General features: G+C 42.8%; 1 protein-coding gene and 1 non-coding gene across 4 annotated transcripts; one reads left to right on the top strand and one right to left on the bottom strand.

Annotated features, from left to right (window-relative positions):
* Window positions 1-17,408: 17,408 nt before the first annotated feature.
* Window positions 17,409-61,378, bottom strand: RPF2 (ribosome production factor 2 homolog). 3 transcript variants are annotated; one of them, XM_033234898.1, is made up of 10 exons: window positions 61,271-61,313; window positions 58,349-58,481; window positions 54,093-54,170; window positions 51,100-51,139; window positions 45,044-45,125; window positions 42,403-42,479; window positions 34,119-34,218; window positions 26,199-26,301; window positions 18,751-18,895; window positions 17,409-17,654 (listed from the first exon to the last, which is right to left on the bottom strand). In XM_033234898.1, the coding sequence occupies exons 3-10, from the start codon at window positions 54,167-54,169 to the stop codon at window positions 17,475-17,477; spliced, it is 804 nt and encodes a 267-aa protein (XP_033090789.1). In that variant the 5' UTR covers window position 54,170; window positions 58,349-58,481; window positions 61,271-61,313; the 3' UTR covers window positions 17,409-17,474. The 3 variants fall into 3 exon arrangements, with proteins under 3 accessions (XP_033090789.1, XP_033090788.1, XP_033090787.1); XM_033234897.1 differs by lacking the exon at window positions 61,271-61,313 and adding an exon at window positions 61,002-61,019 and having other exon boundaries at window positions 54,093-54,130; XM_033234896.1 differs by having other exon boundaries at window positions 17,466-17,654; window positions 54,093-54,130; window positions 61,271-61,378.
* Window positions 33,883-33,986, top strand: LOC117098136. Its single transcript, XR_004443196.1, has one exon. It is a non-coding gene; the product is annotated as a U6 spliceosomal RNA (small nuclear RNA).
* Window positions 61,379-72,089: the final 10,711 nt, after the last annotated feature.

Genomic DNA, 72,089 nt, shown 5'->3' with positions numbered 1-72,089 from the left:
GGTCTTCCTGGTGTGCTGTATTCTCTCAAAGGTTTTAAATACCTACACGTACCCATCCATCGAACATTGGATGGCCTCTCTTCAGCTAGAATAACAAAAACTCAAAGAAATATGTGATCATGAGGACACTACAACCTAAGAATGGCACATCAAGACCAGAAACACAGAATGATGGTAACTGAGAGCAGTGTGAATGGCCTAAGTTTTGGTTGCACTCTCACCTACGTGACAGCCTGACCCAAAGGGTGAAATTGTTAAAAAATAAAAATAAAAATTATAGGAGGCCACTGGTTTGGACTGAACTCCTGCTCTAGGTCCAACACATCAAACCAAAATGGAGTCAGTCACGCTAAAGTTCCACATCACCAAACTGAAACTAAGTTGTTTATCTGACTTTCTGAGAACTCAGGCGAGAGACAATAGCTAAATCCCTAAACAAGCAATTTCAGCCAGTATGATAAAGAAGTCCCCTCTCTAGCCTTTACAAGGAAAGTAACTTTGAAACAATCAAGTTTTTGTTTTCTGTTTTGGCGTTTCTCAACCTTTTTCTGTCTATAAAGCCAACCTCCTCTGATTAGAACACTCATTGTACTTTTTTTTTTTTTTTTTTTTGAGATCGAGCCTTACTCTATCACCCAGGCTGCAGTGCAGTGGTGCGATCTTGGCTCACTGCAACCTCCGCCCCCTGGGCTCAAGTGATTCTTGTGCCTCAGCCTCCCGAGTAGCTGGGATTACAACCACATGCCACCAACCCCAGCTAATTTTTGTATTTTTAGTAGAGATGGGGTTTTGCCATATTGGCCAGGCTGGTCTCGAACTTCTGACCTCAGGTGATCCGCCTGCCTTGGCCTCCCAAAGTGCTGGGATTACAGGCATGAGCCACCATACCTGGCCTCATTGTACTTTATAGTATGAGGTGTTGCTCAGTTCTAGAATTACAAATAAAAGCCAATTACGTTTTTAAGCTAAATTTGTTATTTGTTGTAATTTTGTCTTTTGCAACTCTTCTTTTCTTTCTTCTCTTCCTCTTCTTCCCCTTCCTTTTTTTTTTTTTTTTTTTTTGAGATAAGTCTCACTCTTGTACCCCAGGCTGCAGTGCCATGGCACGATCTCGGCTCATTGCAACCTCTGCCTCCCAGGTTCAAACGATTCTCTTTCCTCAGCCTCCCACGATTCGCCTTTCAGGTGCCTGCCACCATGCCTGACTAATTTTTGTATTTTTAGTAGAGACGGGGTTTCCCCATGTTGGCCAGGCCAGTCTCGAACTCCTGACCTCAGGTGATCCACCTGCCTCGGCCTCCCAGAGTGCTGGGATTACAGTCATGAGCCACCATGCCCGGCCCTTTCCCCTTTCTTTTCTTCCATTATTGTTCTTAAGTTTGCACAATAATTAGGATAAGTAAGCATTTATAAAATCAGGTATAATTTAGTTTTCTAATACATATTCCAATGGTGTTGTCACATCTTTTATCTAGATTAATACCTTGGTACATATCATTTAATTTTATTAAGGAAATTTAATTATTATTTTAATTACTTTATTTATTTATTAGAGAAGGGGTCTCGCTAGGTCACCCAGGCTAGTCTTCAACTGCTGGGCTCATGCAATCCTCCCACCTCTCAAGTAGCTGGGATTATAGGCATGAGCCACCATGCCCAGCTTGTCTGCCTGCCTTTCTTCCTTTCTTCCTTCTTTCCTCCCTTCCTTCCCTTCATTCCCTTCCTTCCTTCTTCTTTTTTCATTTTCTCTCTTTCTTATTTATTTACTTATTTATTGGTAGAAATAGGGTCTCACTGTGTTGCCCAGGCTGGTGTTATTAGTAAATGGGCAGATTTACGTAAATGATGAAGGATTGTCACCCCTTCTACTTTTTAGAGATGGGGGTCTTGCTCTGTTGCCCAGGCTGGACTCAAACTCCTGGGTTCAAGTGATCCTCCTGTCTCAGTTTCTCAAGTAGATAAGACTACCGGGCCGGGCGCGGTGGCTCAAGCCTGTAATCCCAGCACTTTGGGAGGCCGAGACGGGCGGATCACGAGGTCAGGAGATCGAGACCATCCTGGCTAACACGGTGAAACCCCGTCTCTACTAAAATATACAAAAAATTAGCCGGGCGAGATGGCGGGCGCCTGTAGTCCCAGCTACTCGGGAGGCTGAGGCGAGAGAATGGCGTAAACCCGGGAGGCGGAGCTTGCAGTGAGCTGAGATCCGGCCACTGCACTCCAGCCTGGGCGACAGAGCGAGACTCCGTCTCAAAAAAAAAAAAAAAAAAAAAGACTACCAGGCTCGCACCACTGTGCTCAGCTTCCCCCATGTTTATTATTAACATTTCCTCAGCCAGGCATGGTGCCTCATGCCTGTAATCCTAGCACTTTACAATGTCGAGGTGGGCAGAGCACTCGAACCCACAAATTTGAGACCAGCCTGAGCAACATAGCTGGGTGTGGTGGCACGTGCCTGTAGTCCCAGCTATGTGACAGACTGAGATGGGAGGATTGACTTAGCCCAGGAGGTCAAGTCTGTGGTAATCAGGCCACTGCACTCCAGCCTGGACAACAGAGTAAGACCCCCATCTCAAAATAACAAACAAAAAAAATTTTCTCACACTTTCTTATACACTAACTATAGACAGTGTTATTTGACTGAAAGAGATAGTACATTCTTCTTTTCTTTTTCTTCTTTTCTTTAAGATGGAGTCTCGCTCTATCGCCCAGGCTGCAGTGGTGCAGTGGTGTAATCTCGGTTCACTGCAACCCCTGCCTCCCAGGTTCCAGCAATTCTCCTACCTCAGCCTCCTGAGTAGCTGGGATTACAGGCATGTGCCACCACGACTAGCTAATTTTTTGTGTTTTTAGTAGAGACGGGGTTTCACACCATGTTGGCCAGACTGCTCTTGAACTCCTAACCTTGTGATCCGCCCGCCTCAGCCTCCCAAAGTGCTGAGATTACAGGCGTGAGCCACTGCGTCTGGCCTCACATTCTTCTTTACTCAACCTTTTAAGAAACACTTGAATCTTTTGTTTTTTTTTTTCTTTCTCTCCCCCTCGAGATGGACTCTCACTCTGTCACCCAGGCTGGAGTGCAGTGGTGCAATCTCAGCTCACTGCAATCTCTGCCTCCTGGGTTCAAGCGGTTCTCTTGCCGCAGCCTTCCGAGTAGCTGGGATTACAGGTGTGTCCCACCATACCCGGTTAATTTTTGCATTTTTAGTAGAGACAGGGTTTCACCATGTTGGTCAGGCTGTCTTGAACTCCCGACCTAGATGATCGGCCTGCCTCAGCCTCCCAAATTGCTGGGATTACAGGCGTGAGCCACCGTGCCTGGCCAAAAAATTTGAATGTGTTCCAAGTGCTTATGGTTAAAAATAGATAGTAGAAAAAATGTATTTTGTTTTTTAATCAGTTGCCTTATAAATTCATTCAAAATTACAACAGTTGGTTTCTAGGCTAGATTTATATTTGCTCAATAATTCATTTTGAGAGCTCAAAATCGTAGGTTTGGTTCCAGGTCCATCTAGTTGTAGTTCTTATTTATATTAGTAGAAAACATCTTTTTTAAAAAAAAAGGAAAAAAGAAAATGAAACCTCAACAACAAAAAATAACTTAAAACCAGGTCATTTTCCTATCCCCAGATGTCCCCAAATCACAGAATCTCAGCTGGGGAGTGCATCTGGCCTGTCTCCTGCCTTCAGCCATCATCCTGTCTCTAGTATCTCTCTTATCTATGTCCAATCACGGAAGCCTCACTGCCTCCCCAGACAACTCATTTCAGTCATGAGTAGCTCTACCCACAAAAAGGTTAGACTGAACTGAAAACTTTCTCCATCTCACTTTCACTCATGAGTCATAAATATGCCTCTAAAATTCTTAAAATAAGTGTAATTCCTTTTCCACTTGGTTTTCCACCAAATGTGTGGTGAACACTATTACATCCTTAAGTCAAATACTTTGCTTCCTCAAGGACTTGACGTTGACAGTTCTGAAATGTGCTCTCCCAAATTTTCACATACTAATAATAACTTGACATTCAGGACTCAGTTCAGTCCATATGTTGTCTTTACTAAGAGCTCTTCCCTTGCCACTCTTGTTAAAGTAGGCCCTCTTGAGTCGCTCTCCGTCTATTTTTATTTTATTTTATTTTTGAGATGGGGTGTTGCTCTTGTCACCCAGGTTGGAATGCAGTGGCACAGCCTCAGCTCACTGCAACCTCTGCCTCCCGGGTTCAAGTGATCTTCCTGCCTCAGCCTTCTGAGAAGCTGGGATTACAGACGCCTGCCACCATGCCCGGCTAATTTTTGTACTTTTAGTAGAGACGGTTTCTCCATGTTGGCCAGGCTGGTCTCGAACTCCTGACCTCAGGTGATCCGCCCACCTCGACCTCCCAACGTGCTGGGATTACAGGCATGAGCCACTGTGCCTGGCCTCTTATATTGTTCTTATGTCACTTATCACTTTCTGAATGTATTCTATTTGTTTATATGTTTTACCACCTCTTTCCTTCCACTAGAAAGTGAGCCTTCTGGGGACTGGGAACATGTCTCTTGTTCATTCAGTTCCTTATGCGATGCAGGCATTCTATTCCTAGGTACTACCCCAAAGCAATGAAATCACTTGACCATGCAAAGACTTGTAGCACGAATATTCATAGCATCTTTTTTTGTAACAGCCAAAAAGTAAAGCAACCCAAGTGTCCATAAACAGATGAATATATTAAAAATCTGTAAGAAATCCATATTATGTACTACCTACAGCAACCAACTACAGATACATGTAGCAACATGTATGAACTTCACAATATTCACGCTGAGTGAAAGAAGTGAATTACAAGAGTTCTTCCTTTCATTCCATTTATACAAAATTCCATTAAACATAAATTAATTTCTAGAGACAAAAAGCAGATCAGTGGTTGCCCAGCACATAGGGTGGAGGGAAATAAACAGGTATGACTTTTTCGGATGGGATGAAAATATTTTGCCTCTTGATTGTGGCAGTGTTTTCATAGGTATTCACAAATGTCAAAACTCACCAAATCGTACACTTTAAACAGGTGCATTTAATTGTACATAAATTAGGCCAGGCACAGTGGCTCACACCTGTAATCTCAGCACTTTGGGAGGCTGAGGTAGGAGGATTTCTTGAGCCCAGCAGTTCGAAACCAGCATGGGCAACATAGTAAGACCTTGTCTCTATTTTAAAAATAAATAATTTTATTAATTTTATGTAAATTATACTCCAATTAAGTTGATGGAATCAAATTTTGTTCAGTAAATACTTTTTTTCTTCAGGCAAATCATCCCTGCCTAATCTGACAGGGTTTGGAGATTTTTTGTTACATTCGCCATTACCAGGTAGCTCAATTTCTTCAAGCGTGGTGCCCAGAAATGGAACCAATATTATATATATGAACAGGTTAGAGTATGTTGGGTTCCTGTTACATCCACTTTTTTTATTACTGTACATTTGAATCAGGATTTCTTGTGTTTAGACTTCAAAAAATCTCACATAAATGATTTTAATCAGCCTGAAGGTTCTACTTCTGTCAGTGCAGCTTAAATTTAGGGGGACGTTTCAGAAGCAGGCCTACACAGATGTCTGACATTGGGTTTGCCTCCAGGGGTGTTTCCCAACTGTAGAACAGTCTCCTTTATCCTAACTACCTGTATATTTTTCCCCCAGGTTCTGAACTTTTCTTTGTGTCTTTTTTTGTCTTCATGAAAGTGGAAGATAACACCCTTTAAAGAGACAAAGGTCAATAGCAGCCCTGAGGCTTGTCAATAAAGATCTGCTTTCTGGATGCCATAGATGTATTCATCGTTCATCAATACTCTTTGGGTGTAGTTGTTTAAATTGCTATGAATTGGCCTGGGTGCTGACTAGTTACATCATTTCTCCATGTGATTCACAAGAATACTGTGTGACACTTAAGACATCTTGCTGAGAACCCACTGGATTAGGAATTAGAAGGCTTGAGTTCTAGGTCCAGATTTACCTCTTTAAGTTGTGTAACATTGGACAAGATTACTTAATCCAAGCCTCTGCTTTCTCGACTGGAAATTTTATACAAATACCACCTGCACTATTCAGTTTATGGAATATTTTAAATATCAACTGAAAATATCATGTGAAAATACTTTCAAAAAAAGATTGTGCTTATCAGCCAGGTGCGGTGGCTCACACCTATAATCCCAGCACTTTGGGAGGCCAAGGTGAGCGGATCATGAGGTCAAGAGTTCAAGACCAGTCTGGCCAACATGGTAAAACCCCGCCTCTACTAAAAATACAAAAATTACCTGGGCATGGTGGTAGGCACCTGTAATCCCAGCTACTTGGGAGGCTGAGGCAGGAGAATTGCTTGAACCTGGGAGACGGAGGTTGCAGTGAGCCGAGATCGTGCCACTGCACTCTAGCCTGGGTGACACAGTAAGACTCCATCTCAAAAAAAAAAAAAAAGAAAGAAAAAAATTGTGCTTATTATATTATTTATAACAATGTCAATAGCAAATGCCATTAATGTCCAACACTAGAATGACTAAAATAAATAACATATCCACATAATTAAATATTACAGAGCCATCAAAAATAGTGTTTAAAAAATAACTAGTGACACAAGTAACTGCTTACATATAACATTTATTTTAAAGAGCAGCGCAGGCCAGGCACAATGGCTCACACCTGTAATTCCAGCACTTTGGGAGGCTGAGGCAGGAGGATTGCTTGAGCCCAGGAGTTCAAGATCAGCCTGGGCAACATGGCAAGACTTCTGTTGTAAAAAATTAGCCAGGCGGTGGCATGTGCCTATAGTCTCAGCTACTAGGAATGCTGAGGTGGGAGGATCACCTAAGCCTGGGAGGTTGAGGCTGTAGTGTGCAGTGATCTTGCCACTGTACTCCAGCCTGGGCAAGAGTGAGAATCTGTCTTAAAAAAAAATAAAGGGCAGGGCACCTAGTTGTGAACTCTTGGACAAGGGCTAATGATGGGAGCAGGTACAAGGGGACTTCTGTGGGTCTTTACAATATTTCTATTTCTTTTTCTTTTCCAACTTAGATAAAGGGTGTACGTGTGCAGGTTTGTTACCTGGGTATACTGCATGATGCTGAGGTTTGGGGTATGACTGATCCCATCACCTAGGTATTGAGCACAGGACCCAACAGTTTCTGAACGCTTGGCCTCCTTGCTCCCTCCCCACTAGTAGTCGGTCCCCACTATCTACTGTGGCCATCTTGATGTCCATGAGTACCCATTGTTTAGCTCCCACTTACAAGTGAGAATGTGTGGTCTTTGGTTTTCTGTTCCTTTACATTAATTCACTTAGGATATTTCTATTTCTTGATCTGGATAATGATTATGCAAGTGTGTTCACTTGGTAAAAATTTGTCATGTTTTGCTCATATGAACATTTCCATACATGTAGGTTTTAGCTATATATGTATTTAAAAATAAAAAAGCAGAAATCAGAAGAAGACCACAGTTTTATTTTATGTATTTTATTTATTTATTTATTTATTTATTTATTTATTGTGACAGAGTCTCACTCTCTGTTGCCCAGGCTGGAGTACAGTGGCATGATCTAGACTCACTGCAACTTTTGCCTCCAGGGTTCAAGCTATTCTCTTGGCTCAGCCTCCTGAGTAGCTGGGACTACGGGCGCGTGTCACCATTCCTGGCTAATTTTTGTATTTTTAGTAGAGATGGGGTTTTGCCATGTTGGCCAGGCTGGTCTCAAACTCCTGACCTCAAGTGATTTGCCTGCCTCAGCCTCCCAAAGCACTGGGATTACAGGAGTGAGCCACCATGCCCGATACCATAGTTTTATTTTTAAATTTGGGGTTTTTAAAAGATATATATTTTAAATATTTTTTAGAGACAGTGTCTTGCTCTATCACCTAGGCTGGAGTGCAGTGGCAAAACCATAGCTCACTGCAGCCTCAGACTCCTGGGCTCAAATGATCCTCCTGCCTCAGTCCCCAGAGTAGCTAGGACTATAGGCATGCACCACTATGCCTGGCTAAGTTTTTAAATTTTTTGTAGAGACAGGATCTTGATATGTTGGCCAGGCTAGTCTTGAACTTCTGGCCGCAAGCAATACTCCTCAAATTACATGTGTGAGCCGCCATGCCTGGTCCTATTTTTATTTATTTAGAGACAGGGTCTTGCTATGTTACTCAGGCTGGAATACAGTGGCTATTCACAGGCATGATTATAGCATACTAAGGCCACCTGGACTTAAGGGACTCTCCTGCTTCAGTCTCCTGAGTAGCTGGCGAAACCCCCTTGGCAAAAATTATAACTGAGGAAATTATGACAGTGAAAGAAATCAGCCCTAAACGACTCTATCTTGCTTTTAACCTTTAAGCTGTCCTTGTTCACCCCTGGACATAGGCTGAACTAACTTTGGGAAGGAATTCAGTTTATAGTTTGACTCTAAAACAAAATTGATAATAGCTCTTTCCTGAAAAGACCCCCTTCTTGCCTGGGGACCAGTCTGCCTTTGTAGGACTAACAAATTAGCTAGAAGATTAGAAATTACAGTTTAGGGGTGATGCAGCCTTTGGCTCCAAGAGTCTGAACCTTCCCAAATTGCTCCTGGGGTTAACATCACCATTGTAAAACTTAAGATCAGAGCTATTTTGCAGATCCTGAACTCGATGGATCAGCTGACACCACCCAGACAGTAATCTGGGTCAACTAGTTCTGCCATCCCACCCAGAAGCTTCTAGAAGAGAGCAAGAAAAATTTACTTCTGTCCCCTATGAGTCCATCTCCAACCTGACCAATCAGCACTCCCCACTTCCCAAGCCCCTACTTGCCATATTATCAGGGAGGCTGATTTGGGTAATAATAAAACTCGTCTCCCACACAGCCGGCTCTGCATGAATTACTCTTTCTCCCTTGCAATTCCTGGCTCTGTGTAGGCAGCCGGCAAAGTAAACCCGTTGGGCAGTTACACTGGGACCACATGCGCACCACCACACCCAGCTTAAAACTATGTATTTTTTTAAGTGGTAAGAAATACAGCAAAATGTTAATGATGGTATCTCTGGCTGGTGAGATTACAGGTGACTTTCATCTTCATCTTTGCAACTTTCCCTTTGATTATCAGAAAAAAAATGTTTTGTTTTGTTTTTTTAAATTAGAAAAAATATTCCTTGTATTTGAAAGAAAATGCTTGGCCTGGCGTGGTGGCTCACCCCTGTAATCCCAGCACTTTGTGAGACGGAGGCAGGCGGATCACCTGAGGTCAGGAGTTCCAGACCAGCCTGGCCAATATGGCGAAACCCTGTCTCTACTAAAAATAGAAAAATTAGCCGGGTGTGGTGGCGGGCACCTGTAGTCCCAGCTACTCAGGAAGCTGAGGCGGGAGAATGGCGTGAACCCAGGAGGCGGAGCTTGCAGTGAGCCGAAACCGCGACTGCACTCCAGCCTGGGGTGACAGAGCGGGACTCCATCAAAAAAAAAGAGAGAGAGAGAGATAGAGAAAGAAAGAAAGAGAAGAAAGAAAGAAAAGAAAAGAAATTGTAAACATATACAGTGTCAGGTGTTATTCCCAATGCCTGAAACATAATAATGCTTGATAAATGGGGAGTGAATGGTTATTGCCCTGTGAAAGTTGATCCATAAGAATTGGGTCGTTCTCTTCAGATCCAACTAAAACAGAGTCGAGAAGCTAGGAGGAAAAAGCACTCAGGGTACAAAGCATTGCTCCAAGAACAGAGTTTCTTTGCAAGCCTGGCTTGCTGAAACTGCTTGTTGTAAGCTGAAACCAGTTTTATCTACAGCTTCTGAGATAACTTGCTACAATTCTAGGACTAATTTTGCCCTCTGCTGTTGCTCACCAATCAGAGCTCCCAGCTCCCCAAACCCATACTAGTGCAAACGAACTTTCTCAAAGAGCAATACATAACATTTCTGCTTTTTAATAAAACCTCTGGCCTTTTCTTTGTTCTTCAGACATTCCAAAGACCACCCAACCCAGTCTGCATGTATGCCCGAACTTAAAATTCTGAAACCGCCCCCACAGGATTGACAAGAATTGCATGTCAGGTTCTGGCCAGAAATGTAGTTATAATTTAGCATGAATCAGGCTGCCCTTTGGCCCACTTCCTTGTTGCTAAGTCACATAGCACTAGATACTGACCATCTGCATCCCCACTGTATGATGGACAGATCAGGATCGTAAGACTAAGAATTGACTTGCATTCCTATTGTTCCCGCAGGGTCTCTGAACATTAGATCATAACACTTTTGTTTAAGGATCACTTAAAATGTTTTTCAGGGCCAGGTGTGGTGGCAAAAGCCTGAAATCCCAGCACTTTGGGAGGCCGAGATGGGAGGACTGCTTGAGGCAGAGTTCAACCTGCTTGAGGAACATAGCGAGACCCTGTATCTACCTACAAAAATATTTAAAAATTAGCTGGCCCTGGTGGTGCACACCTGTAGTTCTAGCTATTTGGGAGGCTGAGTTTGGAGGACTGCTTGAACCCAAAGAGTTCAAGGTTGCAGGGAGCTATAATCACACTGGATGACAGAGCAAGTCCCTATCTCAAAAAACAAAGACAAACAGATGTTTTTCAGACTCTGAATTCCAACAAAACAGCTGATGCCAGCGAGTTTGAAGATCCCACCAGAGGAAGGGGATCAGCGTGAGAATAGTTTCTTCATCTCCCTGTCCTACGACTTCACTCTGCACTCTTTGATCAACTAACAATCTCTAAAACCCTAAAAAATCCTAACCTCAAATTCCTCAGAGTTGTATCTGAGGTTTCTTCCCATCTCTTTGTTCAAATTTTGCTTTTCTTTTTCTTTTTTTTTTCTTGAGACAGGGTCTCACTCTGTCGCCCAGGCTGGAGTGCAATGGCGTGATTTCAGCTCACTGCAACCTCCGCCTCCTGAGTTCGAGCGATTCTCCTGCCTCAGCCTCCTGAGCAGCTGCAATAAAAAGCTTGTATTACCATGCCCGGTTTTCGTATTTTTAGTAGAGATGGGATTTTGCTATGTTGGCCAGGCTGTTCTTGAACTCCTGAGCTTAAGCGATCTGTCCGCCTTGGCCTCCCAAAGTGCTGTGATTACAGGTGTGAGCCATCATGCCCGACTTCCTGGTTCAAATTTCTACGATTCTTCTTTCTCTGTTGCAACCTGGTGTCCCAGCATACTGACTTGCTGTGTGCCTCAGGCAACAAATTTATTATGGTTACAATTCTTTCTCCGAAGTAAAACAAATTTAGAGATTTTTCTCTACAATTTTGACTTCAATGCTCTATCTACCAGCAAAGTACCTGTTTTAAAAAAGGAAATAGGTTAACACTCTTAGCTCTCAGGGAACCCAGGCTGGCTCCTACAATGACTATTTCCAATTCTAAGTAAGAGCTCATGAGGCACATACCTAATGATTTTTCTTATAATTTTGCCAGAGTCAAAACCAGAAGATATCTGTCACCAATTCTCTGCCTCATTCTATGTCCCCATAGTTCCTTCAAGATTAACTGAATGTGCATGTTTGGAACGGAGACTCAAAGTTATTTCAAGCAGCCCGGTGCTTTCCATCCCATATTTTACCCACCTTGAGGTTAGGATAGAATTACTTTCTGGAGCCCCACTTCTCAATCATGATGGCCACTCCTCTCATTTTCTAAGAATGGAGATAACATGGGAATTTCATTAGGCAGTATTATGCCAGTTGCCTTATCAAGTCCCCTTTTAAAATTCTTTGTCATACTGCTACTACTACTACCACAAAACAAAGCTACATTGATTGCCCTTTGCATTTCTTTAGTCTGCAAACATTTTCCATTTTCTGAGAAAACCGTATTACTAATTGATGCTGCCCATGGTTTTATGCACTATCTTTTCATTGTCCGTTTAAATCTTAGCTGAGCTCTCAGAGTAGCAGGCAAGGGTTGGGTTGGTTTCATTTAACGCCACACTGTTTCCCACAACACTGCCCTGTCTGCCACTCCCACATACTCTCCTGCCCGTATGGTGATGCTGCTTTTGAGGAGCTCTCATGCCACTTGAGCTTTGATTGATTTTTCAAGATTCTGTCTAATCCTTCCCCAAGGTGTCCCTTCATGGAAGGTGCTGGGGGTAAAATTCAAGACATATTTGTGGCATTGACTAGCTTTGAGTGGGGAGCCAGATGGATGAAATGGGGCCTCATGGGGACAGTAAAGAATTCTCATGCGCTCCCAGTGCCATAAACCCAGAGCGGCCTCTGAAAGGCTGAGCTGGAGGTGCTGATGCAGGTGGTGTCATCTAAACTGATGTCTCTAATCAGTCAAGTCACTATGCTATTTGCTTTGTCAGATAAGTGACTCTGGGGAAATCAGGTCGGAGAGTGGGAAAATAAACTGTTTACTCAAGCTGATAAATGTGAATCTTCAAAATCGATTTCAAATGCAGAAATGAAATAGGCTGTGCTTTGCCTTTCAGGAACCTCCTTCAGAACTCATCCAGTGTGTGAGAGGGACAGAGGGAGTTACCAGAACACAAGCTCAACTTTAGCTTGGCTCTAATTCTGGTTGCAGGTTCCTCCTCCTACTCGATGATCTAGTGTCCACAGATGGTGCCTGTGCAGTCCTGAGTTCCAGCTGGGTCGGAGGGCATGCCTCACAGAGCCAACATCGACCACTCTGCGTCTGTCTGAGCCCTCAGAAGCCTGGTTTTCAGTTTGAGGAATCAATCTCAATCCAGTAAAGCACTTACAGCTCAGGGGCTTTGATCTTTGCTTGGCAAATGCCCTAACTGCTGAGTTCTACATACTTTGCCATTTCTCCCTTATCTCCCAGAGCCAGAGTTTTCTCCATGTTTGGAATCCACTTTCTGATTCCTTGAGCACGGGTGAGAGGAATGGGGGTGGGGATGAGATGGGTTGGGGAAGGAAGGACAGAAGTTTAATGGAAAAACAAGAACAGAAATAAAATGCATTTATGGGCTGGGCACTGTGGCTCACGCCTGTGATCTCAATTCTCTGGAAAGCTGCAGCGGGAGGATTCCATGAGGACAGCAGTTCAAGATCAGCCTGGGCAACATAGTGAAACATCGTCTCTACAAAAAAACAAACAAAAAAACTAGCCCAGCTGTGGTGGCATCTGCCTGTGGTCCCAAGTACTTGGGAGGCTAAAGTGAGAGGATGGCTTGAACCCAGAGCCTGATGCTACAGTGAGCTATGACTGCACCACTGCACCCCAGCCTGTGCAACAGTGACATCTGATTTCTAATAAACAAAATGTACTTATGGTATATTTAAAAACTTTCTCAGCTGGGCGCGGTGGCACACACCTGTAATCCCAGCATTTTGGGAGGCCGAGGTGGGCGGATCACTTGAGGTCAGGACTCCAATTCCAGCCTGGCCAACGTGGCGAGACCCTGTCTCTACTAAAAATACAAAAATTAGCTAGGCACAGTGCGCATGCCTGTAATCCCACCTACGCGGGAGGCTGAGGCACGAGAATCGCTTGAACTCAGGAGGCGGTGGTTGCAGTGAGCTGAGTTCGCACCACTGCACTCCAGCCTGGGTGACAGAGCAAGACTGTCTCCAAAAAAATAAAATAAAAACTTTTTCTCAAAGAGCTCTGACATGGAAAGAGTGCACAATAGCTTCAATTCAATGATGGCAAAGTTAAAATTCCTAACATGATCTAACTGGCACAGTCTGGATGATACGGGAAACACAGTGACATCCTTGCTGTTTTTAAACTTGAGCAACTCGAGTTGTTAGTATGAGGCAAATCATTAACATCTAAATGCAAGCTGACTTTCTTCTCACAGCTAGCATATACCTCAAGCCAGCAAGCCCATTTCAGCTTCTTTTTCGAATAGCTTCTTTCAATGAATTCTCTACAATTTCATAATGTATATATGCTAGGATGCATTTGTCTTAAATGCAGTTATGTTTTGACTATTTCTAAGTAAAAGTGCATTAAGAAAATAATGAAGGCCGGGCATGGTGGCTCAAGCCTGTAATCCCCGCACTTTGGGAGGCCGAGATGGGCGGATCACGAGGTCAGGAGATCGAGACCATCCTGGCTAACCCGGTGAAACCCCGTCTCTACTAAAAAAATACAAAAAACTAGCCGGGCGAGGTGGCGGGCACCTATAGTCCCAGCTACTCGGGAGGCTGAGGCAGGAGAATGGCGTAAACCCGGGAGGCAGAGCTTGCAGTGAGCTGAGATCCCGCCACTGCACTCCAGTTTGGGCGACAGAGCGAGACTGTCTCAAAAAAAAAAAAAAAAAAAAAAAAAAAGAACATAATGAAGCCCGTATTTTTTTGCACTGTCTCTTAATTTTATGGTGGACAAAGCACCAATTTCTGAAATTCAATAAAAGCAAACCTTCCTTTGTTGTTCAGATCTTAGCAGTGGGTTTAGTAGTTTTAACTTCTTCCATTTTAAAGCTTTCCATTTTTAGCCCGAAGTAGCTAAACATATAAAGGAAAGGAAGGAGAGATCATTTAAGTAGCTAATCAGATAAATGAAAACTGACTTGAAGTTAGGCTTTATTCTCCCTTTCTTTTCTTGAATTGGATAATAACATCTTTACTTTGGATTATGTTCAATAACCAAGAAAACAAACAGCACTTAAAAAAAAAAAAAAGAGGCTGGGCACGGTGGCTCAAGCCTGTAATTCCAGCACTTTGGGAGGCCAAGACAGGCGGATCACGAGGTCAGGAGATCAAGACCATCCTGGCTAACACGGTGAAACCTCGTCTCTACTAAAAAATACAAAAAAACTGCCGGGCGAGGTGGCGGGCGCCTGTAGTCCCAGCTACCCGGGAGGCTGAGGCAGGAGAATGGCGTAAACCCGGGAGGCGAAGCTTGCAGTGAGCTGAGATCCGGCCACTGCACTCCAGCCCGGGCGACAGAGCAAGACTCCATCTCAAAAAAAAAAAAAAAAAAGAAACCCAAATTCCATGAAAAAATAACTTGGTAATAGTATTAATATTCCAGAAAAAAAATATAAGAAGTTTGGTATTTAAAACAAAACAAATAACCAAACTGCTTTCCTCATCTACCAAAATCCAACATTAAGTAACACTTAAAACAGGCAATTTACTACCTCCATTGAAATGAATACATAGTCTCCAATTTATATATGTTGTACTCTAAAGTAAGGACAACTGAAAATTAAGATGTGCTTTCCACAGAAAGTGATACAAACGGCAGGTCAAGAGTTCCAGATGGTATAACACTACAAGGTGTTCTCAACAAAAAGTCTTTGTTAGACTTCAGCAACACTATTTGGTACTTCTAACAGCAAATAGGAAGCATTCCAATACTTATTAGATCCTCTACCATCAGACACAGAAATTACCTAGAAAATAGAAATGTATTGCCAAATCTCAAACAAGAGGGCTACTGATTAAAACAAACAAAAACACTCTTAAGACATCTCACAGAAAACATGGCCGTCTTTGGGTTAAGATTGGCTGATTTTCCAGTAGTGCTTGGGTAGGTCTTCCTGATAAGAGGGGTCCAGAAGTGGCAGGGTCCCATAAGCGGCTGGTGAGGAGGACCCACTGCTTTGCCTCCTACCAGTGAGGAGCAAGGATTTGGGGAAGGACTATGCATCCATCACTGCTGATGTTCTTTTCACGGCTCCCCTTCTCCTCAGTTATTGTCCATCTACCTCCAGATGGCAGCAAACTACTTATTTTAGCCCTTTCTTCTCATTTAGATATAAAGTACGAATGTCTGATTCAGATACAAGACTGTATGGTCTTTGGCTAAATGTATAATCAAACAAAAAGTATAAATGATACCAGCTCCCTGATTTTTCTGGCAAGAGGAGAATAACAGCTATCTGGAGAGGACTAGGGAAAGCTAAGGAATGGATTCACAAGAGAACGGAAAGGTAAAAGGTAAAGCTGAGTGAGGCTGGAACTTTTGCTTAGTGCCAGCATTGTTGATCTGTACCTGAGCAAGCTTACATAAATGAATGTACACACAGGCACGGAGCTCTCTAACATGGAACTGAAGTGAAACTATGTCTCTAAAAAATAAATAAGCCAGGTGTGGTGTGGGCGCCAGTAATCCCAGCTACTCTGGAGGTTGAGGCAGAAGAATCGCCTGAACCCAGGAGGTAGAGGTTGCAGTGAACTGAAATCGTGCCACTGCACTCCAGCCTAAGCTACAGAGTGAGACTCTGTCTCAAAAAACAACAAAAACAAAAGCATTGGTACTTCATGTAACAAAGTATGATTTGCGTATGTCTGTACTTTTACAACATAACTGGCACTTGTATAAAGGAAAGTCTTTGTCAAGGACTGAATCAAGGAACTTAACACCCTATTCTGGAAAAACAAGTATGCAATACTAGTAGGAGGAAGTAGAAAGCCTCTTTCTGTTTTCCTAGGCACAGGGCCTGTCTTCAAGAAACTTTCAAAACAAGTAGTTAGGCTTTGGCTGGCTTCTACACCATCTGCAAATGCCCAAGGCCTTCATGCAACCTTTAGCTACCTAGGGCTACCCAGTACGCTAAAGTGCCCTGCACCTTAAAACTCACCTGTTTTCTCCTTTTTCATTCTGCCCCATCACTGCCTTTCTGCTAGGTGCAGTGGACTAACACCTGTAGCTCCAGCTGCTCAGGAGGGTAAGGTGGGAGGATCACTTGAACCCAGGAGTTTGAGTCCAGCCTGGGCAACACAGCAAGACCTCACTGCTTTAAAAAAATAAATAAAAAAAAAAAAAAAAAAAAAAAAAAGCAGGGCTCAGTGACTCATGCCTATAATCCCAGCTACACAGAAGGCTGAGGTGGGAGGATTACTTGAGCCCAGGAGTTTGAAACTGTAGTTAGCTGTGATTGTGCCACTGCACTCCATCCTAGGTGACAGAACAAGACCCCATCTCTTAAAAACAAACAAACCAAAAAACACAGGCTTCCTCTCAGAGAAGGGGGGTGGGGCTCTACTTAGTAGCAGAGTCTCTTAATCAACAGTAGCATAATGTATCAATAATCAGACACATCCCTTTCAGAGATCTACATTTTCAGCCACAAAGCTTAAAATCTCAACTGTCAACTAGTAGGATTTCCGGCAAAATAACAGAAAAGTAGAAAATAAAAATCAGGTTGTAGATCTATGTTGGGAAAGGAGGTTAACTTTCCAGGTAGTTCATACTGCACGTGTCTACATAGCTCCTGCGGGTCATTTCTGCTTTCTATGTCTTCCTTTAGCTAAGGCCAGAAATTCAAAAAAAATTTCATTGGTTATGGAGATCCCTCCTCATCCACCCATTCACCCAATGAGAAAGAAGAATTTGTGGAGGGCAGGGGATATCACAAGAGAAAATGGCACACCAGACTGTAATGTCTCAAATAAAAGGCTTACTTTACACTTAATACTAGTATATTACTGTTCATAATATTGTAAAATTATCATGTTATAAAAATATATAATAAGATCTCATAAGAAACTGAATGGATTGACGCTTGATAATTCTCTTAAGTAGAACACAATGAAACAGTAGTGGCTGGCTAAGTTCCATCAATTTTTTTTAACTCTTTTTGACTTTTTCTCCTGGTCTTCTGTTATCCTTTCTGCAGGTCGCTTCTTCAACCCCTTCATTTTCCTGGTTTGTAGTTTGCTTAGGTCTTGCTTCTGCATATGAATCCTTCCATAAGTTGTACCAAAAGTATCATGGGAGATATTTTTCTTCTTCTTTGGCTACGACAAAAGAATATGTATATATTTAATGGCCTTCTACTATAACGAGCCAGTAAAAACCTAGTCTGTAACAACGATCTTAGTAGCAATTTCCATTAGTGCCTACCTCTTCAATGACAGAGTAGATAGCCCTATATACTTTTCTTCTCAAACTTAAGTATGCATACAAATCACTTGGGATCTTGCTAAAGCACAGATCCTAATTCAGTATGTCTAGGGTAGCGCCTGATATTCTGCACAATTCCCAGGTAAACTGTCAGGCCACACTTTGAAAAACAAAACTATAAACTACACTAACCACTGTCAAACATCAAGAAAATATCCTGTGTTTAGCTTAAGGAGTTGTGACCATCATTTCAATTTCTATTGGCATTTTAGGGATTACATTTCTGCTTGTCTTTTAAAACTACTTAAAAAGTCAAAACACATTTAATGCACATATGGTTTACATACCCTGTGCTCTAAATCCTCAGTCTTTACAGCGTCCCAAACAACTCTCTTTCTTTTGTTGAAAACAGCAGTCTTGACTATCAGAAGGCACTTAGCCAAACCTCACGTCTGGGTTGTGCAACTCTTTTTTTTTATTATCCCTTATTGTTGGCTTATTTGGTTCTCTCTCCTTTTTCTGGCTCTGTGAGTCCTAGTTTAATCTATTGTATTGATCTCTTTATGTATGTCCTTGTCTTTTTTTGTTTTTTTGAGATGGAGTCTTGCTCTGTCACCCAGTCTTGCTCTGTCGCCTGGAGTGTAGTAGCGCAATCTCGGTTCACTGCAAGCTCCGCCTCCCGGGTTCATGCCATTCTCCTGCCTGAGCCTCCCAGGTAGCTGGGACTACAGGCACCCACCACCACGCCTGGCTAATTTTTTGTATTTTTCGTAAAGACGGGGTTTCACTGTGTTAGCCAGGATGGTCTTGATCTCTGACCTCGTGATCCGCCCGCCTTGGCCTCCCAAAGTGCTGGGATTACAGGCGTGAGCCACCATGCTGGGCCTATCCTTGTCTTTTAATACAGTATGCCACAAATCCTTTTTGGAAACAAAAAGGATTAAAGTAGAATATACAAATAAATATGGCACCAAGCTCTAAGTCATATACCTTGAGAGCTTTTGGCATTTTCATAGATAATTTATAAAGGTCATCTGATGCCAGGTGTGTCCTCCTCAGAACCAGATCCAATGAGGGTCCCATCTCTTCCAATTCAATCCGTGGTGTTCTGCAACCAGATTTCTTCAACAGCAACCTTTAGGAAACAGGTAAGAAGAAATGTTGCTATGACTTTCATAAAAGTCCTCTCCACCAAATATTTTTTGTTCGGGGGATTTACAAGTCCATTAAATGACATAAAATGTTTAGAAAAACTTACTTAAATACTTCACACATTCAAGCCAAGCATATCCTTTGGTTCACTTTTTCTTTTATAAATTTTTTTTTTTTTTTTTTTTTTGAGATGGAGTCTTGCTTGTCACTCAGGCTGCAGTGCAGTGGTGTGATCTCGGGGCTCACTGCAAGCTCCGCCTCCCACGTTCACACCATTCTCCTGCCTCAGCCTCCTGAGTAGCTGGGACTACAGGTGCCCATCACCACGCCCGGCTAATTTTTTGTATTTTTAGTAGAGACAGTTTCACCGTGTTAGCCAGGATGGTCTTGATCTCCTGACCTCGTGATCCGCCCGCCTTGGCCTCCCAAAGTACTGGGATTACAGGCATGAGCCACCGTGCCTGGCTTTTTTTTTTTTTTTTAAGTCTTTTATCCCTTTTTGAGCTAAAGGGTCGCACAAATATCAAATTAAAAAAAAATTTTTTTCCCTGAGGTAAAGGACAGTTTGCTTATTTTTAAAAATCAGAAATAAAATTATACAATATTGTTAAGAAACAGCAAGTGAGATACAAAATTCTCAGAAATGAAATAAAATCCTTTGATTTGACTTCATCTTACTCATAGATTTATATATGTATAAAAATAATTTTAATTGGCTTTTTCTTTGAAACAGTATGTTTGTATGATTAACAAGTTCTTATCTAAGACTGTAGGAGTTAAACCAACCCATTTGGAATCAACTTTTCCTCATAGCACAGACATTTACTAACTTCTTTACATTGAAGTGAACTTTAAAATCTTAAAATAACAAAACCACAACTTTCTGAATAGCCTATGTCTAAACAACTCTGGATCTGGAAACACTGGTGGAGGGGAACTGGGGAGTACAGGCAGGATAAAGGGATGGTGGAGCAGCCTGGCGCGGTGGCTCACACCTGTAATCCCAGCACTTCGGGAGGCTAAGGCAGGCAGATCACCTGAGGTCAGGAGTTCCAGATCAGCTGGCCAACATGGTGAAACCTCATCTCTACTAAAGACACAAAAAATTAGCCGGGCGTGGTGGCGGGCACCTCTAGTCCCAGCTACTCGGGAGGCTGAGGCAGGAGAATCGCTTAAACCCGGAAGGCAGAGGTTGTAGTGAGCTGAGATAGTGCCACTGCACTCCAGTCTGGGTGACAGGGTGAGACTCCGTCTCAAAAACAAACAAAAAAGAAATCAAGGACATGTATTTTTTTTATTTTCAACTAAAATTTTTTCTTCCACTTAAAGTGCTAATTTTCAGCTAGTTAGAAAACTTGTGAATTGAAAACAGCTCATGGCATGTCTGATAGATTCAAATCACCCAAGTACTACTATACACTGCCAAAAGCACTTCTGAACTAACTGAAGCACCTTTCAATTAACTAAAAATAATTTTAAAAATTGATGCATAACAGATGTACATAGCTTCAGGGTACACATAATAATATTGTGCCTTTTTATTCACACAAATGTCCTAATGAATTAATTTTTTGAGTGGTACATAAAATTAAGATTTCCAGATAACTATGTATAACTACCTATGTTGCTGTTTCATTCAAGAATTAAGTACAGGCCGGGCGCGGTGGCTCAAGCCTGTAATCCCAGCACTTTGGGAGGCCGAGACGGGTGGATCACAAGGTCAGGAGATCAAGACCATCCTGGCTAACACGGTGAAACCTCGTCTCTACTAAAAATGCAAAAACTAGCCGGGCGAGGTGGTGGGCGCCTGTAGTCCCAGCTACTCGGGAGGCTGAGGCAGGAGAATGGCGTAAATCCGGGAGGCGGAGCTTGCAGTGAGCTGAGATCCGGCCACTGCACTCCAGCCGGGGTGACAGAGCGAGACTCCGCCTCAAAAAAAAAAAAAAAAAAAAAGAATTAAGTACAATGCCATACTTGCCTGTGTAGATGATCTGATCTTAATCATTTCAGTATGTTTACTGGAAGAGCAAACTGATTTAAGGAAATATTCTCTGGCTTTTAGTTATCTGCAAACAGAACCCAGTTCTTTCTCTCTCAGATGGATTCAAGCGGATAGATATGCTAACTGGTCATTGCTACATATTTTTAAATATTATTTGCCTATTTCTTGAGGAAGAGTGACATTACTACTACTGTTCAAATTGTAATTTCCTCATTTTTCTCCGTCTCATACACTTTTCTGGCTGAAAGTCTGTTTTCATTAAGTAAACTCCTCTATTAGAATGTTGTGTTTGCTTTTTAAAGTATGCTAACACTTTGTTTTGCATATTTCCCCCCCATAAGGTCTAACCATTGTGCAAAGGCACATGTGGCATTACTAACAATTTTGTTTCATATTAATGGCCCTGACTCTACAGTGAGTAAAATTTCCCAAGGGATATCAACAGTCACTCACATATAAGGAATAATTACTACAGGATGTATAGGAACAGTGGTCAATAACACTATGATTTATTCACCCAAAAGATCATGTTAAAGATTACATTAATATAATTTCATTTTAGAGTTGCTTTCATCCAAAAGCTCAAAACCATTTTATAAGCCTCATTAATCTTCACAAATAAAGTGTGTGAATATTAAATATTACCATTTTCAAATTGCTTAAGGGCTAATTGCAGTAAGAGAGAAGGAAAGGGTTCCACAGTATAGCCCAAAGAATGCCTGGGGAGCCGAGTTAAGTCAGATATACTTTCTGGTATATGCCCATCTATGAGTACCTGTTTACTCTTATAAAGCAGTACTGTCAATCTTACAGGGACCTCAGAATTACCTAAACGGTATTGCTATAGTTTGCAGAGGAAAAAACAAAGATCCTGAGAAGTGGTGACCTGCCCATGTCAGGTGGCTGAGCCCAGCTCAGAGTCAGGTCAGTAGGCTCAGAGGTGATGTGGAATCCATGGACCACCCCTTCCTCCCATCCTCAATGCTCCTCAAGTGTGGCACAGCCTCTGGAAGCTAAGCTGATCCACATGTTTAGTGATTCTTTCAAGTAGCAGCTCACTCTCAATCACACTGTCCATTTATTATTTCAAATTAATAGCTAACAAGTATTACAAGGCACACATGGAACATCTAGTGATCAAAATTACATACTGGGGTCTCTGATTTTAAAAATTCAAACTTTTTTTTTTTCATTATGAAAGATGTCGTGCTAGTGTAAAGGTGATTCTAGCAATCGGATTTTTGGTGGATCTATGCATTATGGTTACACTGCTAGTTTTTTGTTTTTGTTTTTGTTTTTATTTTTTGAAATGGAGTCTTGCTTTGTCGCCAGGCTGGAGTGCTGTGGCACAATCTAGGCTGGCTGCAATGTCCGAATCCCTGGTTCAAGCAATTCTCCTGCCTTGGCCTCCCAAATAGCTGGAATTACAGGCATGCGCCACCAGTTAATTTTTTGTATTTTTAGTACAGATGATGTTTCACCGTGTTGGCCAGGATGGTCTCGATCTCCCAACCTTGTAATCTGCCCACCTTAGTCTCCCAAAGTGCTGCTGGGATCATAGGCATGAGCCACCGTGCCCGGCCTTACTGCTAGCTTATTCTTTTTTTTTTTTGAGATGGAGTCTAGCTGTCACCCAGGCTGGTGTGCAGTGGTGCGATCTTGGCTCACTGCAACCTCTGCCTCCCGAGTTCTCCTGTATCAGCCTCCTGAGTAGCTGGGATTACAGGTGACACCATGTTGCCCAGCTAATTTTTGTGTTTTTAGTAGAGACGGGGTTTCACCATGTTGGCCAGGCTGGTCTCAAACTCCTGACCTCAGGTGATCCACCCACCTCGGCCTCCCAAAGTGCTGGAATTACAGGCATGAGCCACTATGCTGGGCCAGTTTATTCTTGTTCTAAAGTTTGACTTGATAATTCTCTATTTTGTTTTTCTCTGCATCCTTCTTTACAAATAAATCCTTTTCACTAAATATAAGTGAATACTTTCTGTGAAACCGTTTCTTATTCTCAACAATTTTTTAGTTATATTTTTATCTCCCTTGTATTTCCTCTATGTTTAACACAGAGGGCATACATATCCACCTAAGGCAGGAGAATCGCTTGAATGCGGGAGACAGAGGTTGCAGTGAGCTGAGATTATGCCACTGCACTCCAGCCTGGGCAACAGCAAGATCCTGTCTCAAAAAAAGAAGTGTTCCAGGCCGGGCACAGTGGCTCACACCTGTAATCTCAGCACTTTGCAAGGCCAAGGCGGGTGGATCATGAGGTCAGGAGATCGAGACCATCCTAACATGGTGAAACCCCGTCTCTACTGAAAATACAAAAAATTAGCCAGGCATGGTGGCGGGCACCAGTAGTCCCAGCTACTTGGGAGGCTGAGGCAGGAGAATGGCATGAATCCGGGAGGCAGAGGCTGCAGTGAGCTGAGATTGTGTCACTGCATTCCAGCCCGGGCAACAGAGTGAGACTCAGTCTCAAAAAAAAAAAAAGAAAGAAAGAAAAGTGTTCCAGATTTCTGTTTTTTTCAGATTTTGAAATACTTGCATACATATAATGAGATATCTTGGGGATGAGACCCAAGTCCAAACACAAAATTCATTTATGTTTCATATACAGTTTATACACATAGCTTGAAGGTAATTTTATACAATTTTTATTTTATTATTTTTTATCTGAGACCGAGTTTCACTCTTGTTGTCCAGGCTGGAGTGCAATGGCGTGATCCAGCTCACTGCAACCTCTGTCTCCCGGGTTCAAGCAATTCTCCAGCCTCAGCCTCCTGAGTAGCTGGGATTACAGGAGTCCACCACCATGCCCGACTAATTTTTGTATCTTTAGTAGAGACGGTATTTCGCCATGTTGGCCAGGCTGGTCTCGAACTCTTGACAGGTGATCTACCCGCCTAGGCCTCCCAAGTGCTGGGATTACAGGTGTCCAGCCAACATAAGGTTGTTTTTATTTTTTCCCAGACAGTTTTACTGTGTTGCCTAGGCTGGAGTGCAGTGGCATGATCTCAGCTCATTGCAACCTCTGCCTCCCAAGTTTAAGCAATTCTCGTGCCACAGCCGCCCAAGTAGCTGGGATTATAGGCGTGTGGCCCAGGCTCAAGCAATTCTCATGCCACAGCCTCCCGAGTAGCTGGGGTTACAGGATGCGACACCATACCCATCTAATTTTTGTATTTTTTAATAGAGATGGGGTTTCCTAATTTTGGCCAGGCTGGTCTTGAACTCCTTATCTCAAGTGATCTGCCCACTCTCTGCAACCTCTGCGTCCTGGGCTCAATTGTCCTGCCCCAGCCTCCTAAGTAGCTGGGAGGACAGGCATGTGCCACCATGTCCAGCTAATTTTTGTATTTTTAGTAGAGATGGGTTTTGCTATGTTGGCCAGGCTGGTCTTGAACTCCTGGACTCAAGCAATCCACCCACCTCGGCCTCCCAAAGTTCTGGGATTACAGGTGTGAGCCACCATGTCTGGCCTGAGTACCTTTTTATATTAGTGATTTTTCATCTTTTATTTCTTGTTCTCTAAATAACAGTCATCTACTGTATAGTATAATACATACTTAGAAGCCCCCAGATCACATATGGAAACTCAAACAGGAGACTTAGGGCTTTCGATCTTAACTAGCTAAAAATTATAAAGTCACTAACTACATCTTATGATCATTGGGTATTTTATTGCATTTTGTCTTATTATTTTATTTTTAGTGAGAGGAAAATAGAAAAACAGAAGTGGTTGTATTAATCATATGGAGAAAACTAAGTGTCTCTGATTTAATACGGTTGAGCCCAAGATGGAAATTACTAGCTGACAAGAGATGAATATGTAAGTTTCATTTGGACATTTCATTGGACATGTATTTCATTGTGAAGGAAAACAAAAACCATGTACGAAATGCTAGATACAAATGGTTGCACAAACAGCACTACTGTACAGAAGACACTGTCAACACCAAGGTGTCAGCTCTCAGGCTGCGACGCCAGCCACACCATAGCTTAAAATGTACAGCAAAGTCTAAACTCAATGTAGACAGAAAGGCAATTTGTGGGAGTCAGTGTATTCTTTTTTTTTTTTTTTTTTTTGAGACGGAGTCTCACTCTGTCGCCCAGGCTGAAGTGCAGTGGCCGGATCTTGGCTCACTGCAAGCTCCACCTCCCAAGTTTACGCCATTCTCCTGCCTCAGCCTCCCCAGTAGCTGGGACTACAGGCACCCGCCACCTCGCCCGGCTAGTTTTTTTGTATTTTTTAGTAGAGATGGGGTTTCACCGGGTTAGCCAGGATGGTCTCGATCTCCTGACCTCGTGATCCACCCGTCTCGGCCTCCCAAAGTGCTGGGATTACAGGCTTGAGCCACCGCGCCCGGCCAAGAGTCAGTGTATTCTTTAGGAAACTGTGTGCTCTGTCAGCCAGTACCAACGCCTTAAAAAAGAGAAGTCACACACTTACCTCAAGAACCACAATTACAGCATGTCATTAATTCTTTAATAAACACAGAATCTGCTTAAGAGTTTTTTTTTTTTTTTTTTTTTTTTTTTTTTTTTTTGAGACAGGGCTCTCACTTTGTTGCCCAGGCTGGAGTGCAGTGGCACAATCATGGCTCACTGCAACTTGCACCTCCCGGGTTCAAGTGATTTTTGTGCCTCAGCCTCCTGAGCAGCTGGAACTACAGGCATGTGCCACCACAATGGGCTAATTTTTATATTTTTTTAGTAGAGATAGGGTTTCGTCATGTCGGCCAGGCCGCTCTTGAACTCCTGGGCTCAAGTGATCTGCCTGCCTCGGCCTCCCAAAGTGCTGGGATTACAGGTGTGAGCCACCGTGCTCAGCCTGCTTAAGTTATATTTATACTGTGGTAGGGGTAGAAGGCCTAGGCTAGAGAGAGAGGATGAAATGAATCTAGCCACTGAATCTTCTTACTCCTTTTAGACTCAATTGTTTAGACTTAGGGTTTTGAGATTTGCTTCGGCTGGTCAAGGATTTGTGGCTTAGTGCTGTAAATCCAACCAAGAACAATAAAGAGATGCTGCATAAAGCTAGGAAGAGTTGGTGCACCTGGCTCAATGACAGCACGGTATCAGATGCTCTGGGGCACTGGAAAAGTAGGGTTTCACAGGCAAAGGACTGAGGAGCAGCACAGAGCTGCTGCCACTGCTATCCCGTCAACTCTCCAAAAAACTTTCTGGCCAGATACCAATTCTAAGTTTGGGCTCTATAAAACAGTCACACAGTTTTAAACGCTAACCCTGAGGATTAAGAAAATATGTGAAGAAATGCTCTTACTTATAGCTTCGAAAGTAAATCTTCCCATTCAGTGCAGTGAAGTGCAGAACATATTCTAATCCAGCCAGGCGGATATTTGATACTGTGGGGCCTCTGAAGAAATCTAAAAGCACATATTAAATTGTTAACAAAACAAAACAAATACTTGCAAAATTCAGTTACAAAGAACTGCATTCTAAACAGTTTTGTTCCAATACTTACCTAAAAAAGCACAAAAAACAATTCCTGAAAAATGTCTGAAGGTCTCACCCCTTAAGCATTTAATCTCATGACTTTATTTCTGTGTTCAGTTCACTGAGACATTTAACGTTTCAGTTCTGAAGTTCTTCCTCTGAGTCAGCTCAGCAACAAAAAATCATATCCATTAAGAATATTAACTTTAAGGGGCCGGGCGCGGTGGCTCAAGCCTGTAATCCCAGCACTTTGGGAGGCCAAGACGGGCGGATCACGAGGTCAGGAGATCGAGACCATCCTGGCTAATACGGTGAAACCCCGTCTCTACTAAAAAAATACAAAAAACTAGCCGGGCGCGGTGGCGGGCGCCTGTAGTCCCAGCTACTCCGGAGGCTGAGGCAGGAGAATGGCGGGAACCCGGGAGGCGGAGCTTGCAGTGAGCTGAGATCCGGCCACTGCACTCCAGCCTGGGCGACACAGCGAGACTCCGTCTCAAAAAAAAAAAAAAAAAAAAAAAAGAATATTAACTTTAAAAAAATGTAAATCAAAGCATAAAATTCTAACCTATAGGTAGATGAAGGTAGCAAATTTCTTTTTTTTTTTTTTGAGACGGAGTCTCGCTCTGTCGCCCAGGCTGGAGTGCAGTGGCCGGATCTCAGCTCACTGCAAGCTCCGCCCCCCGGGTTCACGCCATTCTCCTGCCTCAGCCTCCAGAGTAGCTGGGATTACAGGCGCCGCCACCTCGCCCGGCTAGTTTTTGTATTTTTAATAGAGACGGGGTTTCACCGTGTTAGCCAGGATGGTCGAAGGTAGCAAATTTCTATAAAAATGGTTGTTCAAACTGACTATTAAAATCAAATTAGCTTCAATTTTTTTTTTCTATGAGGGAGGTCAACAAGAAAAAAATTCTAATAAGAAATCTTGATTATATGAGCAAAGGATAAGAAACTTTATAAACTGCTAATGCCAGAAAAGAACCTTGGATACCAGGGATAGGCTTTTTTCTCACAAAGTGGTAATCATACCACTGGTGGCACATGTGAGCATTTTAATGATACAAAGCCAGATATAATTTACTACATATTTATTTTATCCTGTACCATTCTCCATTTTTGACAGTGACATAAAGTTTCCTTTTAAAAAGAGTAGTCGGCAAGGCACAGTGGCTCATGCCTGTAATCCCAGCACTTTGGAAGACTGAGGTGGGCAAACCGCTTAAGCTCAGGAGTTTGAGGCCAGCCTGGGCAACATGGTGAAACCTCATCTCCACTAAAAGTATAAAAATTTAGCCAGGTTGTAGTCCCGGCTACTGGAGAGGCTAAGGTGGGAGGATTGCTGATCCCACCACTGGACTCCAGTGAGGGCGACAGAGCAAAACCTATCTCAAGCAGTAACATAAAAAGAGGAGTAATTAAAAGAAAATCTCCAGTGAACTGCATGCTACAGATACTACACGGGCTTGGCTATGAAAGAAGTTTGGAAAACAAGTGTGATACCTTAATTTTATAGCTGAGGAAATCGAACCTCAAGAAGGCTAAGTGGAAATTCATGAATAACATTTGACTAAGATAAAGTTCTATATAAAAATGTATCCAAGTTTGCTTAGGAAGAGCTGCCCAAGGCAGGTGATGTAGTAAGTAGGAAATTCTATTCTAGTCCCATTCTGTAGCCACCTAGCATTTTCCTTCCCTCTTCCCATTAGCCCATAAGATGCAGATGATCTCCATGTGCACAGATGTACACATCTTTTGTTGTCTGCTTTTCCCTTCTTGTGGTTAACCAAAAGAAAATCATAGGCTGGATGCGGTGGCTCATGCCTGTCATCTTGGGAGGCCGAGGCGGGCAGATCACGAGGTCAGGAGATTGAGACCATCCTGGCCAACACAGTGAAGTCCCGTCTCTACTAAAACTACAAAAAAATCAGCCGGGTGTGGTGGCACGTGCCTGTAGTCCCAGCTACTTGGGAGGCTGAGGTAGGAAAATCACTTGAACCTGGGAGGCAGAGATTATAGTGAGCCGAGATCGTGTCACTATACTCTCCAGCCTGGGCGACAGTGCAAGACTCAGTCTCAAAAAAAAACAAAAAACAAACAAACAAAAAAAAAACCCAGCATTAATGTGTATAAAACAAACACAAGTATATAGGCACATTTATACACTACCCTTCTCCCCCAAACAAGAAAAAAAAACAAAAAACCCTAATGAACATTTTTAATTTAAAAAAAAGTACATATATTACATATATTTATACATATATTATATAGAGATGGGGTCTCACTATGTTGCCCAGGCTGGTTTCGAACTCCTGGACTCAAGCACTCCTCCTGCCTTGGTCTCTCAAAGTGCTGGGATTACAGGCATGAGCCACCACGCGCCTGGCCTGGGACATTTTTATAAAACAAGCTTGTACTTTTCAAGATATTTTAATCTCAATATCATAATACAGAGTTTTCCCATGATTTTGCCAAAGCCTGGCTCTCCTTCAGTGGCTAAGTTATGCTTCAGTAATGCCACACCAATGACTGGGCCAAGCCCACTCATTACAGAAGTCGGAGTAGTTCTGGGGAACAAAATATGTACATCCCAGTCTGCTCCGAAACAACTTTCATAATGCAAAATTTTCAGGGCATCTGTGTTTCTTCCATAAGCTTTGGGAGAAAACTTTAGGAACACAATAAGCACATGGAAAATTACTCTTTAGTAGGTCAAAATTTCTAAGACTATGAATATAAAAGGATTTTCAGTCTGTATCCAATAGTTCGAAGTAGTCATCCTTTTATTACAATATTTTCTCTTAACTGCCAAACTGAAATTTCACTAAAGTTTGCAAATCATCAAGGTAACACAAACAAGTAATGAATGAAAATGGGAGGGCATAAATGGTAGTACTTAGTAACCGAAAGCAAATACAGCTAACAGCATGATATTTTCTGACTAGAACACAGCGGAGTATTGTTTATACATGAATACCATTGGCAAGAATCCATTCACTTAACAAATTGTACCAGAGCACCTATTATGCATAATGATAACTGACATATAGCATCTTTCTACCAGGGGCCCCACATTCTAGGTAGATATGAATACATACAAACAACTGCAATTTAAAATAGCACATTAAAGGAGAACAGTATAAACCATTCTGGAAGTTCTGAGGAGAGAAAGATCATTTCTAGTTGGGAACGATCTCATGCAAGTGGTATATACACTGTAAGGATTTTGACCAAGAAGTATGATAAATAACTTTATGAACCTGAGAACCTAAAATATAATAATACTGTATAAATAAAAGCATGGCTGGGCATGGTGGTTCATGCCTATAATCCCAGCACTTTGGGAGGCCAAGATGGGTGGATCACCTGAGGCCAAGAGTTCGAGACCAGCCTGGCCAAAGTGGCGAAAACCCATCTCTACAAAAAATACAAAAATTATCCAAGCATGGTGGTGAATGCCTGTAATCCCTGCTACTCAGGAGGCTGGGGCAGAAGAATCGCTTGAACAGCTGATGCGGAGGTTGCAGTGAGCTGAGATTGCACCATTGCACTCGAGCCTGGGCGACAGAGTGAGACTCCATCTCAAAAAATAAACAAATAAGAAATAAAAGCATGTACATTAAAAAGACCTAAATTCAACACTTTAATATGCCACTTGGTAAATGCATGACCTTAGAAAAGCTATTCACCTGTTCAGGCCTCAGTTTTCTCAATTATATAATGAAAATCAGAATTAAAAATTCCTCTACTCCAAATTTTAAAAAAACCACATAAATAATATGCTACCATTTAAGAAGGGAAGAATAGGCCAGGCACACTGGCTCACACCTCCAACTTTGGGAGGCTGAGGCTGGAGGGCTGCTTGAGTCTAGGACTCTGAGACTAGCCCAAACAATGTAGCAAGACCTCCTGTCTACAAGAAATAAAAAAAATTAGCTGGGCATGATGACATCTACCCGGGATCCCAGCTACCGAGGGGAATGAGGTAGGGGGATCGCTTGAGACCAGGAGGTTGAGGCTACAATGAGCCATGATTGTGCCACTGCACTCCAGCCTGGGCAACAGAGTGAGACCCTGTCTTAAAAAAAAAAAAAAAGATGCAAACAAATTCAGAATAAACAAAATGGGTATCTTGCATGAAAAAAAAAAAAGTCAACTTTTCTTTTTGGTCAAGAAAAAAAAAAAGGAGCTTCCTAAATGAAAGCCCTCCATATATTTCTTGCTCCCTACTGATACTTCATTTGAACACACAACATAAACCAAGAAGTTGTTTTACTTCATATTTATACTGAAAACCCAACTTCCCTCAGTGCCCTACAGTTTGAATCTGTTCCTCTTCTACCTTTCTGCTTCTGTACAGATTCCTTTTTGGTTTTCACTCCCTTCCACTCATCACTGCATTATGTGATTATTCCTGCCATCTAGTGGAAGCACAAAATAATGAGAAGGTGGGGCTTATGAAAATACAACAAACATTTAAACAAATGCAAACAAAAGCTCTCTCTGTTATAACAAATTGTAAGTATCTGCCTCACTGACAATAAACAATTATATGGGAGACCTAGGGGAAAGAGAAAAAGGCAGAAAATCAGGGTCAATGGAGTACAAGTAATGGAAATCTTAGCTGAAAATCTGGCTGACAGTTTGGTTGGAAAAATATCCTTGGCCAGGCATGGTGGCTCACGTCTATAATCTCAGCATTTTGGGAGGCCAAGGCAGGCAGATCACTTGAGTTCAGGAGTTCAAGACCAGCCTGGCCAACATGGTGAAACCCAGTCTTTACTAAAAATATAAAAAATTAGCTGGGTGTGGTGGTATGTACCCGTGGTCCCAGGCACTAAGGAGGCTAAGGCAGGAGAATTGCTTGAACCTGGGAGGTGGAGGTTGCAGTGAGCTGAGATCACACCAGGGTGACAGAGTGAGACTCCATCTCAAAAAAAAAAAAAAAAAAAAAAATAGCCTTGATAATTTGGGATATATAATATTGAGAGAAGGAAATATTAGTCATTGTCTTTCATGTACGAATTCATGGAAAATGTGGATAAGAACCTATAAAGATTCTAGAAGGGATCATGGGAATACGTTCACCACAGGCAAGATGGACAGTAGGGGAAGAAAAGCTCAGGCTTTGGAAGCTTTAGGTCTCAACTTGGCTTTACCTACTTAATAGCTCTCATTTAAGTTCTCAGAGACCCTGTTTGTTTTCCCATCTGTAAAATGGGAATGTCATCGAACTCAAGAACTTTTGTAAAGATTAAACAGATAATAGTGGTTCTTTAATAAGGGAAATAAGTTCTAAAGATTACAATGCCAAGAATGAGTGACTGGGTTTCTTCCCCCTAAAAATTATAATCCTGATAATAAAGACCAAAAATAATCCCAAAAAGAAAAAATGAAAGCAATGTTTGTCACAAAGTTTTTTTGGAGGGCTCAGATCTGTAAAGCACGTGCATACAACTTAACTTTATACGCCATCAATTTTTCAAAAATGATCTAGGGCAAAGTATATAAAAATCTATAAGAAGGGTAACAAAAAGTGTAGCATAAGCTTGTAAGCATGGTGCAAGAAAAGCTCAAATGGAATAAAGTAGAAAATGCCACTGAGCATCAGATGGAGGCCTCGTGGCTATCAACAATGAGGTGAAATAGGAACATAAAGGACTGCTGCTTTGAGAGTAATAGTGCACTGTGCAGGAAAAGCTGAATCTCTCAAACCCCATGAGGAAGAAGAAGCAAAAAATTCAGTAAGATTTTCTTAAATTGGAGAGAGCTAGGTGCAGTGGCTCATGCCTGTAATCTCAGCACTTTGGAAAGCTGAGGCAGGTGGATCACTTGAGCTCAGGAGTTCAAGGCCGGCCTGGGCAATATAGGGAGACCCCCATCTCTACAAAAAATTAAAATAAAAACTAGCTGGGCATGGTGGTATGAACCCGTAGTCCCAGCTGCTCAGGAGGTAGAGGACTGCTTGAGCTCAAAAGGTTGAGGCTGCAGTAAGACCTGATCACACCAGTACACTCCAGCCTGAATGACAGGGCAAGATGCTGTCTCCAAAAAAAAATTGAGACACAGAGAGACAGACTCCCAGACCCTTTAAATTAGTACCAATCTCTTGGAAAATTAAATTACTTTCTAGAGTTATAAAACAGCTGGCAAATAGAATTGCGGAATGCTAAGTATTAGTAACCTTCTAAAAATCATGGAGACTGGGTGTAGTGGCTCACACCTGTAATCCCAGCACTCTGAGGGGCTGAGGTGGGAGGATTGCTTAAGTCATGAAGTTCAAGACCAGCCTGGGCAACACAGTGAGACTCCGTCTTAACAAAAATTTTTAAAAATTAGCCAGGTGTGGTGGCATGTGTCTATGTTCCCAGCTACTTAGGAGGCTGAGGTAGGAGGATCACTTGAGCCTGGGAGGTTGAGGCTGCAGTGAGACATGATTAAGCTACTGCACTCCAGCCTGGGCATCAGAGCACGACTTGTCTCATAAAGGAGAAAAAAACAGAAAAGGATGTAGTCCTTACATTCATTACACAAATCATTAAGAACTAGCATAGTTCACTAGGTGTGGGTTATCTGTAGAAAAACCTCACGAGGCTCTTGTTAGAATGAAGCAGTGTATATGAAGTGTCTACTATATGCCTGGCACTTAGGATGATGATGGTAATAAAGTAAAAATGAGCCAGGTGGGGCCTGTCGCAGTGGCTCATATCTGTAATCCCAGCACTTTGGGAGGCCAAGGAGGGTGGATCACCTGGAGTTGGCAATTCAAGACCAGTCTGGCCAACATGGCAAAACACCATCTCTACTAAAAATTAAAAAAAAAAAAAAAAAATTAGCCAGGCATGGTGGCGGGAGCCTGTAATCCCAGCTACCTGGGAGGCTGAGGCAGGAGAATTGCTTGAACCCGGGAGGTGGAGGTTGCAGTGAGCTGAGATCACATCATTGCACTCCAGCCTGGGCAACAGAGCAAGACTCCATCTTAAAAAAAAAAAAAAGGAGCTGGGAAGGTCACTGAGGGCTTCCTGGAGAAGAAAAGAAACTTGACAATCTGACACTTAAATGAATTAGTAGAAACTGGATAAGTAAGAGTAATACCAGAATAGACAACAGAAATGTAAATAATACATTGGCAATAAACCCTTTCTAATGGAAAAAAGAAATAGGAGATCAAGAAGACCAAGTTACATTGGTTATATATTGTGAAAGGCCTTGTATATTCAACTCAGAAAAACTAATTAAGGTTTTTGAGTTGGAAGTCAGTGATACATACAATCTTGAAATTTTAATCCCTCAACTTTCTAAATTTAATTTTAAATGATGCTAGGAATGACAGGAGATGGGTGCAGGAATTTTATAAAAATTCCTATGTAATACCTAAGTTACTAACACATTGGGAAATAATCATCTGCACAGTACACCAGCTGCTTTAACTCTCCCGAGACACTTAGGTACTTTCTTGCTGCTGGTAAGGGGAAAAAAAAAAAAGAAAGGTCCAAAAAAAGGAGGAAAAAGAAGTCGTGCTCACTTCAGCAGCACATATACCAAAACTGGGAGCACACAGAGATTAGTACGGCCCCTGTGCAAGGATGGCCTGCAAATTTGTGAAGCACTCCATTATTTTAAGTATATAAATATTATTTTTAAAATAAGAGAAAAAAGAAGTTACAAACCTAAAGTGGCAAACTGCCACCAGTGACAGTCTGAGACTGCCTTCCTGAGCTACTCTGAAGATAATAAATGCTAAAATACTTACCAATAAGAAGACTTTTTAGTCTTCTATAATCTTCTGTTACATCAAAATCATCACCAGCAAATATTAGCATGGGTTTTGTTCCCTCAGGACATTTACTGTTCTAAAAAAAAAAAAAGTGCAATTATATAATTACCAAAGTCTAAACTATTTATATACTGATTTTATTTATTATTACTATTATTTTTGACATGGAGTCTCACTCTGTCATCCAGGCTGGAGTGCAGTGGCGCAATCTCAGCTCACTGCAACCTCCACCTCCCAGGTTCAAGCGATTCTCCTGCCTCAGCCTCCCAAGTAGCTGGGACTACAGGTGCATGCGACCATGCCTGGCTAATTTTTTTGTATTTTTTGTACAGACTGCATTTCATCATGCTGGTTAGGCTGGTCTCAAACTCCTGACCTCAAATGATCCACCCGCCTCGGCCTCCCAAAGTGCTGGGATTATAGGTGAGAGCCACGGTGACTGGCCTATACTGATTTTAAAGTAGTTGGTACTTTACAATAATTTGTTTTCACATTTTAACTGTTCTGAAACTATGTCTGTGAATACTGTAGAAGTAAAAACAGAGGTGGGATTTTTTTGTTTTTTTTAAAGAGGCTCTCGCTGTGTTGCCTAGGCTGGACTCAAACTCTTGGGCTCAAGACATCCTCCAAGTAGCTAGGCTAAAGGTACAGGCCTGGCTAAAATGACGTTTTTAAGCTTCTAGACTTCTACACTAAAAAACCCATTCTTTGTCCCATTCATTTACATTAGCAAATAAAAGATGGCAAAAGAATGATGTAAAGGGCTTTTTAAACATTAGTCTATGCAAATAATAAAATGAAAAGTTACACTTGGCAAAAGCAAAACACAACACAACACAATACAACCAACTAACCAAAATAGCCTTCTGATGGCCAGCATCCCTGAATCAAAATAAATTTTTAAGGCCAGGTGTGATGGCTCGTGCCTATAATCCCAGCACTTTGGGAGGCCAAAGCAGGAAGACAGCCTGAGGCCAGGAGTGAGTTCAAGAGCAGCCTGGGCAACAGGTGAGACTTCATCTCTACAAAAACCTTTGTTTTGAAATGGAGTTTCATTCTTGCTACCCAGGCTGGAGTGCAATGGCGCTATCTTGGCTCACTGCAATCTCTGCCTCCCAAGTAGCTGGGACTACAGGCATGCACCACCACGCCTGGCTAATTTTGTATTTTTAGTAGAGATGGGGTTTCTCCATGTTGGTCAGGCTGGTCTCGAACTCCTGACCTCAGGTGATCCGCCCATCTCGGCCTCCCAAAGTGCTGGGATTACAGGCGTGAGCCACTGCACCCGGCCAAACACAACTTTTAAAAATTAGCGGGGCATGTTGGTGAGTGCCCATGGTCTCAGACACTCGGAACGTGAGGTTGGAGGATCGCTTGAGCCCAGAAGGTGGAAGCTGCAGTAAGCCATGATCGTGCCACTGTACTCCAGCCTGGGTGACTGAGCGAGGCCTTGTCTCAACGAGTAAATAAATTTAATTATAATTTATTCGTATCACTGTACCTTTCCTACTATATCGTATAAAAAGTATTTTAAAACGCAGGCTATGGACTGGGCACAGTGGTTCACGCCTGTAATCCCAGCACTTCCAGAGGCAGAGACGGGCTGACCACTTGAGGTCAGGAGTTCAAGACCAGCCTGGCCAACATGGTGAAATCCTTTCTCTACTAAAAATAGCAAAAGTCGGCTGGGCATGGTGACACATGCCTGTAGTCCCAGCTACTCCAGAAGCTGAGGCAGGAGAATCGCTTGAACCCAGGAAACAGAGGTTGTAGTGAGCTGAGATCATGCCACTACACTCTAGCTTGGGTGATAGAGCAAGACGCCGTCTCAATTAAAAAAAAAAAAAAATGAAGGTTATAGGCTAGGTGTGGTGGCTTACACTTGTAATCCCAGCACTTTAGGAGGCCAAGATGGGCAGATTGCTTGAGCCCAGGAGTTTGAGACCAGCCTGGGAAATGCGGTCTCTACAAAAAAATACAAAACAGGCTGGGCACGGTGACTGACCCTTGTAATCCCAGCACTTTAGGAGGCCGAGGCAGGCACATCACTTGAGGTTAGGAGTTTGAGACCAGCCTGGCAAACATGGTGAAACCCTGCCTCTACTAAAAATACAAAAATTAGCCAGGTGCAGCAGCGTGTGCTTATAGTCCCAGCTACTTGAGAGGCTGAGACGGGAAAATCACTTGAACATGGGAGGTGGAGGTTGCAGTGAGCTGAGATAGCGCCACAGCACTCCAGCTTGGGTGACAGAGACTCCGTCTCAAAGAAAAAAAACAACAAACAAAACACAAAACAATTAGCCAGGCGTGGTGGTGCACATCTATGGTCCCAGCTACTTGGGAGGCTGGGGGTGGAAGGATCACCTGAGCCCAGGTAAGTCCAGGCTGCCGTGAGCCGTGCTCACGCCACTACACTCCAGCCTGGGACAGAGTGAGACCCTCAAAAAAATAAATAAATAAAAATAAAATGAAGGCTAAGTTAAACTACCAACTAGACATTCACATGAGAAGCAATAATTTTATATAAGCTATAGAAAGTATAGACCGATTCTCATCAGCAGTGTTGAAACTCTCACTATAAAAAGTATTTTCACCAGTTGTAGATTTTTTCATACCAAATAGGATGTGATGTGATTAAAAATAGGATTTAGAAGCCACCAAAGAGGAAAAATGAAGTAGTAAAAATTCTTTAACTGAATGAGTAATTTATGGAGGAAGGTGAATGACTTGGTCTGGGCTGCCTATCAATTCTCTGTTCTGACCAAAAATCAAGGGTTATCTAAAATCCAGCAACAAAACAAAACAAAAACAGTACAAAAACCAAACACCCTCTGCCCTAGGACCAGAGGTCACCTGTTGCTTTGCTGCTCACCGTGACCACTCTTGTTGACATTCTCTACTTCCAAACCCGGAACCTTAACGGTCTATACTTCGGAGATGGAGATGTGCCTAACATCTGCCTGTCTGATAGAGAAGCCGAAAGGACATTCCAGATCTAACAGGTCTTCCATGCTCCAGCCATGCCAGTCTGACCCTAGGTCTATAGAGTCTATTTAGGTATACAGAAGGGAACAAAAAGCACAGCATCATCAACAACAACTTTTGGCTTCCAAACCATCCTGACCACAATGCACAGTAATAAAAAAAAAAAAAAAAAAAAAAAAATTTGAAGTTGTCACCCAGTATACACATCATACAAATACAAATCAAAGTTATGGGAAACAGTAATTGGTTGGGCACGGTGGCTCACACCTGTAATCCCAGCACCTTGGAAGGCTGAGGTGTGTAGATCACTTGAGGTGAGAAGTTTGAGACCAACCTGGCCAACATGGCGAAACCCGTATCTATTAAAGCTACAAAAATTAGCCGGGCATGGTGGCGCATGCCTGTAATCCCAGCTACTTGGGAGGCTGAGGCAAGAGAATCACTTGAACCTTGGGGTGGAGGTTGCAGTGAGCTGAGATAGCACCACTACACTCCAGTCTGGGTGACAAAGCAAGACCGTGTCTCCAAAAAAAAAAAAAAAAACCCAACACTTAATACATACAGCACTAATATTTTTTTACTCTATTCCATTTTTTTAAAGCACTAGTCACGGCCGGGCACGGTGGCTCATGCCTCTAATCCTAGCACTCTGAGAGGCCAAGGCAGGTGGATCATGAGGTTAGGAGTTCGAGACCAGTCTGGCCAACATAGTGAAACTCTGTCTCTACTAAAAATACAAAAAATTAGCCGGGTATGGTAGTGTACGCCTGTAATCCCAGCTACTTGGGAGGCTGAGGCAGGAGAATCACGTGAATCCAGGAGGTGGAGGTTGCAGTGAGCCAAGATCACGCCATTGCACTCCAGCCTGGGCGACAGTGTGAGACTCCATCTCAAAAAAAAAAAAAAAGTGCTAGTCACATGCACATCATGAAGACCCTGAACTAGGTAGGAGTCTACAACAGATGAGCTGGCTGGGCGCGGTGGCTCACATCTATAATCCCAGCACTTTAGGAGGCCAAAAGTGGGTGGATCACCTGAGGTCAGGAGTTCAAGACTAGCCTGACTAACATGGTGAAACTCCGTCTCTACTAAAAATTCAAAAATCAGCTGGGGGTGGTGGCACACACCTGTAATCCTACTACTCAGGAGGCTGAGGCAGGAGAATCTCCTTAACCTGGAAGGCGGAGGTTGCAGTGAGCCGAAATCGCGCTGCTGCACTCCAGCCTGGCCAACAAGAGTGAAACTCTGTCGGTGAGGGAGACATGATGCCTCACTCTGTTACTCAGGCTAGAGTGCAGTGTAGCGATCATATAGCTCACAGCAACCTTAAACTCCTGGGCTCAAGCAATCCTCTCACCTTAGTCTCTCAAGTAGATGGGACTATAGGCACATGCCACCATGCAAGGCTAATTTGTCTCACTATGTTGTCCAGGCTAGTCTTATTTCATTCAATATAATCATCTTTCGATGTATGGCCATCTTGAGAAAACAGACTCCTAGAATACTCAATTTCCTGGTAGAGACTAATATTAAATATTCTCATTGAGCTTGTTTAAAGAGTTAAATATTCTCATTGTATCTACTAAAAATCCAAAAAATTAGCCGGGCATGGTGGCAGGCACCTGTAATCCCAACTACTTGGGAGGCTGAGGCAGGAGAATTGCTTGAACCAGGGAGGCAGATGTTGCAGTGAGACGAGATCGTGCCACTGCACTCTAGTCTGGGTGACATAGCAAGACTCTGTCTGGTGGGGATGGTGGAGGGGACAGACAAGTTAACGGAGGAAAGAGGGTTGGCAACAAAAGTAGGTAGGTGAGGTAAGAAATACGTAGCAGAACATCTTAAAAACAAAGGAGAAGTAAAGGGAAAATAGGGGAAAGTGTACCAAAACAAATTAAAAATATAAACCTGTAACCAAATAATGGGGTATTGGTGACACTGGTGTTAGAACATTAAAAAAAAAACATGGGGTAAAAAGTGAAAGACTTGGGCCGGGTACGGTGGCTCACGCCTGTAATCCCAGCACTCTGGAAGGCTGAGGCAGGTGGATCACCTGGGATCAGGAGTTCAAGACTAGCCTGGCCAACATGGTGAAACTCTGTCTCTACTAAAAATACAAAAATTAGCCAGGCATGGTGGTGGGCGCCTGTAATCTCAGCAACTTGGGAGGCTGAGGCAGGAGAACTGCTTGAACCAGGGAGGCAGAGGTTGTAGTGAGCCAAGATCATGCCACTCTGCACTCCAGCCTAGGCGACAAGAGCAAAACTCCATCTCAAAAAAAAAAAGGACTGCCTAATAAGTCTGAGAACACGTAAGAATTGCCAATGTAAGCACATTCTCAATTAATAAAATTTATAGTTATATATATATACTCCATGAGTGAAAATGTAGTGTTCAATTTAAACGGTTCTTGTTTAGAATGAGACCCGGGCTGGGTGCAGTGGTTCATGCCTGTAATCCCAGTGGTTGGAGAGGCCAAGGCGGAAGGATCGCTTGAACTCAGGAGTTTGAGACCAGCCAGGGCAACATGGTGAGACCCCATTTCTTAAAAAAAAAAAAAAAAATTTTGGCGGGGCCTGGTGGCACACACCTACAGTCCTAGCTACTCAGGAGACTGAGGCAGGATAGCCTGAGCCCAGGAATCCAAGGCTGCAGTGAGCAGTGATCCCACCACTGTACTCCAACCTGGGCAACAGAATGAGACCTTGCCTCTAAAAAACAAAAAAAGAAATGAAACCTGACAATAATGGTTTTGTGGCCCAGTTTACTTTTTTATTTTCTTTTTTTTAGACAAAGTCTTGCTCTGTCGCCCAGGCTGCAGTGCAGTGGCATGATCTCGGCTCACTGCAACCTCCACGTCCTGGGTTCAAGAGATTCTCATGCTTCAGCCTCCCAAGTAGCTGGTATTATAGGCATGTACCACCATGCCTGGCTAATTTTTTTATTTTTAGTAGAGATGGGGCTTCACCATGTTGGCCAGGCTGGTCTCGAACTCCTGAGCTCAGGTGATCTGCCTGCCTTGGCCTCCCAAACTACTGGGATTACAGGTGTGAGCCACCGCACCTAGCCGATTTACTTTACACATATACAAGACAAGGTCTCACTATGTTGCCCAGGCTTGTCTCAAATTCCTGGCCTCAAGTAATCCTCCTGCCAGGGCCTCCCAAAGTGATGGGCTTACAGGCATGAGAGCCTGGACTGTGGTCCAGTTTAGAAGCTGCACAGTGAATGAAGTATTTCATTGCTTTGGAACTGAAATGGAAAAAGTAGAGGGGCTGGCACGTGCTCATCAGCCAGTGCTCCCTCCCACTAAGCTGGTGATAAGCTAGTGGCAGTGGTAAAGGCGAAATGGGGTTACGCTGGTCATCTCCAGAGATTTGTGCATGCTCCCAAAGAGACACTAAAATAATATGACAGCTGGGCACCCCAGCACTTCGGGAGGCTGAGGCAGGAGGATCTTCTGAGTCCAGGAGTTTGTGACTAGTCTGGGCAACATTGTGAGAGCTTGCCTTTACAAAAAAAAAAAAAATTAGCCAGGTGAAGTGGCACACACCTAGAGTCCCAGCTACCTGGGAGGCTGAGGTAGGAGGACCGCTTAAGCCCAGGAGGTCAAGGCTGCAGTGAAATGAGATTGCACTACTGTACCCCAGCCTAGGTGACAGAGCAAGACCCTGTCTCCAAAGAAAAAAAACAGAAAGAAAATAATATGAGGGCTTCCACCATAATCAAGCATCACAGTTTATGTACTTTACAAAATACTTTCCAAAACATTATCTTTACTGACAATCACTTTCACATATATTATCTCATTTGATGTTGTTATACTTATTTTATATGTGATTGCAATTGAAGGTTAAGGAAGCCATTAACTTGTCAGGTCACAAATGTCATCTAAATAGCCAAGACAGGCCTCAAATCCAAGTGTTCTGCCTCTAAATCCAATTTCAGATCACTGTTCCACCTGTACCTGAGGAAACTGGGGTGACTGACTAAATGGGGATCTGGTAAGAACCTTTTTTTCCAAACTCATGGGATAAAGTTGCTTAGTACAGGAATTCTACCCAAACCTGGAAAGCATGTCCTCTCTTAAAGTCAGGCAGGGAAAGGAGTAATTATACATTTTTGCTACAATTCTTCCGACTAGACCATGAGCCTCAAAAACCCATAAACTGAGAGCAGTTACATAACTTTCTATTACCAACAATAATATCACTTCTCCCAAAGCCCTAGAGTCCTAATCTTGGTTATACTGACCATATGTGTGATTCTAGTTCACCAATGAAACCCCTACGGGCCACAATCTCCAAATCTATACAAAAAAGAAAATTACTTAGGCCTTACCCAGATTGCTATGAGGTCTGGGTGAAATAATGTATTTGCTAAGATAGATTAAGCCTGAAGCAGAGTTCTGAGGGAACAGTAGTCCAGTTTGTACCTAAGAGCTGAGTTAGAACACTCTATTTTATAGTATCATTAAAACGAAGATGACACAAAAGATGCAACTCCCCAAGGGTGAACTGAGCTGCCATTTGGTGGTTAGTAACCAAAATACTATAGAATCAGCCAGAGCTTCCTGGGTTTACAAGAGGGCTCAATTTGAAAATTCTACAGGTTTTTCTAAGGTTCCATAAAATAGGTGCTGTGGTAATTGAGAGGAAGAGGACAGCATTTAAACTATAGGCCTACGGGTGCTTTGGCTCACACCATGGCAGGGGGAGCCCTTGAGCTCAGGAATTTGAGACCAGCTTGGGCAACATGACAAAACCCTGTCTCTACAAAAAAAAAATACAAAACAATTAGCTGGGTGTGCTGGCATGCACCTGTGGGGGCTGAGGTAGGAGAACTGCTTGAGCCCGGGAAGTCGAGACTGAGTAAGCCATGTTCATGCCACTGGTCTCCAGCCTGGGTGACAGAGTGAGTGAGACCCTGTTTCAAAAAAATAAAATAAAACAAAAAAATAAAAAATAAATTCAAACTATGAAAAAAGCAAGAAAAAAGCAAAAAATAAATAAGTAAATAAATAAATAAATTATGGCCTAGACAAGAATTAGTAACCACAGTCTGAAGTCTACCAGCCACAAGGTCCACATATGTTGCTATGCACTACAAATACATTCTTCTTTTTAAAAGAAAGGTAAAATAAAATTGCATTTTTATCCTAGAGCATGTCAAAATAAAAACACAAAGTTCTTGATCTACTCTTCACCACAAGATGTCACTACTGGCCAAGAGAAGCATTACAAAATACTTTTCATTTCTATGATGAGTATCTTACCTTAATGTCTTTTAGAGAGACGAAATGCTCAATACCTAATTCAATCATATCCAGCACATGGTGGTCATACAAACGACCTGGAAGGAAAATGTATTTTTAAGCATGTATTTTTCCCAAAGAGCCACCTTACCTATACCTACATGAGCGGTATATTCAAAACGTCCTAATATCTGCCCCTTTTCCTTCTCCCTATAATCCCGCAAACATATCCCACTGTCTTACATTTTCAACTCTCCTTACTGTTATGATATTAGTCATTGAAAGGACCTTAGACATTACTTAGCCCAACTCCTTTATTTTATACAAGAATAAATGATGGCCCACAGAAGGTAAAGGGCTTGCCTAAGCCAGTGAGCATGCCAGGCTCAATCTCAATACACTGAGGCAAAGGTTCTTTTTCAAATCTACGTATTCAATAGATATTAAAGAAAGGTTAATTTACATGGGTCGATACATTAACTCTAATACTGATTTAGTACATTATATATATATATATTTCATACTAAAAAAAAAGATCTACATCTTAGGATAATTTTTCCCCCCAATTCCAGTGGATCCATGCTATGTGGGAGCTCAGAGACACTCAATGCAAGTATAAAGTAATCGTGTTGCATCTACAACCAAGTAGGCAGGGATGCTGAGAGCCCGAAGAGACCACGGTTCCTGTTTAAACCAGAATTTGATTCCAACAGAGACAGAAGGCAATGGCATTCTAAGAAACATGAATTACCAGGGAATCTTTTCATATTCTTTCTTACTTGTGGCACTTCACTGTATTGGTAGAGTCATATTTATTTATATGCCCCATTCTTTACTTGCAGACTGACATAAATTTTTTTTTTTTTTGAGACGAAGTCTTGCTGTGTCACCCAGGCTGGAATGCAATAGCATGATCTCGGCTCACTGCCACCTCCGCCTCCCTGGTTCAAACAATTCTCCTCCCTCAGCCTCCCGTGTAACTAGGATTACAGGTGTGTGCTACCATGCCTGGCTATTTTTTTGCATTTTTAGTGGAGACAGGGTTTCACCATGTTGGCCAGGCTGGTCTCAAATTCCTGACCTCAAGTGATCCATCCACCTCGGCCTCCCAAAGGGCTGGATTTACAGGCGTGAGCCATCGTGCCCGACATGATCTAAAAATTTTTTATTCAATGTCACAAGGTGAAAACAAAACCAAAAAACCCCACCAAACTAGTTTACAGCTTATTGATTACTCCTGATCCCTCAATACCATCAGTTAATCTGAGTCACAGAGCTTGTTACAGTAGATAGGCAGACATGCACAGGACAGGAGAGGCTGCCCACTCACCCCACCCCAACCAGGAATGTCAGGCAACCATCAGGTGATGGTCAGGCGGCTGTTTAACTGTCTCTCTAAAATAATAATTGGTTGCAGCCAGTGCCAAGGAGAGGCAGGCTCCCAAGAAATAGATAACACCTGAGGCTAGTAATCAGCAGCTTCCCAATAAGATCTCAGGAGTTGGGTGGGTGGGCTCAAGCACACACACTAGGAGGCAAAATGGCAGACTTTAACTGGTATATGACCTTGCTCTATGCTTCAAATAAGCATATGTATAACTCCAATAAACACACTGTGCATGTGGCCCCTCCCAAGTGCTGGCAGGCCACTGCACAGGCAGACAGCTCATCCCAAGGAAAAAATCAAGGTAGGAGGCTAGGCATGCTGGTTCACACCTGTAATCCCAGCACTTCAGGAAGCCAAGGTGGGCAGATCACTTGAGGTCAGGAGTTCAAGACCAGCCTGGTCAACATGGTGAGACCCTCCCCCACCCGTCTCTACTAAAAATACAAAAATTAGCTGGGCATGGTGGTGGGCACCTGTAGTCCCACCTACTCAGGAGGCTGAGGCAGGAGAATTGCTTGAACTCGGGAGGTGGAGGTTGCAGTGAGCTGAGATTGAGCCATTGCACTCCAGTCTGGGCAATGGAGCAGACCAAGACTCCGTCTCAGAAAACAAAAAAAAAAAAAAAGAAAAGAAAAACCAAGGGAGAAGAGACACCAAACCCCTGGAGCATACCAATGTATAAAGCCCCCAAGTCAAAGGTCTAACAGCACACTTGAATCTTTCAAGTTGCCTGCTTGGCGCTCCACGGGTACTTTACTTCCTTTTGTTTCTGCTCTATAACTTTTTTTTTTCCCCCTTGAGACAGGGTCTCACTCCGTCGCCCAGGCTGGAGTACAGTGGCGCCATCTTGGTTCACTGCTATCTCCACCTCCTGCGTTCAAGCAATTCTCATGCCTCAGCCTCCCCAGTAGTTGGGACTACAGGCATGTGCTACCATGCCTGGCTAATTTTTGTATTTTTAGTAGAGACAGGGTTTCGCCACGTTGGCCAGGCTGGTCTCGAACTCCTGGCCTCAAATGATCCACCCACCTCAGCCTCCCAAAGTGCTGGGATTACAGGCATGAACCACCATGCCAGGCCCCTGCTCTTAAACTTTTTAATAAACTTTCACTCCTATTCAAATAATTCCCTCAGTCTCTTACTCTGCCTATGCCCCTTGGATGAATTATTTCCTCTGAAGAGGCAAGAACCAAGTTGCTCCAGACCCATATGAATTCACTGCTGCTAACAAGTTGACTCTAACAGTGAAAACATTAAAAAGTAAATTATACTTACCTATTACTAGATTATTTGGCCGCTTCTTATTATGGGAGCCAAACATGAATAAAGAACAATCTGACTTCTTTGAAAAGAATTCCTATAAAATCAAATAAATCCCATTTAGTCAACGCATACATTTAAGAACTTTAAGAATCTTACCTTTAAACTCAGGCCAGGCACAGTGGCTCACACCTGTAATCCCAGCACTTAGGAGGCCGAGGTGAGTGGATTGCTTGAGATCAGGAGTTTGAGACCAGCCTGGCCAACAAGATAAGACCCTGTCTCTACTAAAAATACAAAAGACAGCCAGGTGTGACGGCACACGCCTGTAATCCCAGCTACCTTAGTGGCTGACGCACGGGAATCGCTTGAATCCAGAAGGCAGAGGTTGCAGTGAGCTGAGAATGCGACACTGCACTCCAACCTGGGGGACAGAGTAAGACTGTCTCAAAAAAATAAAACAAAACAAAAAACTATACCAGTTTTTTTTTTTCCAGTGGAAGTTAATGAAGACTTAATGAACCAGAAAGGAAAATACAGGGGAAAAGTATTTCTAGCTTTTTACTTCAAGTTTTCTGATTTGGAGTACTTAGGGAAAAGATATACATTTCAAGACTAAGAATACATGAAAACTATTCAGTTAATAAATAAAATGAAACCATTTATTTTGTTATGCTGTCATTTTGGAATAGCACACCAAGTGTTTCATTTGCTGAACAAATCCCTTTAACTCACAGGATATCACTACTATCATTGCATACATTTAAAACACATGAGGCCCAGTAAGGTGGCTCATGCCTGTAATCCCAGCACTTTGGGACGCTGAGGCAGATGGATCACCTGAGGCCATCTGATGTCAGGAGTTTGAAACCAGCCTGGCCAACATGGTGAAACCGTGTCTCTACTAAAAATAAAAAAAATTAGCCAGGCGTGGTGATGCATGCCTGTAATCCCAGCTACTCAAGAGGCTTAGGCAGGAGAATTCAGTGAACTTGGGAGGCAGAGGTTGCAGTGAGCCGAGATCACGCCATTGCACTCCAGCCTGGGCGACAAGAGCATTGCATACCAGCCTCAGCGACAAGAGCACTGCACTCCAGTTTGGGTGACAAGAGCGAGACTGTCTTAAAAAAAAAAAAAATTATCTGGCTGGGTGCAGTGGCTCATGCCTGTAATCCCAACACTTTGGAAGGCTGAGGTAGGTGGATGGCTTGAGATCCGGAGTTTGAAACCAGTCTGAGTAACATAGTGAAACCCTGTCTCTATGAAAAATACAAAAAATTAGCTGGGTATGGTGGTGAGCACCTACAGTCCCACCTATTTGGGAGGCTGAGGTGGGAGGAAGGATCACTCGAGCCCAGGAGATCAAGGCTACATGCAGTGAGCTGTGATGACACTACTACACTCCAGCCTGGGTGACACAGTGACAACATCTTGGAAAACAGAAAGAGAGAGATCTTATCCATTTGGTTCTCAGAAGTATAGACTTCCATCACAGATTTCAGAGTAGTAAAAAATCTAAGTGTGGGGTTCTAATCCTAGACAGCAATGTTTACACTATAGCTATAGTCTCCACATCCCACATGCTTTGATTCAGTTTACTGAGATCACCACTCTTAGCAGAAAAATTAGAATCAACATGTTTTAGTCCAAAAATCAATTGGAAAGCCTCTTATTAAGAAAGAAAAAAAAAAAAGGCCGGGCGCAGTGGCTCACACCTGTAGTCCCAGCACTTTGGGAGGCCGAGGTGGGCGGATCACCTAAGGTCAGAGTTTGAGACAAGCCTGGCCAACATGGTGAAACCCTGTCTCTACTAAAAATACAAAATTAGCCAAGCATGGTGCTGCATGCCTGTAATTCCAGCTACTTGGGAGGCTGAGGCAGGAGAATCACTTGAACCCAGGTGGCGGAGGTTGCGGTGAGCCGAGATCATACCATTGCACTCCAACCTGGGCAACAAGAGCAAAAACTCTGTCTCAAAAAAAAAAACAACAACCAGATGACAGAGTCATAACCCTCAATTTTTCTTTACTCCTTACAAGACTCTGAGGTATGGGCCCCTAGTTTGGTTATCATTCATTCTAGTCTCTAAACAGAAGCATAAAGGGCAAACAACTACCCACCTGGCCTGTCCACAACCAGTATGGGGGATGCAGAGTCAGAAAGTCCAAGAATTCAGGTTCTGCCACTAAGTATCTGGACAAATAATCTTTTCTGAGAATTAACTTTATCAGTAGGGATAATACCACCTCCTGCAAAAATTTGCAAATGCCACATGCGATGTCATGTGAACACACCTTGTACAATGTTGTACAATGTCCTGAACAAAGTAGGTGACGAGAAAATATTTTTTATGGCCAGGTGTGGTGGCTCTTGCCAGTCACCCCAGCACTTTGGGAGGCTGAGGTAGGTGGATCGCATAAGCTTAGAAGTTGGAGACCAGCCCAGGCAACATGGTAAAATCCCATCTCTAGTAAAAATAGAAAAAAATATCCGGGTGTGGTGGTATGCACCTGTGGTCCCAGCTACTTAGGAGACTGAGGTGGGAGGATCACTTTAACCCAGGAGGCGGAGGGTGCAGTGAGCCGAGATGGTGCCATAGCACTCAAGCCTGGGTGACAGAGCGACACCCTGTCTCAAGTAAAATATATATATTTATTTTGTATGTCTAAATCAATGGAATTACTTTCTTAAAATTTTAAAAACATTCGCATGGTATGACTAACATCCCAAAGCTTTCCACAAAACACCGTTCATATATACTTGAGTGTTTTATATACATACCCACACACGTGTGTGTGAATGTGTGTGTATATACATATATATATATATATATATGTAATCTCATCCCATTCTCCACAAAGTCTGCTTTTTATTTCTTAAAATTCTAGAACAGGGGTAGTCAAATTACCTGCAAAAAGCCGTATAATAAGTATTTAGGCTCATCCTTTTGTCTTGAACCAACTCTTCTTTTTTGTGTGAGACAGGGTCTCACTCTGCTGCCCAGGTTAAAAGTGCTGTGGTGCAGTCATGGCTCACTATAACCTCAAACCCCTGCACTCAGCTGATCCTCCTGCCTCAGTCTCCCAGACAGTTAGTACTTGGGCTCCCACCACCACTTTCTGCCAATTTTTTAAGAGATGGGATCTCAATATGCTGCTTAGGCTGGTCTAGAAATCCTGGTCTCACGCAATCCTCCCACTTCATCCTACCAAAACAATGGAATTAGAGGTATGAACCACGGTGCCCAGCCTAACCAACTCTTTTTTTTTTTTTTAAATTGAGACGGAGTTTCACTCTTGTTGCCCAGGCTAGAGTGCAATGGCACGATCTTGGCTCACTGTAACGTCCGCCTCCCGGGTTCAAGCGCTTCTCCTGCCTCACCTCCCGAGTAGCTGGGATTACAGGCATGCGCCACCACGCCTGGCTAATTTTGTATTTTTAATAGAGACGGGGTTTATCCATGTTGGTCAGGCTAGTCTCGAACTCCTAACCTTAGGTGATCCACACGCCTTGGTCTCCCAAAGTGCTGGGATTACAGGCGTGAGCCACCACGCCCAGCCTAACCAACTCTTTAAAAATGTAAAAACCATTCTTAGCTCATAAGCCTCACACAAAGAGAGATTTGGTCTGCAAGCAGTGTATTTTTGCCAACCCCTGTTCTAAAGCAGCAAAACTCATTTCTCCAAGATCATAGTGAAAAAAATGTGTGGAGAGGATCAGGAGGAGAAAATTGACCACACAACCACTCCTTCCACAGCCATTTTGAGCTCTGTAGGTCTGGGATTCAGATAGCTAATAAATATATCCTGTATCTGGAGATAGGAGATCAAAGAGAGGGAATGTCACAAACTTAAGAGTAAGAAAAGCTGTTATATCAACACTAGACTAAAAAAGCTCAAGTGCTACAGCTTTCACTATGGAACACTGCCACAAAGTGGTCATGCAACTAAAAGCATTATGGTATCACAAAACAAAAGCAGGCCTTGATTAAGTGGTATACGAAAGAGAGAATTCTGAGATAAATCTTATATTTTTACTTCCAGGATCTCTTCAACAAATGACTGTAAAAAACATGAGACAAATAAAAGTAATTTGAAAAAAACTGAGTAAAATGCATTTTATCGATATTATCTTAATTTTCACTGCAGTTAGTTACAATAAGATTATTTGATTTTAATCTAATTAATCATTAATTTATTTCTTTTAAAATTCGCTAACTAAAAGAAAAAAACATTACAAAAGTCAAGTGAGCTTAAGGAAAAAACAACAACAAATAATGGGTTCCTGGTTGGGTGCAATAGCTCACACCCATAATCCCAGCACTTTAGGAGGCCAAGGCGGGCAGATCATTTGAGCTCAGGAGTTTAAGACCAGATTGGGCAATATGACAAAGCCCTATCTCTACAAAAATTAGCCAGGCATCGTGTCGTGCACCTGTAGTGCCCGCTTCTGAGGTGGGAGAATGGCTTGAATCTGGGAGGTGGAGACTGCAGCAAGCAGAGATCATTCCAAAGCACTCCAGCCTAGGCAACAGAGCCAGACCCTATTTCAAAATAAATAATGGGTTCCTATCAAGAAAACATAATCATATTAAGTTCTTTTAATTTTTTAAATAGAGACGGGGTCTCGCTATGTTTTCCAGGCTGGTCTCAAACTCCTGAGCTCAAGCAATCCTCCTGCCTTGGCCTCCCAAAGTGCTGGGATTACAGGCGTGAGCTACTGTGTCTGGCCCAACTCTTAAGGAAGAAACTAATTTTCTTAAGGAAGAAACTAGTATCATCACATACTGAAAGTCCATTCATCATTCCCCATTTACTATAAACAATCTTTGATTTCACTTACTAATTTTTTCATTTAGTTTTGGTTGACTATATACTCAAACAAGAATCTGATTAACTCTAGGAAAACAACTGACATCTGTTACCAATAATTCAGGTAGTGTTTCTTGTTTTAAAAGTATCCAAGCTGGTTGTGGTGGTGCATACCTGTAGTCCCATCTACTTGGGAGACTGAAGCAGGATTGCTTGAGCTCAGGAATTTGAGACCAGCCTGGGCAACATAGCAAGATCCAGTCTTAAAAAAAAAAAAAAGTAAAAGCATCTGAAGGAAGAATCATATTTTTAGAACTCAAGCTTGCTGTAAAAAAATAGATCTAGGCCGGGCGCGGTGGCTCAAGCCTGTAATCCCAGCACTTTGGGAGGCCGAGACGGGCGGATCACGAGGTCAGGAGATCGAGACCATCCTGGCTAACACGGTGAAACCCCATCTCTACTAAAAAAAATACAAAAAACTAGCCGGGCGAGGTGGCGGGCGCCTGTAGTTCCAGCTACTCGGAGGCTGAGGCAGGAGAATGGCATAAACCCGGGAAGCGGAGCTTGCAGTGAGCTGAGAACCGGCCACTGCACTCCAGCCCGGGTGACAGAGTGAGACTCCGTCTCAAAAAAAAAAAAAAAAAAAAAAATAGATCTATAATAAACTTCCTTTTGAAAATTAATTATGTCCTTTAAATGCAACTCAAGTTTTAATTTTTTTTTTTTTTTTTTTTTTGCGCTGGAGTTTTACTCTTGTTGCCCAGGCTGGAGTGCAATGGCGCAACTCTGGCTCACTTAAACCTCTGCCTCCCGGCTTCAAGTGATTATCCTGCCTCAGCCTCCTGAGTAGCTGGGATTACAGCCATCTGCTACCACACTCGGCTAATTTTTTTTTGTATTTTTAGTAGAGATGGGGCTTCTCCATTGGTCAGGCTCGTCTTGAACTCCTAATCTCAGGTGATCCACCCACCTTGGCCTCCCAAAGTTCTGGGATTACAGGCGTGAGCCACCACGCCTGGCCAAGTTTTAAAAATTTTATCAATATATTTGCAGGCAATGAATAACACATTTCCCAGCCACAGTGAAAAGAAAGATCTATAGATACTTTTTAAAGTATTTCCTCTCCATTTTACATCAAAATTCCCTCACATACGATGACCTCTAATTTTTAAAAAAATCACAAATTTGGAGTACAAATGAATTAATCTGAATAATTACTACTTATATGTTCTCTTAAATCATAAAGATTATTGTACTTACCAGTGATGTCTGATCCTCAAAAGGTCTTGTAATATTTTTCCTAAGAATATCAAAAAAGTGACTGCAATTTTAATAACCTCAATAAGTATATACAATTAATATATTAAGGTAATTTTATATTCAGATGACAAAAAAATTGAAAGGATATTCATTCATTCAAATATTTATTCAGTGCCTATTACATGCCAGGCCACCATTCTAGGAGCTAGGGATACTATACTACTACATCAAACAAGATGCTTGCTTTCATGGAGTTTACAGGCTTGGGGAAAATAAATAGTCTTCTGTACATAGGGATTCTGCATCCATGGATTGATCTGACCAACCATAGACTGCTAGTATTCAATAGAAAAAGAAAGTGTGTTTTTTAAAAAAAAGGGGGGGGGCCGGGCACAGTGGCTCACAACAGTGAGCTATGATCATGCCACTGCACTCCAGTCTGGGTGACAGTGAGACCCCGTCCCTAAAAAAAAAGTTAATCAAGAAATAAAAAGAAAAAAGAACAATAAAAAGCAGGATAAACCAGAAAATACAGCATTATAACGATTTACATAGTATTTACATTATATTAGATATTATAAGTAATCGAGAGACGATTTAAAGTATATGTGACTTACTTTTATGGGAAGCATTTTTAAAAAAGTATACAGGAGGATGTGCGTGGGTTATATGCAAATACTAGGCCATTTTATGTAAGAGACGAGCATACCCAGATTTTAGTATCGAAGGGGAGGTTTCTGGAACCATCGCCCACAGATACTGAGGGATGACTGTAGCTTATTCCAGGGCTGTGGTAAGGAAAAAGACAAGATGAATCCAGAGAATTTTGTGATGTTAGAAAGTAAGGAAGTGCTCAAAAACAGGAGGCATGTTGAAAGGTCATAGGATCCAAACTAAAAGAGTTCCCAACTTTGGGAGGCCAAGGCGGGCAGATCACGTGGTCAGGAGATTGAGACCATCCTGGCTAACACAGTGAAACCCCATCTCTACTTAAAAAAAAAAAAAAAAAAAATCAGCCAGGCGTGGTGGGCACCTGTGTAGTCCTAGCTACTCGGGTACTCAGGAGGCTGAGGCAGCAGAATGGTGTGAACCCGGGAGGCGGAGCTTGCAGTGAGCCAAGATTGCGCCACTGCACTCCAGGCTGGGTGACAGAGTGAGACTCCGTCCCGTCCCAAGAGTTCCCAGCTGGGAGTTGTGGCTCACGTCTGTAATCCCAGCACTTTGGGAGGCTGAGGCTGGTGGATCACCTGAGGTCAGAAGTTCAAGACCAGACTGGCCAACATGGTGAAACCCTGCCTCTACTAAAAATACAAAAATTAGCTGGGAGTGATGGTGGGCACCTGTAATCCCAGTTACTCAGGAGGCTGAGGCAGGATAATCGCTTGAACCCAGGAGCTGGAGGTTGTAGTGAGCTGAGATCGCACCACTGCACTCCATCCTGGGTGACAGAGACTCTGTCTCAAATTAAAACAAACAAACAAACGGGGGGTTCCCAACTGCCAAACAGAACAATTTAAGCAACAATATTAAGAACACTGGATTAGAATCCAGAAGAATGTATGAGGAAAGTGCAACATTTTTGTAGTGTTCTTGACAAACATGCATAACCTCAATCAATTCATGAGAAAATCTAAACCCAAATTGAGGGATAATTTACAAAATAACTGACAAGTACTTGTCAAAAATGTCAAGGTCATCAAAGACAAGGAAAGACTAAGGAACTGTCACAAATTGGAGAAGACTAAGGAGGCATGAAAACTAAATGCAACATGGGATGCTAGAAGAGAAAGAGTATTAAAAGGAAAACTAGAGCCGGGCGCAATGGCTCACGCCTGTAATCCCAGCACTTTGGGAGGCTGAGGTGGGTGGATTACCTGAGTTCGGGAGTTCGAGACCAGCCTGACCAACATGGAGAATTCCGTCTCTACTAAAAATACAAAATTAGCCGGGCATGGTGGCGCATGCCCATAATCCCAGCTACTTGGGAGGCTGAGGCAAGAGAATTGCTTGAACCCAGGAGGCGGAAGCTGCGGTGAGACGAGATCGCGCCACTGCACTCCAGCCTGGTCAACAAGAGCGAAACTCTGTCTCAAAAAAAAAAAAGAAAAGAAAAGAAAGAAAAAAAAACTGGGCCAGGTGTGGTGGCTCACGCCTGTAATCCCAGCACTTCGGGAGGCCGAGGTGCAGAGATCACCTAAGGTCAGAAGTTTGAGACCAGCCTGACCAACATGGCGAAACCCCATCTCAACTAAAAATACAAAACTGAGCTGGGTGTGGAGGCATGTGCCTGTAATCCCAATTCGGGAGGCTGAGGGAGGAGAATCACTAGAACCAGGAATCGGAGGTTGCAGTGAGCTGAGATCGTGCTACTGTACTCCAGCCTGGCGACAGAGCTAGACTCCATCTCAAACAAAACAAAACAAAAAAAACACAAAAAAATGAGCCAGGCATGGTGGCATGTGCCTATAATGCCAGCTACATGGGAGGCCAAGGCAGAAGAATTGATTGAACCCAGAGGTGGAGGTTGTAGTGAGCAGAGATCACGCCACTGCACTCCAGCTGGGCGACAACAGGACTCCGTCTCAAAAAAAGGAAAAAAGAAAAACTGATGCTAATCAAATGTGTCTGTCATTTGATTAACATTAGTGAATCAGTGTTAATTTATTAGTTTTGATCACTGCATTATGGTTATGCAAGATGTAACATTAGGGGAAGCCAGGTGAAGGGTATATGGAAATTCCGCATTATTTTTGCACTTTTCTGTAAATCTATAAGTATTTCAAAATAAAATATATATGCTAAGGTCACAACTATGCAAGGACATTCAATACAAATGAAAAAACAGAACAAAAGAAAGAAATTATAATATTAATAACTGTAAGGAATTTTAGGATCTTTAAAAAATTTTTTTGTTTTCCAAATCTTCCATAAAGTGGTTACTTTTATAACGAAACAAAATCATTTAAAATATAGTAAAAGAAATCATGACTTACTTTTTATACAGTACACCATATGGTTTTTTCAGTGCATACTGTAAAACAAAATTTATAGCTTTCAAAACAAAACACATTCTGAAAAGCAGAAATAAAAATAAAACATCATAACAGTCACTCTCCAAGACTGCTCTGGGGCCTCAATCTTGTCCTGAAGCCTTCTTCCTGGCTCCCTTTTCATCACTTACAGTAACTTGAAACATAAACTTAATATTCTTGGACTAGACTTTCCTATTTAAAAGTTTCTATGCCCTTTCAATAGTCTATCAAACTTAAACAATTTCCTTCATTTTTTTTTTTTTTTTTTTTGAGACGGTGTCTCGCTCGGTCGCCCATGCTGGAGTGCAGTGGCCGGATCTCAGCTCACTGCAAGCTCCGCCTCCCGGGTTTACGCCATTCTCCTGCCTCAGCCTCCCGAGTAGCTGGGACTACAGACGCCTGCCACCTTGCCCGGCTAGTTTTTTGTATTTTTTAGTAGAGACGGGGTTTCACCGTGTTAGCCAGGATGGTCTCAATCTCCTGACCTCGTGATTCGCCCGTCTTGGCCTCCCAAAGTGCTGGGATTACAGGCTTGAGCCACCGCGCCCGGCCTATTTCCTTCATTTCTTTAAACTCGACTTAGTCCAGTCTCTCGCTGGGGAAACAATGCCAGGTACACTGGCTCACGCCTGTAATCCCAACACTTTGGGAGAACAAGGCAGATCACTCGAGCCCAGGAGTTCGAGACCAGCCTGGGCAACATGGCAAAACCCTGTCTCTACAAAAAACTGCAAAAATTAGCCAGACATGGTGGTGCATGTCCGCAGTCTCAGCTACTTGGGAGGCTGACGTGGGAGGTCAGCTCAGGCTGACCTGAGCCCAGGAATTCGAGGTTGTGGTAAGCCTTGATTGCACCACTGCACTCCAGCTCTGGTGACAGTGTGAGACCCTGTCTCGGAAAAAAAAAAAACAGTAGACAAAAACAGAAAAAATAAATTATATCAGGAAAGGTTGATGTTGTGTGGAGATAAGAAAACTCAGAAACAGTCACAATGATGACAACTAGAATACGAGCCAGGGGTTAAACACAGCTCTTTAAAAAATGCCTATTATTCAATGTTCTTCTTTTTTTTTCCCTACTTCTACCCATCTACTAATAATCATTCATTTTATTTTATTTATCTATTTTGAGACAGGGTCTCACTCTGTTGCCCAGGCTGGAGTGTAATGGTGCGATTAAAGCTGACTGCAGCCTCAAACTCCTGGGCTCAGGGGATCCTCCCATCTCAGCCTCCCAAGTACAGACACATGCACCACGCCCAGCTAATTTTTGTATTTTGAGTGGAGATGGGGTTTCATCATGTTGTCCAGGCCGTATTTTACTATTTTTAAAACTTTAATTTACAGAGATGGGGTCTCACTTTGTTGTCCAGGCTGTTGTACTGGACTTAAGCGATCCTCCCAGTTCAGCCTCCCAAAGTGCTGGGATTATAGGTGTCAGCCACCACACCTGGCCTATAATCATTTATTACTTGTATGGCCAGTACTGCTCTACCATAGAGAATAACAAAGATGTCATCAGGTACTACCTTGCATTAGAGAAATGGGTAAATGAGGGAAACAATGAAAAATAAGGTATAATAATCATTCATCAACTATCAGAGTTGGTGAACAAAGAAAATGCAACAGTAAAATCTGCCTTTTTAAGTATAAAACTTTTGATGATTCTTGGCCAACTATTTCCCTGTTTCCATGTAATAAACATTGCCACCTCTTCTTGATAACTCAGATGAATTTTGGTAATCATGATGAATTTTAATTATTGTAGTAATCTGTAATATTGTGCTGCTTTTAAAGCTTACTTAAATATGTAGGATCACTATGCTGATGGATATACTAGGAGAGGGGCAGTGTCCCGTCAGCACAATGACACTCAGACAAACATTTCAAAAAAAGGATGGGCCTATATAAGGCATTCAGACATCTGAATTGACTACGCTTATCAGGCATTGAGTTTGACAAGTTTAAAAATGTATTCAACGCCAGGTGTGGTGGCTCACTTCTGTAATCTCAGCACTTTGGGAGGCTGAGGCAGACAGATCACTTCAGGTCAGGAGTTTGTGACCAGCCTGGCCAACATGGTGAAACCCTGTCTGTACTAAAAGAACACAGAAATTAGCCGGGTGTGGTAGCATGAGCCTGTAGTTCCAGCTTTTCGGGAGGCAGAGGCAGGAGAATCGCCTGAATCCGGGAGGCAGAGGTTGCAGTGAGCCAAGATGACACCACTGCACTTCAGCCTGGGCGACAAAGTGAGACTCCATCTCAATAACAACAAAAATGTATTCAATTACTTAATTGATTTAATTCAAAGACCTATTGGCTGTACTGAAGGCCTAATTAGTCAAATAACCTACTAGATATCTCCACATACTATGCCTTTTTTTTTGAGATGGAGTCTTGCTCTATTGCCCAGGCTGGAGTAAGTGCAATGGCATGGTCTCAGCTCACTGCAGTCTCCACCTCCCAGGTCCAAGCAGATTCTCCTGCCTCAGTCTCCCCAGTAGCTGGGATTACAGGCATCCACCACCAAGCCCGGCTAATTTTTGTATTTTTAGTAGAGATGGAATTTCACCATGTTAGCCAGGCTGTCTCGAACTCCTGACCCCGTGATCTGCCCGCCTCGGCCTCCCAAAGTGCTGGAATTACAGGTGTGAGCCACTGCGACTGGCCTATACTATGCCTTTCTTTCACTGATTACCTATATATTGAGTACCTACTATGTACAGACACTGGGCTGGACACTAGGCTACAGAGGTAGAAAAAATAAAGTTTTTATTTTCATTACTTAAATAACATGTCCCAAACTGAATCTTTCTACCTTTCCCTCCAAATCTGCTCCACTTGACACATTTTCTAATTGGCATTATTGCCCATCAGGCACTCAAGCCAAAAACCTGGGAAGTCATACTTTTCACTAGTTCCTAACTCTTCTACCCTCAACATCTCTTCTTCCTGGTCATTTCTCATTTTCATTGCCACCACTGGACTCCAGATGCTCTTCACCTAGCTGGCAGCAATGGTTTAGTTTCCTACATTTGCTCTCAACCCTCTCTAGTCAAGCCAATTAAAAGGACTGGCGGTCCTTTTAATTCTCTTGCTTATTATCTTTCAATGACTACATGGAGCTTTCAGATTAAAATTCAAACTCCATTTTACTATATGACCCATGCCTCTTCTTCTAGCCTCATCTAGCCCACTCTCCTTTGGCCATGACCAATTATTTACAGTTCTCCAAATGCATCAATGCTCCTTCATACTCCCTTTTGCACAAACTTCTTTCTCAGTCTCAGAGGGTCCTCTCTTTCTCTCTCACTTCTTGCACCAACTTCTCCCTCAAAATGAAGCTGAACTGTGATCTCTGGGGGAACCTACCCTGTGTGGGGGTCCCCCTATGTGATTTTCTTCCTTTTTTTTTTTTTTTGAGATGGAGTCTCTGTCACCCAGGTTGGAGAGCAATGGTGCGATCTCGGCTGACTGCGACCTCCACCTCCCTGGTTCAGACCATTCTCCTACCACAGCCTCTGAGTAGCTGGGACTACAGACATGTGCCACCACACCCAGCTAATCTTTTTATTTTTAGTTTTCACGTTTCACCATGTTGGCCAGGCTGGTCTCGAACTTCTGACTTTGTGATCCTCCTGCCTCGGCCTCCCAAAGTGCTAGGATTACAGGCGTGAACCACTGTGCCCGGCCTCCTTTATGTGATTTTAACTGTTTCCCATCCTACCCTGTCCATGCCTCCAACACAGCACAATGTGAGAACTTTTTACATGTCTATCTCTCTAAGCTCACTGAAAGAACTGTGTCTCACCTATTAATTCCCAGCAGAGGCACAGTAACTGGTGTTGTTGAATGACTAAATATACAGCAATATGCAGTTATTTCTCTTTACAAATTAGATTTTTCCTAAAATGTGAGTAAGCCAAATTCTAGTAATTGAAAACAGCTTAAATTTACTGAGACCTTCACCCTACCAGACCCATCTGTGCTCCTAAAAGACAATAATAAAATTTACTAACAGAACTAGTTGCTTTAAGAAAAATTAGTAGTTGGTACCTCGCAGGGTAAAGAACCCCCCAACTTTAGCTCTTCTCTAAGACCAGTAGTTCTTATGGTAAGGCAAGCTTATCTATGTATTTCTCCGGCAGCCCAACCTAGCATGCTGAAAATTCCAAAATGACTTCAATACCTTTTAAAGATTAAGTATATATACTCACCACATCTTTAAGTACTTGTGTCACTGTTGCATTTGCATTTCCCCCTTTAATCAGCATGGCATTTTTAATATTTTCATTGAGTTTCGGTTCTCTCTTCTCAAGGAATCTCTTGGCTCTTTTCGTTTTGGGCTTTCTGTTCAGAAAAGCACAATTTGTAACTATTTAAACATTTTCCTCACATTGCAAAGCCATGACTTAACTAATATGCAAATTCTTAAAAACACATTTGTCATTTAGGAGTCCACCCTTAAACAAAATCTCACTTTTTTTTTTTTTTTTGAGATGGAATCTCACTCTGTCGCCCAGGCTGGACACAATCTTGGCTCACTGCAACCTCCACCTCCTGGGTTCAAGCAATTCTCCTGCCTCAGCCTCCTAAGTAGCTAGGATTACAGGCACATATCACCACACCCGGGTGATTTTTGTATTTTTAGCAGAGACAGGGTTTCACCATGTTGGTCAGGCTATTCTCCAACTACTGACCTCAGGTGATCCACCTGCCTCGGCCTCCCAAAGTGCTAGGATTACAGGTGTGAGTCACAAGGCCTGGCCAAAATCTCACTTTTTGGGAGATATCAGTAAAAGATATTTCCTTATGATTGTCAAATAAGTGTTTTGTTAGTTTTTTAAAAAAAAAGCTTTCATTTTTATATTCCCACCATTCTTTTATTACTGCTTTTTCAAATCTTTAAGTAAAAAATAAAAGCCTCAAGTAAATACTGTCGCTATTTTTACTCTTCTTTTTTCTTCAAGCCTTAAGTAGTCAAACTGTATCCTGTACCCTAATATAAAGAATTGAGCATCAGCTGCTGATCAACCTGTGGGCATTTACTAAACATGAGACTAATGACTGCTTACCTTTCTTTTAGGTTTAAGCCCACAATGCCTGCCAGGAAGTATACACTGTTGCACTCCAACATCATTGCTGAGAATGTCAACATTATTGCCAACAATGGGGAATAACAAGGTTGATGTTTATCTGGAGTCACTCTATTAAGGCTTAATCTTCACCACAATCCTAAGAGTTACAATGCTTTTTTATTTATTTATTTTGAGACGGAGTCTCTCTGTCTCCCCGGTTGGAGTGCACTGGCCCGACCTTGGCTCACTGCAAGCTCCGCCTCCCGGGTTCACGCTATTCTACTGCAGGCGCCCGCCACCAGGCCCTGCTAATTTTTTGTATTTTTAGTAGAGGCAGGGTTTCACCGTGTTAGCCCAGGATGGTCTCGATCTCTTGACCTCGTGATCCGCCCGCCTCGGCCTCCAAAAGTGCTGGGATTACAGGTGTGAGCCTCCACACCCGTCAAGTTACAATTCTTATCTTCACTTTACAGATGAGGCAATTGAACCGACAGGTAATGTGCCCAAGATCACACAGCAAGTAAACAGGCCAATTTTTAAAATGAGCTAGGGCTGGACGGCCACAGCCTGTAATAAAAACACTCTAGGAGGCCAAGGTGGATGGATCACTGAGGCCAGAAGTTCAAGACCAGCCTGGGCAACATCAGAAAACCCTGTCTCTACCAAAAAAAATACAAAAATTAGCTGTGGTGGTGCGTGCCTGTAGTCCCAGCTACAGGGCAGGATGAGGTAGGAGAGCTGCTTGATTCTGGGGAGGTCGAGGCTGCAGTGAGCTGTGATCAGGCTACTGCACTCCAGCCTGGGTGTCAGAGCGATACCCTGTCTCAAAAAAAAATTTTTTTTAAGCTAGATTTAAAAATTCATCTAGACCAATTACCCTGTAAACTATTAAGGGAAAATAAATTCATTATTCTGACTTTATGATGTGACAGTAGGAGTGGCATATTTTTATACATTTCTGTTCAAAAAAGGGGCTTCACCTCTGCTTCCTCTACAATGAGCACCCTGATTTTTCAGACAGTTCTCTGCCATCTACTGAAAGAATTCTCCTCCCAAATAATTATGACCCTCCCTCGTTCAGTCCCATGGACACTTTGGGAAGAAAGAGACTATACATGCACTTTAGTTTCCCATGTAGATTTTTAAAATCCTCCTCCAGAGAATGTCACATATAAAGCTTCTAATCATTTACTGGTTGATAAAGATACAAATTATTCGAATCTTTTGTAACTCATTAAACAGCAACAAATGCAAATAGCGATTAACATGTTTTATTAGCTGCCTGGCTCCCAATTAAGGTGTAAACTAGTCCCAATACCTAGTAAACGACTCTTCTTTGTAGTCCAAACAGCTAGAGGCATAGCAGGTGTGCAAAATCTCTGAATGACTAAAACTGTCGTTTTGGATACATACTAACCTACGTAAATAGCAAGAAAACCACAGCAAATAACAGCAGGGCTGTTTAGCACAATAAATATTCTTGAACAAATTTAAAACAGGTATCATTCAAGGATAACTCAGAGGAGTGTACAAAGTTGGAAGGAAAAAAAAAACAAAACTAATGAACATTTCTACGTGCTGCAGCAAAGGCTCTACATACGTTCGCAAAACTAACCCGCACAGCTCTACGAAGTATGACTATGAGTGCTATTTTACAGAGTAAACTGAGATTTAGAGACATTTAATAACCCAAAGTCACAAAGCTTTAAGTGAACGCGCCAGACTGTCACCCAGATCTGTCGGATTCCGAGGGCTGTGCTCTTAACCCCACTATAACTAATCTGTCTCATACTTCGGAAGTCAGACGTTTTTCAACTGACTAGGATAAAAGCGGCCAACGCTTCAATGCCACATCCCATCCCGCGACTCCCACTTGAGAGCTTCCCCACTGTCTCCTGGCAAGTAGCTCGCGCTGAGGAAGACCCCGGCTGGTGATCGATCGGCTCCCACCCAGGCAAGAAGAGGGGTAACCAGGAGGACTGAGAGGCCGAGACAATACCACCCTACTCACGGGACCCTTTCACCCCAACGTTCCCCGGGGCGGAGAACCAGCGAACTTACACAACTCGATCCAGAGCGTCCATCGCTACTGCTCCCTGCAACTCTTAACTAACTGGATGCACGTGCACCCGGCGATTACGTGCGCCGGAACAGGCAGAACCGGAAGCTGAGCGCAACGCCACTTCCGGGGACGGCCTCGCCGAGGGTGCCTAGAGGCGCTGGCGGCCATTTTGATTGGAATGGCGCCCTGTTCCCTTGGTTACGGATTTTTGCCCCGGCTCTTTCCCGGAATTACAGGTGCGAGGTAATACTTTTAAGTAACATTGGCCGGGCGTGGTGGCTCACGCCTGTAATCCCAGGATTTTGGGAGGCCGAGACGGGCGGATCACCTGATACCAGGAGTTCGAGACCAGCCTGGCCAACATGGCGAATCCCCGTCTCTACTAAAAATACAAAAATTAGCCGGTCGTCGTAGCGGGCGCCTGTAACCCCAGCTACTCGGGAGGCTGAGGCAGGGAGAATTGCTTGAACCCGAGAGGGGGAGGTTGCAGTGAGCCGAGATCGCGCCACTGCAAAATCCAGCCTGGGCGACGGAGCGAGACTCCTTCTCAAAAAAAAAAAAAGTAACATAGACTCTCGCAGTTTGATGTACACGCTAGGGTGTATACTTGGAGTCAGGTATTCAGAAACCAGATTTTATTCTTCAGGGAATCCCAGGATGCTAGAAAGGTTGATTGTACGCCAGGTACTCACCTAATCACTAAAAACATTAATGTGAAATGGGCACTATTGCCAACTGTGCGATCAGCGTGACAGAGTTGATGACTATCACAGTTGCCCAGTACATAAAAGATGCGCAGAAAAGGTACTGCTGATTGTGATTTTTCCCCAGTTTTTAAGTTACCACATAATTCACATACCATAAAATTTACCCCTTTAAAGTGTACAATTCAGTGGTTTTTGGTGTATTCACAAAAGTGTGCAAACATCACCACTAATTCCAGAATATTTAATCACCTCAAAAAGAACCCCCTCGACACACAAACCCAGTAACGGTCCAAGCCCCACTTCCCCCTCCTGCAAGCCCTTGGCAACCAATAATCTACTTTATGTTCAGTGGATATGCGTATTCTGAACATACATAAATGAATTCGTGCAACTTATGTGTCTGACTTCTTTCACTATCTTTTTTTGAGGTTCATACATGTTGTAGCGTGGATCAGTACTTCCATTTTGTTAGCACTGAATAATATTCCTTTGTATGGATATACCACATTTTGTTTATCTGTTCATTAGCCTAGGTACTTTTTTTTTTTTAGACGTAGTCTTGCTCTGTCGCCCAGGCTGAAGTGCAGTGGTGCGATCTTGGCTGACTGCACCCACCACCTCCCAGGTTCAAGCAGTTCTCCTGCCTCAGTCTCCCAAGTAGCTGGGATTACATGCACGCACCACCACACCTTGCTAATTTTTGTATTTTTTAGTAGAGACAAGGTTTCACCATGTTGGCCAGGCTGCTCTTACCTGAACTCCTGAGCTCAGGTAATCCACCCGCCTCAGCCTCTCAAAGTGCTAGGAATACAGGCGTGAGCTACCGTGCCCGGCCAGCTTATGTACATTTGAGTGGTTCCCATTTTTTGGCTACTGTGGATTATACTGCTTTGTGTTTTTTTGTTTTGTTTCTGAGGCAGAGTCTCGCTCTGCCACACAAGCTGGAGTGCGGTGGTGCAATCTCAGCTTACTGCAACCTTGGTCTCCCGGGTTCAAGCTATTCTAGTGCCTCAGCCTCCCGAGTAGCTGGGACCACAAGCGTGTGCCACCCCGCCCAGCTGCTTTGAATATTAGTATCCAAATTTTGTGTGGACATATGTTTTCAGTTCTCTAAGAGTAAAATTGCTGGGTCATATGCTAACTCTTAAGTGTAACATTTTGAGGCACTGGTAAACCGTTTTCCAAAGCATCTGCACCACTTACATTTCCCATGAGCAATGTAAGAGGGTTTGGTATTAGTTTCCTATTTCTGTTGTAACAAATTACCACACATTTATTATTTTATACTTCAGGAAGTCAGAAGTCTGAAATCAGTTTTGCAGGTCTAAAACGAAGGCCGGAAGCCGTGACTCATGCCTGTAATCCCAGCACTTTCAGAGGCTGAGGTGGGCAGATCACGAGGTCAGGAGATCAAGACCATCCTGGCTAACATGGTGAAACTCCATCTCTACTAAAAATACAAAAAATTAGCCGGGTTTGGTGGCACACCTGTAGTCCCAGCTACTCAGGAGGCTGGGCAGGAGAATCACTTGAACCCGGGAGGTGGAGGTTGTGGTAAGCCGAGATCGCACCACTGTACTCCAGCCTGGACAACAGAGTGAGACTCTGTCTCTTAAATAAGTAAGTAAGTAAATCAATCAATCAATCAATCAATCGAAGAAGTCAGTAGGACTACATTCCACCTGGAGGCTTCGGGGAGAATAGGTTTCTTGGCTTTTTCCAGCTTCTAGAGACTGTCTGCATACTTTGGCATTTCTCCATCTTCAAAGGTCATCAGTTGAACTTCGGCTTCCATTGTCACATCTTTTTCTGTGATGCTCTGACACTCCCTCTTAATAAAACGCTTGTGATTACATGGGCATCACCTGGATAATCCATGCTAATCTGAAGATCCTTAATCATATAGCAAATTCCTTCTGGGCATGTAAAGTAACATATTCACAAATACTTGGGGTTCTCGACATCTTTGGGCTGGGAGTTGAAGGAAGCATTATTCTATCTACCAAAAGGTCCAATTTCTCCATTCCTCACCAAAACTTAGCATTGTCCATCTGTTTTATTAAGCCATTCTAACGGATATGAGTGCTATCTCATTGTGATTTTCATTTCCCTGATGGCAAATAATGGTGAGCATGTTTTCATGTGCTGATTGATTACCCATTTTTACATCTTCTTTGGGAAAATGCCTATCCAAATCCTTTGCCCAGTTTTTAAATTGGGTTGTCCTTTTATTGTTGAGTTCTAATATTTTCTTATGTATTCTAGATATAAGTCCCTTACCTGATATATAATTTACAAATATTTTCTCCCGTTCAGTAAGTTTTTTCGTTCTCTTGTTAATGTCCTTTTGAACACAGATCTTTTGAATTTTGTTCAAGCCCAGTTTACCTATTTTTTTCCTTTTGTTGCTTGTGCAGCTTATCCATTTTTTCCTTTTGTTGCCTGTGCCTATGGTATTGTATCTAAGAAGCCATTCCCTATTCCAACATCACAAAGATTTGCCCCATGTCTTCTTTCAAACATTTTTAATTGTAGCTCTTACAATTAAAATTAAGCCTTTTGTCCATTTTAATTTTGATATATGGTGTGAGATAGGGGTTCAACTTTATTCTTTTGTATGTGGATATCCAGTTGTCCCAGCATCATTTGTTGAAAAGATTATTCTTGGCCGGGCGCGGTGGCTCAAGCCTGTAATCCAGCACTTTGGGAGGCCGAGACGGCGGATCACGAGGTCAGGAGATCGAGACCATCCTGGCTACACGGTGAAACCCCGCCTCTACTAAAAATACAAAAATAGCCGGGCGAGGTGGCGGCGCCTGTAGTCCCAGCTACTCGGGAGGCTGAGGCAGGAGAATGGCGTAAACCTGGGAGATGGAGCTTGCAGTGAGCTGAGATCCGGCCACTGCACTCCAGTCCAGGCGACAGAGCGAGACTCCGCCTCAAAAAAAAAAAAAAAAAAAAAAAAGAAAAGATTATTCTTTCTCCATTGAATTGTCTTAGCATCCTTTTGCAATATCAATCAACCATAATTGTAAGGGTTTATTTCTGGACCCACAATTCTATTTAATTGATCTGTCTGGTTTTCATTATGCTAGTTCCACAACTTTGATTACCATATAGCATTGTAGTAAGTTTTGAAACTAAGAAATGTGACTTCTATGATTTTGCTCTTTTGCAAGATTGAATTTCCATATGAATTTTAGGGTCAATTTCTCAATTTCTGCAACAAAGGCAGCTTGGATTTTTCTTTTCTTTTTTTTTTTTTTTCTTTTTTCTTTTGAGATAGGGTCTCCCTTTGTCACCCAGACTGGAGTGCAGTGGTGTGAACACAGCTCACTGCAGCCTTGACCTGGGCTCAAGCGGTCCTCTCACCTCAGCCTTCTGAGTAGCTGAGACCACAGGCATGCACCACCATGGGGTCTCATGTTGCCCAGGCTAATCTCAAACTGCTGGGCTCAAGCAATCCCCTTGCCTCAGCCTCCCAAAGTGTTGGGATTATATACGTAAGCCACAGCACCCAGCCTGACTTATTTGCCTAGTTTGTTGAATGCTTTTTATGCTTTTTATCATGCAAGTGTGTTGGATTTTGTGTGTGCTTTTTCTGCATCTATTGAGATGATCATGTGGTTTTGTCCTTTATTCTATTAACATTTTATATTACACTGATTTTCATATGTCCAACCAACCTTACATCCCTGGAATCAATCCTATTTGGTCATGGTATATGATCCTTTTTATATGTTGCTGGGTTCAGTCTGTTGATATTTTGCTGAGGATTTTTGTGTCTATATTCATCATATTGGCCTGTAGTTTTCTAGTGGGAATCTTCGTTTGGCTTCGGTATTGGATTAGTACTGGCCTAATAGATTGATATGGGATGTGTTCCCTCCTCTTCAGTTTTTTGGAAAAGTTTGTGATGTCTGCTATTAAGTGGCAAGAATGGTGGTGATGTTAGTGAGATTTTGCAGATGTTATTGAGGATTTTTTTTTTTTTTTGGGATGGAGTCTCACTCTGTCGCCCAGGCTGGAGTGCAGTGGTGCGATCTCAGCTCACTGCAACCTCTGCCTCCCAGATTCAAGTGATTCTCCTGCCTCAGCCTCCCTAATAGCTGAGAATGCAGGTGCCCACCACAATGTCTGGCTAATTTTTGTATTTTTAGTAGAGACGGGTTTCATCATATTGGTCAGGCTGGTCTCAAATTCCTGACCTTGTGATCCACCTGCCTCGGCCCCCGAAAGTGCTGGGATTACAGGCATGAGCCTGCACTGCACCCGGGTAAGAATCCTTTTTTTTTTTTTCAGTAAAACTTTATTAACCCACTCATTATTATCAGAATACAAATAGGAGTACACTGCACAGTGAAGAATTTGCATAGCAAATGAATGACATGAACAAAATATTCAGAAGTGTCACACACTTAAATTGATTAATTCAAGTAATTGTTTTCGTGAAAATAATTTGTAAATGGCATGGTCCCTATCGTTCTCCCCTTAATAACTTTTCAGTAACATGTTGTAAGATAAGTTAATACAATTGGGCCGGGTGAGGTGGCTCAAGCCTGTAATCCCAGCACTTTGGGAGGCCGAGACGGGCAGATCGCGAGGTCAGGAGATCGAGACCTTCCTGGCTAACACGGTGAAACCCCGTCTCTACTAAAAATACAAAAACTAGCCGGGCGAGATGGCGGGCGCCTGTAGTCCCAGCTACTCGGGAGGCCGAGGCAGGAGAATGGCGTAAACCCGGGAGGCGGAGCTTGCAGTGAGCTGAGATCCGGCCACTGCACTCCAGTCCGGGCAACACAGCGAGACTCCGCCTCAAAAAAAAAAAAAAAAAAAAAAAAGTTAATACAATTGTATTTCATTTATCCTTAAATTGTAGTTGTTTTGATATATACATGTAATTTGGACTGCCTCTCATGAAAAAATTAGTATTTAACAGTACACAATTACTAATCACCATTTTAAAAAATGTATGATACAGCTGAGTAAAAGTATAGAAAATATTATATTTTATAAATCTAAATATAGGTCAAGTTATTCTTGACAAATTCTGTGGAAAGAAGCTAATGCAAACAAATACTAGAGCAGCACCCCCTTTAAGAAAGTACATGGTCCCTAGCACTTTGGGAGGCCGAGGCAGGCAGATCTCCTGAGATCAGGAGTCCAAGACCAGCCTAGTCAACATGGTGAAACCCCGCCTCCACCAAAAACACAAAAATTAGCCGAGCATGCTAGCAGAAGCCTGTAACCCCAGCCACCCAGAAGGCTGCAGCAGGACCGGCTAAGAATCTTTAAAATAGGGAGATTATCCTGGATTTTCCAGATGAGCACCAATCTAATGACAATGGACTTTATAAGAGGGAGGTAGAAGTTTAAGAGTCAGAGAAGGAAATGTGATAATGGAAGCAGAGGTCGGAGTGAGAGAGATAAGAGGTAATGCAGCTGGCTTTGAATATGGAGAAAGGAGCTACAAACTAAGGAATTCAGGCAGCCTCTAGAACCTGGAAAAAGCAAGGAAAGAGATTCTCTCCTGGAGCTGCCTGGAGCCCTACTAACATCTTGATTTTAGCCCCATAAGACCCGAACTTTTTTTTTTTGTTTTTTTTTTTTTTGAGATGGAGTCTTGCTGTTGCCTAGGCTGGAGTGTACAATGGCATGATCTCAGCTCACTGCAACCTCTGCCTCCCGGGTTCAAGCAATCCTCCCACCTCAGCCTCCCGAGTAGCTAGGATTACAGGCATGGACAACTATGCCCGGCTAAATTTTTTTGTATTTTTAGTAGAGATGGGGTTTCACCATGTTGGCCAGGCTGATCTCAAACTCCTGACCTCAAGTGATCTGCCTGCCTTGGCCTCCCAAAGTGCTGGGATTACAGGCGTTAGCCACCACGCCCAGCCTTGAACTAAGAATTTGACCTCCAGAACTGTAAGATAATAAACTGATGTTGGTTTAAGCCACTAAGTTTGTGGTGATTTGTTAACAGCAATAGTGGAAAATAATACAGTGCCCAAATGGGAGCATGAAATATGAGTACAAAATGAAATTTTCAAGACATGATAGTAAAAGAGATCTTATTTTGGATCTGAGAAAAGTAGAACCTCTACTATTTTGACCTTCTTATTAATGATACACAAGTATGGCCGGGCTCCGTGGATCACCCCTGTAATCCCAGCACTGGAAGGCCGAGGCAGGTGGATCTCCTAAGCTCAGGAATTCAAAACCAGCCTGAGCAACATGGTGCAACCCTGTCTCTACCAAAAAATATAAAACATTAGCTGGATGTCGTGGCATGTGCCTGTGGTTCCAGCTACTTGGGAGGCTATGGTAGGAGGATCACTTTAGCCTGGGAGGCGGAGGTTGCAGTAAGCAGAGATCGTGCCACTGCACTCCAACCTTGGTGACAGTGTGAGACTCTGTCTCAAAAAGAAAAAAAAAAAGCATGTGTATGGCTGCCTTGAACCCATGTACTAGCAGTAACTACCAGCTACAAATTGACATTAACAAACGTGTATATTTACTTTGTACTGTATTAATAAAGTAAAATGTACTTGTAGACAATTTTATAAACAGCATTTTCTCATTCCACAAGGAAATAATGGTCAAAGTCATAAAATATAGCAAATTCATCTCCAAAATCAATACAAACATTTCTGGAAGATAATTCCATGTAAACCTTAGACATATTAGGAAAGTTGAATATTTTCACTTAAGCTATTGGAACAAGAGGAAATAAAAACAGATTCTAAAAAATTAAAAACTGCTGCTATACGAATAGAAAAGTATATATCATCAATAGTTTCACTGAGCTGGCTGTCCATAAATTTATGATCAGCCATGCAGTACATAATGAATAAATAGGTGAACTTGCAAACATTTTGAGACAGAGTCTCGCTCTGTTGCCCAGGTTAGAGTGCAGTGGCGCCATCTTGGCTCACTGCAACCTCTGCCTCCTGGGTTCAAGCGATTCTCCTGCCTCAGCCTCCCAAGTAGCTGGGACTACAGGCGTGTGCCACCACACCTGGCTAATGTTTTTGTATTTATAGTATAGACAGGGTTTCACCTTGTTAGCCAGGATGGTCTCGATCTCCTTACCTCATGATCGCCTGCCTTGACCTCCCAAAGTGCTGGGATTACAGTTGTAAGCCACCGTGCCCAGCGCAAACATATTTTGTAATGGGCTTAAGGAATAATTCTCCATGATGCACCTTAACAATACAGTCTTTTCTTTTCTTTTCTTTTCTTTTCTTTTTGAGACAGGGTTTTGCTCTATTGCCCAGGCTGGAATGTAGTGGTATGGACACAGCTCATTGTAGCCTTGACTTCCCTGGGCTCAGGTGGTCCTCCTACCTCAGCCTCCTGAGTAGCTGCAGCTACAGGTGTGCAACACCACGCCCAGCTAATTTTTATATTTTTTGTAGAGATGGGGTTTCACCATGTTGTCCAGGCTGGTCTTGAACTCCTGGCCTCAAGGAATCTGCCTACCTCGACCTCGGCCTCCCAAAGTGCTGGGATTACAGGCGTGAGCCACCGCGCCCAGGCAACGATATGATCCTTCTAAATTGAAAAGTATTATTTGTCAACAAAAGCAATCCACTGCATTCAATGTCAGAAGTAGTACTTAGTGGGAGGCCGAGGCAGGCAGATGGCTTGAGCCTGGGAGCTCAAGACCAGCCCAGGCAACTGGCAAAACCCCTTCTCTATTTTTTTAAAATAATATTATTAATTTTTTTAAAAAGTAGTACTTAGTGTGATAACTATACAGGGACTCTGGTTCTAACATTAGCTTTTAGGTAATCCTAGTGAGTTACTAAGGCAATTAATGGCAAAGAAATTCATAAATGAAATTCTAGTCTCACAAAATATTATATAGTTAAAAAACAAGACTACTTTACCAAATTTGAAACACTTATAAATAGGTAAGGAGCTTAACATGTATGTTTTCATCAGAATTTAAGATTTTATTTTCCTCTTCAACTTAAGGTAGAACTACACTATAGTGCAGATCAGTTTCTTTTGCAAGATTACAAATCTCAGGAATATTTCATTTCTTTATACTTTTTTTTTTTTTTGAGACGGAGTCTCGCTCTGTCACCCAGGCTGGAGTGCAGTGGCCGGATCTCAGCTCACTGCAAGCTCCGCCTCCCAGGTTCACGCCTTTCTCCTACCTCAGCCTTCCGAGTAACTGGGACTACAGGCGCCCGCCACCTCGCCCGGCTAGTTTTTTTGTATTTTTTAGTAGAGACAGGGTTTCACCATGTTAGCCAGGATGGTCTCAATCTCCTGACCTCATGATCCACCCGTCTCGGCCTCCCAAAGTGCTGGGATTACAGGCTTGAGCCACCGCGCGCGGCCCTATACTTTTTTTTTTAATAGAGATGAGGTCTTGCTCTCTTGCCCAGGCTGGTCTTGAACTCCTAGTTTAAGCAATCCTCCTGCTTTGGCCTCCCGAAGTGCTGAGATTACAGGCATGAGCCACCGCACCTGGCCTACTTTTTAATATTTGTCATGTTTTCTAAAATACATAAGTATCAGGCCGGGTGCGGTGGCTTATGCCTGTAATCCCAGCACTTTGGGAGGCCAAGGCAGGTGGATCACTTGAGGTCAGGAGTTGGAGACCAGCCTGGCCAACATGGCAAAACCCTGTCTTTACTAAAAATATAAAAAATTAGCAAGGCGTGGTGGTTCACGCCTGTAATTCCAGCTACACGGGAGGCTGAGGCAGGAGAATTGCTTGAACCCAGGAGGCAGAGGTTGCACTGAGCTGAGATCGTGCCACTGCACTCCAGCCTGGGCGACAGAGTGAAGACTCAAAAAATAAAAAAATAAAATACATATGTATCAATTAGTATTATGTTTGGCTATTACAGAGTGACCTAACAAAGAGAGCAGCTAATTTCCCTCTTTATGTAAAAGTCCAGAGGTAGAAAATGGCAATGCCTCAATGCCTTCTCTGCCTAAACATCAGCAATAGCTACAGGTTTGGAATGACATTCACAATCACAGGACCCCAGTAAGCCTTGTGGAACCCAATCTGGCACCCAGCTCACTTAGTATTCCAGGATACAGAACAAGGAACAGCACAGCAACACAGCAGCATGAGACTTATTTCTGCAGGAGTCTTTATTCCAGCCTCCCAAATGTCAGCTGAGGGGTAAAGAAACTAGATCGTTTTGGATGGGTGCAGAAGCCACGAGGCTTAGAAGCTTTATGCTCCAGAAAAACCAATCCCTGTTGAAACAGTACATGACTGTTGCTTCCAGAAATATTTGCAATAAGGAACACCACACTTAAGGAATTCCAAAGCCCATGTTTTCCAGTGGGCATTTGTAGTACGTGTTAGTCTTCCTGGTCCAAACAGTTTACCAATAAGGTGTCAAGGTGTCTTTTTTTTTTTTTTTTTGAGACAAGGTTCTGCCACAGCTGTAGTACAGTGGCATGGTGTGATCTGGGGTCACAGCAACCTCCACCTCCTAGGCTCAAGCAATCCTCTTGCCTCAGCCTCCTAAGTAACTGGGACTACAGGCACACACCACCATGCCCAGCTACTTTTTTTGTTTTTTATAGAGACAGGATTTTGCCATACCACTCAGGCTGGTCTCAAACTCCTGGATTCAAGTGATCCATCCATCTTGGCCTCCCAAAGTGCTGGGATTACAACTGTGAACCACTGCGCCCAGCTAAGGGCTCATTTTTAATCATAAACAATATTGCCTAATATTACAGCTGATATTCCATTATTACCTTGCCTAGTAGGTTTCCAGAGAAACAGTGCTGAAAGCCAAATTCGAGGTCATTTCACCAGGCAGAAAGAAAGGGTTTTATTAACCCTTTACTTATAGCAGTCCAGGGTAATCTCACAGTATCAAGACCCAGTCTTCTATATTGCTGCTCTGCCATTCATGGCTTCTATTTCCAAAGTTACTTTGAAGTCCAAGAATCCTGCTGGATGGAGCTCTAGCTACCACATCCATGTTCCAGCAGGAACAGAAGATGAGCCCACCTGCTTCCTCTTAAGCCTTTAAGTTTAAGGAAACGTCCCAGAAGCACCACTCAGCACCTGTTTTTTCTTCTTCTTCTTCTTCTTTTTTTCCATCACTCAGCACTTCTTATT

This window comes from Trachypithecus francoisi, unplaced genomic scaffold, assembly GCF_009764315.1.
Source record: "Trachypithecus francoisi isolate TF-2019V2 unplaced genomic scaffold, Tfra_2.0 Lachesis_group15, whole genome shotgun sequence".
Classification (NCBI taxonomy): domain Eukaryota; kingdom Metazoa; phylum Chordata; class Mammalia; order Primates; family Cercopithecidae; genus Trachypithecus; species Trachypithecus francoisi.
The sequence above is the reverse complement of the archived record's forward strand: the minus strand, read 5'-3'. Positions and strand labels throughout refer to the sequence as shown.

Coding starts and splice junctions, on each gene's coding strand:
- RPF2 (XM_033234896.1), bottom strand. CDS start 61,293: ATGGACGCTCTGGATCGAGTTGT. Junction 58,482..61,270: donor GACGCTCTGGATCGAGTTGT/GTAAGTTCGCTG, acceptor TTTTCTGAACAG/AAAGCCCAAAACGAAAAGAG. Junction 54,131..58,348: donor CACAAGTACTTAAAGATGTG/GTGAGTATATAT, acceptor TTTGTTTTACAG/TATGCACTGAAAAAACCATA.